This window comes from Arvicanthis niloticus, chromosome 9 (genome assembly GCF_011762505.2).
Source record: "Arvicanthis niloticus isolate mArvNil1 chromosome 9, mArvNil1.pat.X, whole genome shotgun sequence".
In the NCBI taxonomy this organism is placed as follows: domain Eukaryota; kingdom Metazoa; phylum Chordata; class Mammalia; order Rodentia; family Muridae; genus Arvicanthis; species Arvicanthis niloticus.
Window position 1 is genome coordinate 60,823,847 of NC_047666.1, and position 72,089 is coordinate 60,895,935.

At 41.0% G+C, this 72,089-nt stretch overlaps 3 protein-coding genes across 3 annotated transcripts in view; all 3 read left to right on the plus strand.

Annotated features, from left to right (window-relative positions):
- Nucleotides 1–20,091: 20,091 nt before the first annotated feature.
- Nucleotides 20,092–32,519, plus strand: LOC117715377 (C-type lectin domain family 4 member A-like). Its single transcript, XM_034512164.2, has 6 exons — nt 20,092–20,463; nt 22,750–22,863; nt 25,830–25,931; nt 29,003–29,154; nt 30,025–30,140; nt 31,737–32,519. The coding sequence occupies exons 1-6, from the start codon at nt 20,358–20,360 to the stop codon at nt 31,882–31,884; spliced, it is 738 nt and encodes a 245-aa protein (XP_034368055.1). The 5' UTR covers nt 20,092–20,357; the 3' UTR covers nt 31,885–32,519.
- An 11,018-nt stretch (nt 32,520–43,537) lies between these two features.
- Nucleotides 43,538–53,674, plus strand: LOC117715746 (C-type lectin domain family 4 member A-like). The gene is made up of 7 exons (XM_076940530.1): nt 43,538–43,666; nt 44,896–45,012; nt 47,945–48,046; nt 49,670–49,824; nt 51,331–51,443; nt 52,550–52,673; nt 53,320–53,674. Exons 1-7 carry the CDS (start codon nt 43,603–43,605, stop codon nt 53,398–53,400), a joined length of 756 nt encoding a protein of 251 aa, XP_076796645.1. The 5' UTR covers nt 43,538–43,602; the 3' UTR covers nt 53,401–53,674.
- A 9,128-nt stretch (nt 53,675–62,802) lies between these two features.
- The window catches only part of LOC117715378 (C-type lectin domain family 4 member A-like), a 14,652-nt gene continuing 5,365 nt past the window's right edge, over nt 62,803–72,089 (plus strand). The window contains exons 1-3 of the mRNA XM_034512165.2: nt 62,803–63,041; nt 64,296–64,412; nt 67,051–67,152. Of these exons, the coding sequence (XP_034368056.1) occupies nt 62,960–63,041; nt 64,296–64,412; nt 67,051–67,152 (301 nt within the window). The 5' untranslated portion in view covers nt 62,803–62,959. The remainder of the gene's footprint in view (nt 63,042–64,295; nt 64,413–67,050; nt 67,153–72,089) is intronic.

Genomic DNA, 72,089 nt, shown 5'->3' on the forward strand with positions numbered 1-72,089 from the left:
ATGGACTTCAAGTTGGGCCAGACACTGTACTGCCTTTCTCTCAGTCTCTTTTCCACTTTTGTCCCTGTAGTTCTTTTAGACAGGAACAATTATGGATCAGAGTTTTTGACTGTGGGATGGCAACCCTATTCCTTCATTTGATGTACTGTCTTTCTACTGGAGGTGGACTCTAGGAGTTCCTCTCCTCATTGTTGGGCATTTCATCTAGGGTCTCTCCTTTCGAGTCCTGAGAGTCTTTCACCTCCCAGGTCTCTGGTACTTTCTAGAGGGTCCTCCTACCTTCCACCCCTCCCCATCAAGGTTGCACATTTCCATCCATTCTGCTGGCCCTCAGGGCTTCTCTCCTGTTCCCCCCATACCTGATCACATTCCCCTTTTACCCTCCCTCTCCTCTTTTTCCACCCAGATCTCTTCTTCTTTCTGTCTCCTGTGATTGCTTTCTTCTTCCTCCTAAGTGGGATTGAAGCAGCCTCACTTGGGCCCCTTCTGCTTGTTAACCTTCTTGAGTTCTATGTATTGTATCCTAGGTATTCTACACTGTTTTGGGCTAATATCCATCTATTAGTGAGTATATACCATCCATGTCCTTTTGGATCTGAGTTACCTTACTCAGAATGATATTTTCTCGTTCCATCCGTTTGCCTGCAAAACTCAGGATGTGCTCCTTCTTAATAGCTAAATAGTATTTCATTGTGAAAATGAACCACATTTTCTGTATTTATTCTTCCATTGTGGGATATTTCCAATTTTCTGAGGAACCTTCAGATTGATTTCTGGATCATACCAGCAATCATACCAGCAATGGAGGAGTGTTCCTCTTTCTCCGCATTTTTGCCAACATGTATTGTCACCCGAGTTTTTGATCTTCGCCATTCTGATTGGGGTAAGGTGGAATCTCAGGATTGTTTTGATTTGCATTTCTCTGATGACTAAGAACTTTGAACATTTCTTTAAGTGCTTCTCAGCCATTCAAAATTCCTTTGTTGTGAATTCCTGTTTAGCTTTATAATCCATTTTTTGATTAGGTTGTTTTATTTTCAACTTGAAAGAAAATTCTTTATTATCATTTTATGGACATCAAATGATGTAGGGAAATGAACAATTAGAAGTGCTTGCAAACAAGTAGCGTTTACCCTGTCCATGATTCATGCCCACCTTGGATACTTAGAGTCTCAGCCTGATTTAATCAGGTCACATAGAATAGTTCTATTATCCATGATATAAGGATAAACATTATAGTTTGAATGCCTTGCAGCCAGCCTTAACACATGTCAAATACTCTCATCTGAATATTTTGAGAAACAACATACATGACATAAAATTATCTCTAGGTATCATGCATACATGGCACATAAATGAATTTTATTTGAAGAAGGAATGAGGGAGATACCCACCTGTTGACCTCTGGCCTCCACACACATGCATGCACACCCACACAAACATGTACATTCTCCACACTCCACATTGGGTGGATCCCTAGGGCGTGTTAGCCAGATAGTCTACCTGAATCAGTAATGTCCAGGCTCATTAAGAGATCCTGCCTCAAAAAGTAAGGTAGAGAGTGATTGAAGAAGACATTGAAGGAAAAAAAATCTTTACTAACCTCACATCCGATAGAGGGGTAACATCTAAGATATATAAAGAACTCAAGAAGCTAACCAAATAGGGTGTTTGGTTTTTTTTGAAGGTTAGCTTCTTGAGTTCTTTATATATTTGAGATGTTACCCCTCTATCGGATGTGAGGTTAGTAAAGATTTTTTTCCCCTTCAATCTATAGGTTGCAGATTTGAACTATTGACTATGTCCTGTTCAGTTTCAAAAGGTCCCATTTATCAATTCTTGTTTTTAGAGCCTCAGCTATTAGAGTTCTGTTTAGGAAATTTCCCCCTGTGCCAATGGGTTCAAGGCTCTTTCCCACTTCCTCTTCTATTAGATTCAGTGTATCTGGTTTTATGTTGAGGTTCTTGATCCACTTGGACTTGAGGTTTGTGCAAGGTGACAAATATAGATCTACTTCATTTTTCTACATACACACTGCCAGTTAGACCAGTACTATTTATTGAAGATGCTTTTTTTCCCCCATTGTATATTTTTGGCTTCTTTATCAAAGATCAAGTGTCCATAATAGTGTGGTTTTATTTCTGGGACTTTAATGCTATTACATTGTTCGACCTGTCTGTCTCTGTACCAATACGATGTGGTTTTAATCACTGTAGTATTGTAGTACAGCTTGAGGTCAGGGATGGTGATTCCCCCAGAGGTTCTTTTATTGTTAAGAATTGCTTTTGCTATCCTGGATTCTTTTGTTTTTCCATATGAAATTGAGAATTGCTTTTTCCATGTCTTTGAAGAATTATGTTGGAATTTTGATGGGAATTGTGTTGAATCTGTAGATTGCTTTTGGTAGGATAGCCATTTCTATTATGTCAATCCTACCAATCCATGAGCATGGGAGATCTCTCTTGAAGTTCTTGTCATACAGTATTGGGAAAATGTGGGTCTCACATCTGCCCTGCCACTGTTCTTGGGCTGACTGGGGAGGTAGAGGTACAGAAGGTTGACTGCACTCACACCATACATGTTCCGAGCCCCTCCGTGTCCCCTTCGCCAGCGAAAAAGACACGTGAGGCAATGTTCGGGTGGTTACTACAGCGAGGCTTTACTTCTTGTATAAGCAGAAGAGGAAAGACGGAAAGCCCGGAAAAGGCACTGCTTAAATACACCCTAGAGTGATGTGTTCACTTCTGATTGGCTGTTCACTCATTACCCATAATACGCCCCGGGATGGGCAGTGACTTTGGCATGCTTTTTGCCTTTTGCACCTGCGCAGTCAGTTGTTTACTAGTGGGAGGACAGGATGCCTGCGCCATCTTGGAATGGTGAATGTTGTCACGCGGCTCCCAACATCTCCCCCTATCTATATATTTAAGATGGAACAGCCTATTGCCTATCAAGCGCTGCACCAACTCAGTGAGGGAAAGCAGAGGCCTGATCTCCTGTGCAAAATGAGATATTGTAATGGGTTTACTTCCCATACCCATCTCGATGCCTTTTGACGGGGAAAGGGAGCCTCCACCCTGGGGCGCCACCAGGGTAGGTTTCTTGGCATCAAACCTTTGTGCAATCAGGCATACTTTTGGGAAATCTATCCATACTCGTGGAACATTCCCTGTCGAGTACCCACTCGAAACACCTCTAGATATTCAGGTACCACAGTTATTCAGGCAAGGGCTGGCTGGACTTAGACCTCTCATCGACCCAGTGCAATGGGCTGAACCCTTGGGGTGCATTGACTGAGGGTCTCAGTCATCGGCTACTTTCTTAGCCTAGATAGCCAAATTTCAGGGGGAGATGCTTGCTCAAGGCTACGAGTGCTTAGGCGATAGCGACCTTGTCACGTTTTTGTTGGGCTCTGAGTTTACAGACCAACCATAACATGGACACTAATCCACAACATAGGGCTGCATCAAACAGGCCTATCCCCACCCTTTAAGAAAGAAGGAAAAAGCAGAGGTAAGCCAAGAAGAAAAATCGCCAGGGGTAACAGGGTCCACTCGTGTTCCTTCAAGGCTCAAGATCTGGATCTGCAATTGCTGCTGCATCTGGTCCAGCTCCCTAGTCCACTTCCCTTGTAAATAAGCAGAAAGATTATGGCTTTGAATAAATGTATCATTCATAAATCTCAGAGGTGTAATACCTAGATGTGGGGTTGCTGACACGCAGCTCATTTGAACCACATCCGTGAGCTGCTCCACATGGGCTTGGAGCAAATCAACTCTGATTGACCAACAGAATGTCTGATGTCAGGTAAGCATCCACTTTCTGTAGAATGGACAAAGCCTCAGAGGTCTTTTCTGAGATTTGATTAACAACAGTAGCTGCTGTAACTTTATTAACCATGACTGTGCCAGCTGTCACAGCTGCAGCTGCAGAGATGGTAATAGCAGTGATAATGGCTGCAGTAATGCCAAAGTCTCTTTTATGTCTCAATAATGATGTAGTAGGGAAAGTTTCAGGATCAGCTTCTACTGGGATGGGCACAAAGGTAGGCATGTGCACAACCAAGGCTAGGTCTAGTGATCCATTCCAGCATTGTGCTAAAAAGCATGTAACATTCTTACAATCCAAGATATCAGAATTATTTTGAAAGTTGGATAACATAAAGAAAAATGGGGGGTCCACACACACCAACACTGGTTGTGCAGATGCATTCCTAAACACCTTATTAATTTGAATGTTATTCAAATGGCTAGAGATATTAGATCGTCTAGCTGAAACATTTTGTATTTCATGAAATATACCATTCAACAAGACAAAGGCAGATACACTTTTTTTTTTAACATTCTAAACAGTGGCTACAACACATAATTTAATTGTGTTGAAGCAGGGTAAACTCAAGAAAATACACATATGATTTAATTACATATACTGGTAAGCTTAAGATGAGGTTTTAGCCAATTAATATCTCTAAACAACTTTTAAAAATCACTAAGAGCAAATCAAGATTAAAAGTAAACCATTTTCTTTTTGCATGTACACTCACAAGCCAGAAGATGGCGTTAGATCCCCACCACAAATGGTTGTGAGCCACCATGTGGTTGCTGGGAGTTCAGCTTTTATATTTTAAAAGTCTAGCCTTTAATGGCTGAGCCATCTCTCTAGCCCCAACTATCTATTTTTATTAGAATTTTCTGTGTCACAATCTGATTAGGATATAACTGAGGTCTCAAATATTGGAAAGACACTGCCTTTGAATCCTTTCTGGAGCAACAAGTAGTCCAAAAAATTTTTTAAAGCTCGTTATATTGGAGCAATGGCTTGAAGAAAAAACTTCTTTAGAGAAATCCACTAATAAAGTATCACACAATGAATAATATACACTAAAAGATTTAACCTCTTAATTTTTTTGTATTAAAGCAACAACAATATTTATATATATAAAATGTAAAACAATTAACCATTTTCTGAAGCAATTATTTTTTAACAAATATCGCTTCATGGGCTCTTAAAAATTATGAATAAATTTACTGCCTGTAAACCTCTCGCCTTTACCAGAAATGCAAAGGGATGGTACAAAAACATCTTTTATATCTATAATAATTCTATAAGCATTTACTGAAATGGCAGCTGGAGTAGGCAAGTTAGGCTGTATAAATCTTAAATTTGAACTTTATTTTGGATTAATTTAATAACCAATCTTTTTTAGTCCAATGAAAATATATCGGATAAAAGCCAACCTTATTCTCTAATAATTGTTACATATATTAGAGGAATCCAAAGAATCTCATTTTTAACAACTTTGAATATAAAGGAATTAAAATAATTTGAACAGTATTTCATCAGCAGGTACAGTTATACTCATGGAGGGAAGTAGACATAATTTTAATTTCTGCAGCATAATTATAACTCTCAGCTCACAGACTGTTGTAAAGTCTTTGGGTCTTAGATGTATCCCTCTTCTTACAAGAAACAATGAAGACAAAAGGCGAATTCCGGTAAGCACATTTCTAGGACCTGGTAGTGAAGACCCAGGACAAAAGGGATGTTTAGCACCTGGGCTTCTGTAGCTCAGTCTGTATTGTCTTAATTCAAATGTAAATGCGCTTAACCTCCCTCCGGCCTGTTCTCTGAGGCTTGGCTAGGCCTGAACTGTGCGATTTTGACTTTAACTTTAAACCTTAAATTTAAACTGTAAACTTTAAAAGACACGTGTTGTATCTTTTCTCTATAAACATAGGCAAATCAAAAAATTTTCAAACTCTTGGTTGAACTACCAACTGTAGCCAATGGAATATTGGCAGTTTGACTATGTTTTTAAGCCTCTTTTGTAATATAACCATATGGTTGTATAACCATATTTTTGAGAAACAAAACCAATCTTTAACAATGTAAGCAACCTATTTTCTCTAAAATCAACACCAAGTAGATTACCTTTATGCTATAAAGTTTTGCTGCCACAAAACAAAGTGTAAAATTTAATGGAAAACTTGTAGCATTATATAACTCAGGCTGCTGGCGGGTGCGCCATGACAACGGGGTAACCAAGTAACACTCAATAGCTGTAAACAAAGGCAGCACTGCAGAATTTGAATGTACTGGCATGGGAACAGGCCAAGATCTAACTATGGCCCACAGTGGTATACTTATCCCCAAATCGAACATCAGTATCAGGAGAATCAGAGCCATAATCTTGCAATCTAGCTTCATTCTTCACAATCTGCACCAGCCGAGTAGGGACCCAAATTGGATTGTCTTCACCTGTGGAATAAGCACAAACAGCTCCCCTCCCTGGGCTGCAACAGGCTCTCAGCCAGTCTTGTAGCCCCTTGTTCCTACGAGGGACAATGGCTGCACGGCATTCAGCTGTGGCATTTTCAAAGATCATCTGTTCTATCACTGGCATTGCTTGCTCTGGTTCCCCAAAGATTCTGCCATAAAGGAGGGTCCTTTTGTCCTCCACTCTCTCTCCACCAACCGGTGGAGGGTCCTTAACCTTAACAGGCCCTGCAGTGGCCCCTGTTCCTTTTGAGTACTCTTTCCTATGACCAGGCTCCTTGGCCTGCTTCTGTTGCCCAGGCTTTTTTGCCTGCTTCTCCTTTCCAGGCTCTTTGGCCTGATCTGTTTCTCCAGACTCTTTGGCCTGATCTCCAGGCTCCTTGGCCTGATGCTGGCTAACACGCTCTGGTTCTGGTATGCTAAGGTGGCCCTCTCCTGAAACCTCTTGACTTGCACTAATAGCTGAAAGCAAAAACAGCGCAAGCAAGAGGCTAGCTAGTGGAGCGGCGGTGGTGAGTGAAAGTCCGCTCATAACGAAGGCTTCCACCCCAGGCATATCTCCCAGAGACATACCTCGTTCCTGTAGGTTTTTAACCCGCCCCAAAACTTGGGGGGTCTCTCCGTGGCGCCTTGAAGAACCCGGGTTTCAGCACCAGATGTTCCGAGCCCCTCCGTATCCCCTTCGCCCACGAAAAAGACATGTGAGGCAATGTTCGGGTGGTTACTACAGCGAGGCTTTACTTCTTGTATAAGCAGAAGCGGAAAGACGGAAAGCCCGGAAAAGGCACTGCTTAAATACACCCTAGAGTGACGTGTTCACTTCTGATTGGCTGTTCACTCATTACCCATAATACGCCCCGGGATGGGCAGTGACTTTGGCGTGCTTTTTGCCTTTTGCACCTGCGCAGTCAGTTGTTTACTAGTGGGAGGACAGGATGCCCGCGCCATCTTGGAATGGTGAATGTTGTCACGCAGCTCCCAACACATACGTGCTGGGTGGGTGTCAGGCTCTGGTGTGGGGAGGGCAATTTGAGGTCCTGGGGACAGCCGGAGTTGGCTGGTGGTCCTAGGGCCAAAAGGCAGCTAGGGACCAGCTGGTTCTCAGGCTCTTGGGCACCCAGACACTGCCATAAGCTGCAGAAGAGCTGAGAACAAAGTGGGGGCCACGGGCTGGATTGGGTGGTGGCTGAAGGATAGTGGACGAAGGGTAGAGGTAAAGAACGCTCTGGCTGGGTTCCATGGGGAGGGTCCTTGGCTTGTCCCAGGGGTCGGCTTGCTTGGATTGGTAGTCACTGTGACTAGAAATGCAGAGAGGTCTTCTGCGGGAGATTAGATGGCGGATCTGTAGGTGAAGACCTTCTCCATTGCTCCCCACAGTGGATCCCGATGAAAGTCCATAGTTTTAAGGCTTTTATTGTCATGGCGGAGAGTAGATGAATAAAAATAGTACCCCAGTTTCTCAGGGTGGGCCTGAGGTTAAGTACCTTTTGCAGGGAGAAGAGTCTGGGAAGGAAAACTTAATTGGCTAAGCCTTTTTCTGGCCTTTAGGTACTCATTAATATGGAGATCTGTCATGAAGCTCTGTGGCCTGTAGTCACACCCTCTATCTGTGTAGGGGATAGTAGGGGCGTTGCCCTTATGTGACTGAAAGACACAAATCTATGGAGGACTGTGGCCTTGTGTCAGGAGCTTAGAGTCTGGGGGTGTGGCGAAATGTTTGCCTTCCCTTAGAATAACCTGGGTCCTATCTGGGGCCCCTCAGGATTACCTGGGGTCTCCAGTGGTTTCTAACCTGTGCTTGACCAGAAACCAGGCAGCCTTTCATGGTCCAACAATACAGATCTTTCACTTGTTTGGATAGAGTTACTCCAGGGATTTTATATTATTTGTGACTATTGTAAAGGGTGTTGTTTCCCTATTTTCTTTCTCAGCCCGTTTATCATTTGTATAAAGGAAGGCTACTGATTTGAGTTAATTTTATATCCAGCCACTTTGCTGAAGTTGTTTATCAGCTGTAGGAGTTCTCTGGTAGAATTTTTGGGGTCACTTATATATACTGTCATCCACAAATAGTGGTACCTTGACTTCTTCTTTGCTAATATGCATCTCCTTGATCTCCTTTGTTGTCTTATTCCTCTAGCTAGAACTTGGAGTACTATATTGAATAGATATGGGGACAATGGGTGCTCTTGTCTTTTCCTTGGTTGTAGTGGGTTTGCTTCGAGTATCTCTCCATTTAATTTGATATTGGCTCTTGGTTTGCTGTATATTGCTTTTATTATGTTTAGTTATGGGCTTTGAATTTCTGATATCTCCAATACTTTTAACATGAAGGTGTGTTGAGTTTGTCAAATGCTTTTTCAGCATCTAATGAGATGATCATATGATTTTTCGTTGAGTTTGTTTATATAGTGGATTATATTAATGGATTTTCATATATTGAATCAACTTTGCATCCCTGGGATGAAACCTAGTTGATCATGGTGAATGATTGTTTTGATATGTTCTTGAAATTGGTTTGTGAGAATTTTATTGGGTATTTTGCATCAATATTTATAAGTGAAATTGGTCTGAAGTTCTCTTTCTTTGTTGGATCTTTGTGTGGTTTATGTATCAGAGTAATTTTGGCTTTGTAGAATGAGTTAGGTAGTGTTCCTTCCATTTAATGGAATAGTTTGAGAAATGTTGGTATTAGCTCTTCTTTGAAGGTCTAGTAGAATTCCACACTAAAGCCATCTGGCCCTGGTCTTGTTTGTTTGGGATGGTTTTTAATGACTTCTGTTTCCTTAGAAGATACAGGCCTGTTTAGGTAGTTTACCTCTCTTGATTTAACTTTGGTACATTGTATCTGTCTAGAAAACCATCCATTTCATCTAGATTTTTCCAGTTTTGTTGAGTATAAGCTTTTGTAGTAGCATCTGATGATTTTTTTTTTTGAATTTCCTTAGTTTCTGTTATGTTTCCTTTTTCATTTATGATTTTGTTAATTTGCATATTATCTCTGTGCCCTTTAGTTAGTTTTGCTAAGGGTTTATCTATCTTGTTTATTTTCTCAAAGAGTCAGCTTTTGGTTTTGTTGATTGTTCTCTTTGTTTCTATTTGGTTAATTTTGGCCCTAAGTTTGACTATTTCCTGCCTTCTACTGCTCTTGAATGTGTTTGCTTCTTTTTGTTTTAGGGTTTTCAGTTTTGCTGTTAAGTTGCTAGTGTAAGATCTCTCCAATTTCTTTACGAGGGCACTTAGTGCTATGAATTTCCCTCTTAGCACTGCTTTCCTTTTGTCCCATAAATCTGGGTATGCTGTATCATCATTTTCATTGTGTTTCAGGAAGTGTTTAATTTCTTTATTTCTTCCCTGACAAAGTTATCATTGAAAGTTGTTCATTTTCCATGAGTATATGGGATTTCTGTTGTTTTTTGTTGTTATTGAAGTCTAGCCTTAGTCTGTGGTGATCTGATAGGAAACATGAGATTATTTTAGTCTTCCTGTATCTATTGAGGTTTGTTTTGTGATCAATTATATGGACAGTTTTGGGGAAGGTACCATGAGGTGCTGAGTAGAAGGTATATTTTTTTTTAGGGTGAAAATTTCTGAATATGTCTGTTAAATCTATTTGGTTCATAACCTCTATTAATTTTACTGTGTCTCTGTTAAGTTTCTGTTTTAATGACCTGTCCATTGTGAAAGTGTAGTGTTAAAGTCTCCCACTATTATTGTGTGGGCTTCAATGTGTATTTTGAGCTTTAGTAAAGTTTCTTTTATGAATGTGGGTGTCCTTGCATTAGGGGCATAGACGTTCAGAATCAAAACATTCTCTTGCTGGATTTTTCCTTTGTTGAATATAAAGTGTCCTTCCCCATCGTAATTGATAACTTTTGGTTGAAGGTCTTTTATGGTAACTCCAGCTTTTTCCTTGGGACCATTTGCTTAGAAGTCATTTTTCAGCCTTTTACTCTGAGTTAGTGTCTGTCTTTGTCATTGAAGTGTGTTTTTTATATGCAGCAAAGTGCTGGATCCTGCTTGTATATCCAATATAGAAATATGAATGTCATAATTAGGGGTTCAGTTGCTGTGATAAAACACCCTGACCAAGAGCAAATTAGGCAAGAAAGAATTTATCTCGTCTTATGTTTTGTAGATCATGATTCAGGGAAGTCAGAGTAGGACCACAAGTCAGGAACCTAGAAGCAGGAACTGATGCAGAAACCATAGAGGAGTGCTTCTTACTGGCTTGATCCTCCTTGCTTACTCAGATTGTTTTCTTATATACTCTAGGACCACTTGCCTAGGGGCAGCATCACCATACTGGGCACTCCTACATCAATCAAGAAAATGCTCCATAGGCTTGCCTATAGGGTGAACTTATGGAAGCATTTTCTCAACTGAGGTTCCTTCTTAAATGACTCTTATCTTGTGCCATGTTGACAAAAAACTAGCCAGCACAAGGGACTTTGGAGATGGTTCAGTTGGTAAAGTGTTTGCTGTATAATCATAAAGATCTGAGTTTTGATCCCACAAAGAAAGCTCGGTGTGGTGGTATGCACCTATGACCCTACCACTAATACAAGGAAGATAGAAGGCTTCCTGGGTCTTCTTGTCAAGAGAGTTTTGATTTGATGAGCTTCAGGTTTAATGAGAGATGCTATCTCAAAACATAAGGCAGAGAATAATAGAGGAAGCTGGATGTTGACCTCTGGCTGCCATACACATTTTCATATGTGCATGGACCACTCTCCCCATGCACACACATACACATGCATCACACACACATACAAAGAAATGGAGAGACAGAAATACATAGATAAATGTTCTTGAAAAAGAGAGCATAACCTACAGGTTCCCTGAGAAACAGCCAAGGCATAAGAGTAACATTTACAGCTATATGAGCTTGTATTAAAAATGCAAGGGACTGCAAATAGTAACCTAGTGATGTATTTCAAGGCTGTAGAAAAACAAGAAGCCAAACCCAAATGCAGAGATCACAAGAAATCATAAAGTTAGGGCTAAAATTAATGAGATAGACTAAGACAATGATACATAGAATTAAACAAAGAGCTTGTTCTTCAAAAAGTTAGCAAGATTGAGAAACACCTAGTTGAACTAACCAAAAGAAGTCAGAGATGAAAGGGAGCTTTTACAATGGACTCTAATGAAACCCAGAAGCCTGTTGGGAATACTTTGAAAATGTATATTTCAAAAAGCTAGAAAGCCAACAAGAAATGTATAAATCTCTGAATGTACATAACCCATCAAAATGAAATCAAGAAGAGATAAAACTGTGACTTTATGTGTGAATTGTGAAATAGATACATTAGGTTTTTTAGGAAAAAGAATAGGTTTGAGGAAAATAATGAAAATGCTATTGATTAAATATTATTGTATATGAAGGTAGTATGTAACCAATAAAAGACTGAAATTAATGCAAAAGGATAGATAGAGAGGTAGATAGATAGGTAGATAGACAGACAGACACACAGAGAGAAAACCTGAAAGCTGTCTCTGAGTGCAGCTTCAGAACAACAGTAAGTCATCTGTCAACTTTCACTTGCATACTTGCCTGGGGCTCTGATTTTGTGCCAATCCAATCTGCCCATTCTCAAGATCCCCTAAAACAACCAAGGCTTGTCTTTGGCAGGGAAGGACACATCATACTCATAAAAAAAATCACCAAGATGACATCTTGTACTAACATCTATGTACCAAATGCAAGTAAATGCAATGTATGAATATCTATGTACTAAATGCAAGGGTACTCACATTTGTAAAAAAAAAATTACTAAAGCTTAAATCACACATTGAAGCCTATATATTAATAGTGGGCAAATTTATTGCCCCATCTTTACCAGCGGACAGGTTGAGACACAAACTAAACAGAGAAATAATGAAATTAATAGATATTATGAATCAAATGGACCTAACAGATAGATACAGAACATTTCACTAAACACAAAAGAATATAGTGTTTCAGCATCTCACAGAATCTTCTCCAAAATTGAACATATGGTCAGTCATAAAGCAACCCTCAACAGATAGAAGAAAATGGAAATAACCCCTTGTGTCATATCAGACCACCATGGATTAAAGATGAATTTCAACAACAGCAGAAATAACAGAAAACCTACAAATCTCATGGAAACTAAACAACTCCTTACTCGACTACTGTGTCAAGGAAGAAATAAATGAAAGACTTTCTAGAATTCAATGAAAATGAAGGCACAAAACATGCAGATTTATGGGACACAATGAAAGCAGTGCTAAGAGGAAAGTTCATGGCACCAAGTGCCTTCATAAAGAAATTGAAGAGATCTCATACTATCAATTTAAAGAGACACCTGAAAGCTCTAGAACAAAAAAGAAGTAAACACGTCTAAAGGAGTAGACAGCAGGACCTAATCAAACTCAGGGCTGAAGTCAATAAATTAAAAAAACAAAGAGAACAATACAAAGAATCATCAAAACCAGGAGTTGGTTCTTTGAGAAAATCAACAAGGTAGATAAAACCTTAGTTAAATGAGCTAAAAGGCAGAGAGACAGCACTCAAATTAACAAAATCAGACATGAAAAGGAAGGCACAACAGTAGACACCCGTAAGACTGTGAAAGGTAGTCTGCTTTCTGGTCTAGCACAGGCTGGAAACCCTGGTGACCCTGAGGGACGGCAGGCATTTCACCATGCCTCCAGACTCCAGGCTTCTGACACAAGGCCGCAGCCCTCCATAGATTTGTGGCCATCACTCAAGTAAGGGCAATGCCCCTAGCCCATCCACAAGTGGAGGATGTGACCACAGGCCGTGTGGCCTCAAGACAGATCTCCATATTATTGAGTTACCCAAAGGCCAGAAGGGCTTAGCCAATTAAGCTTTCCTTCCCAAACACTCCTTCCTGCAAAAGGCCAACCCTGAAAAAACAGTTTTTACTCATCCACTCTCTGCCATGACAATAAATGTCTGAAAACCATGGACTGTCTCCTTTCATCAGGATCCACCATGGGGAGCCATAGAGAAGATCTTTATCCACAGACCCACCGACTAGTCTCCTATACTAGGCCTCTCTGTGCTCCCAGCCACGACCACCAAACCAACCCAAGCCAAGGACTCTTCCCCTGTGGGACCCCCATGGGCCCCACTTTGTTCTCAGCTCTTCTGCAGCTCCCAGTGGTGCCTGGGTGTCCAGGAGCCTGAGAACCAGATGTCCTTGGCCTCATCACAGGCCTGGGGACCCCCGAGCCAGCTCTGGCAGTCCCTGGGACCTCAGACCACACGTTCCCACCCCCGGAGCAGTGTCCCTGGCTTGCCCATAGCCCAACATCCACCGGTGCTGGCATGGGGAAAGTGAAGTCAAACTTCCCGTTGCCCGCCTCCCTGAGTGGCCTGAGCCCAGTGGTGGGGTGGACATATATGGTGGACTTAGTACCCCATATAACCCAATAGACACTGAGGAAATCCCATCAATCATTAGATTTTACTTTAAAAGGCTGTACTCCAGCTGTACTCAGCTGTACTCAGCTCTCACTGAGGCCAGACCAGGCAGTCTGGCCTCAGTGAGAGAAGACATGCCTAACCTTTGAGAGACTTGAGGCACCAAGGAGTGGGGAGACCTGGCAGAAGGGGGCATTCTCTTGAAGACATCGGGGAGGAGAAATGGGATGAGGAACTGTGAGAGGGTGGACAGGAAGGGAGACAATGACTGGACTGTAAAAGAATAAAAGTAATTAGAAAAAAAAGCCTGTATTCTACTAAATTGGAAAATCTAAACAAAATGGATGATTTTTCTTGATAGATATCACTTATGAAGGTTAACTCAAGATCAAGTAAACAACTTAAATAGTCCTATAACCTTTAAGGAAATAGAAGCAGTCATTAAAAGTCTTCCAACCTCCCCCAGCCCCAAAAAACCAAGGGCAAGATGGTTTTTAGCACAGAATTCTTACCAGACTTTCAAAGAAAAGCTAATACTCAAACTAAATAAAACAAAATAAAAACAGAAGAAACATTGTCAAACTCATTCTATAAGGTCACAGTCACCCTGATATCTGAACCACACAGACTCTACAACAACAAGAAGAAGGAGAATTTCAGACCAATTTCCCTTTTGAACATTGTTGCAAAAATACTCAATAAAATATTTGCAAACAGAATCCGAGAACACATCAGAAACATTATTTACCATGATCAAGTAGGCTTCATCCCAGAGATGCAGGGATGGTTCAATATATGAAAATTTATTAATATTATCCACCATATAAACAAACTGAAGGAAGAAAAACCACATAATCATCTCATTGGATGCTGAAAAAGCCTTTGAAAAAAAACCAACATCCCTTCATGTTAAACGTCTTGGAGAGATCAGGGATACAAGGTGCATACCTAAACAAAACAAAGGCAATACAGCAGGCCAATACTGAACATCAAATTAAGTGGAGGAAAACTTAAAGCAAAATCAGAAACAAGACAAAGCTGCCCATTCTCTCTGTATCTATTCAATATAGTACTTGAAATTCTAGCTGGAGTAATAAGACAACTAAAGGAGATCAAGGGGATACAAATCGGAAAAAAAAAAGTCAAATTATTGCTATTCACAGATGATATGGTAGTATACATAAGTAACCCCCAAAATGATACCAGGAAATTTTTACAACTGATAAACACTTTCTGCAAAGTGGCTGGATAAAAAAAATCAATTCAAATAATCAGTACTATTTATTTAATTATTGTTTTTTGAAGATTTATTATATATATATATATATATATATATGAATCTACTGTCACTATCTTCAGATACACCAGAAGAGGGCATCGGATCCCATTACAGACACCATGTGGTTGCTGGGAATTGAACTTAGGACCTCTGAAATAGCTGTCAGTGCTCTTAACCACTGGGCCATCTCTCCAGCCTGAACTGGTGGCACTCCTGACCAATTCACAAAGGCCCCGCTCCCTGACCCTTGGAAGGACGACCCCCCCGGGGGTCTTTAAACCTATGTGCCAGAACATGACAGCTAGGTACCTGGACAGGGGCAGAACGGACATGAGGTCAGCGGCAGGGCAGGGTGTATGACAAAAACTTCGTTTCTGAAGAAGGAAACTGAAGGAAATCTCAGAAGATGGAAAGATCTCCCATGCTCATGTATTGATAGGATTAACATAGTAAAAATAGACATCTTACCAAATACAATCTATAGATTCAACACAATTCCCATCAAAATTCCCACACAATTCTTTACAAACCTTGAAAGAGCAATTGTCAACTTCATATGGGGAAAAAAAAAAACTAAACCCAGAATAGCTAAAAAATCTTGTACAACAAAAAAAACTCTTGGAGGTATCACTATTCCTCATTTCAAGCTGTACCATAGAGCAACAATAATAAAAATAGCATTGGATTGGCATAAAGACAGATAGGTTGGTCAATGGAATTGAATTTAGAATCCAGAAATAAATCCACACATGTACAGATGCTTGATTTTTGAGAATGAAGCCAAAATCATACAATGGATAACAGAAAGCATCTTGAAAAAATGGTGCAGGTCTAACTGGGTGTCTGCATGTAGAAAAATGCAAATAGATCCATATCTATTACCCTGCACAAAATGCAATTCCAAGTGGATCAAAGGCCTCAACACAAAACCAGATACACTATATCTAATAAAAGAGAAAGTGGGGAATAGCTTTGAATGCACTGATACAGGAGACAACTTTCTAAACAGGACACCAACAGCTCAGACACTGAGATCAACACTTAATAAATGAGACCTCATGAAACTGAAAAGCTTCTGTAAGGCAGAGGACAGCACTGATAGGGCAAAATGGCAGCCTACAGAGTGGGAAAAGATCTTCATCAACTTTACACCCAACAGAGGATTAATATCCAAAATATCTTTAAAAAATCTCAAGAAATTAAACACCAGCAACCGAAATAACCCAATTAAAAATGCAGTACAGAGCAAAACAGAGAATTCTCAGTAGGAATCTCTAATGGCCAAGAAGCACTTAAAGAAATCTTCAAGTCTTTAGTCATCAATATGACTCTGAGATTTTATTTTATACCCGTCAGAACTCGAGAGCTCAAGTGGTAGCACATGCTGGCAAGGATGTGGAGCAAGGGGGGTACTTCTCCATTACTTGTGGGAATGCAAACTTGTATAACCACTTTGTAAATCAATCTGGTGATTTCTCAGAAAACTGGGAATAGTTCTACCTCAAGGCCCTGCTATATGACTCCTGGACATATACCCAAAGGATGCTCTACCGTAACACAAGGACATTTGCTCAACTTTGCTTGTAACCATTTTATTTATAATAACCAAAAACTGGAGACAATCTAGATGTTCCTTAACCCAAGAATGGATAAAGAAAATGTATATTTACACAATGGAATACTACTCAGGTATTAAAACAAGGACATCATGAAATTTCCAAGAAAACAGATGAAGCTAGAAAATATCATCTTGAGTGAGGTAACCTAGACCCAGAAAGACACACATGGCATATACTCACTTGTAAGTGGATATTAGCTGTAAAATACAGGATAGCTATGCTACAATCCACAGACCCAAAGAAGCTAAGTGTAGGAAGCCGCTGTTAACGGTGGTATAATCTACCATCCCAAGATAGCGCTGACCTCGTGTCTTCTCCAGAAGTAAACAATTATCTGCGCAGCTGCTAAGGCAGAAAGACTGCCAAGTCACTGGCCAATCCCGAGGCGTAATATTGGGTGGTGAGCGAACAGCCAATCAGAAGTGAATATGTCACTCTAGGGTGTATTTAAGCTAGGCCGCTTCCGGCTTCTTCCATCTTTCCCCTTTACCGTGACAAGAAGTAAATCCTCGTTTGCAGTATACCCGATTATTGCCTCCTGTCCTTATTCGAGGGCAAAAAGGGAATTGGGAGGCGCGCAGAACAGCTAAGTAACAAGGAATGCCCAAGAGAGAATACTTGAATCTCACTGAGAAGGAGAAATAAAATAGACATGTGGGGTAATGGAGAGGGAACTGGAAGGGGGGTGGTTAGGGAGAAAATAAAGATGCAGATCGAGTGTGTGTAGAGTGGGGCTGGATGAGAGAACAGAAATATGTGGGGAGCATCTCTGGGACCAGCTGAAGACTTGGGATGGTAGAGGCTCCTGGGAGTTTATGGGGGTGGCCCTAGCTTAGACTCCTAGCAGTGGGGCATATGGCACCTGAAGTGCTCACCTCCTGTAGCCAGTGGAGGAAGGAAGACACCAGCACAGCCACAAAACCATCAACCCCAAATTTGTCCTGCCTACAGTATGTGCAGTGATAAAGATGGAACAGAGATTGAGGGAATGACTAAACAATTACTGGCCTAACTTGAGACCCATCCCATGGGAGAGAGCCAACCCCTGACACTATTAATGATACTCTGCTATGCTTGCAGGCAGGAGCCTAGCATAACTGTCTTCTGAGATACTTCATCCAAAAACAGATAGAAACAGATGCAGAGACTCACAGTTAATAACCAGGGCTCAGGAAGTCTTGTGGAAGAGTTGGGGGAAGGACTGAGGGAGCTGGAGGGTCAAGGACACTACAAGAAGACCTACAGAATAAATTAACCTGGGCCCATGGGGGCTTGCAGAGACTGAACCACCAACCAAAAGCATGCAGGCGCTGGACCTAGGGCCTCTACATATATGTAGTAGATGTACAGCTTGGTCTTCATGTGGATCCCCTAACAATTGGAGTGGGGGCTGTCTCTGACCCTATTGTCTGGCTTTGGATTTCTTCCCCCTAGCTGGGCTGTCTCCTCTGGCTTCAGTGGTAGAGGATGTCATTAGTCCTGATGCAACTTGATGTGCTGGGGGTTGGGAGTAGGGTAGGGGTTGGTACCCATGGGGGGCATCCTCTTCTAGGAGAAGGGAAGGGGGAATTAGGGGTGTGAAGGTAGGATTTGAAGGAGAGGAGGTAGGGGGCGCATTCAGGATGTAAAGTGAGTAAATAAATTACTTAAGGAAAAAAAATTATTGACTGAATGTACCAATTCCTTTGCTGTGTCTTCTAGCACTTATCCTTATGGTGTTCCATTTTAACTACAGAGTCTTTCTGTTGAGCTTTTCACTTACTGAAGTTTTCATTCCCAGCATCACCTCACTGTGTTTTTCCTTCAGTATTTCTTTCTCCTTATCGAATTACAGGTTCATGTCCTGTACTGACTTCCTTGTTTCCTTCAGATGTCTGTATCTTGGAATTCATCTGGGAGTTTGTGCTCACTTTGACTTATTTGAACATATTCATTATCATTCTTTTGAATTGTTTGAATTCACTTTTGAACTCTTTTGAAACATTCTTACGTTTCTTTTAAGTCACCCCCATTAGGGACAATTGCTGCCTTTGCTTCGTTCCACAACTGTAAAGACTTTATGAATGTCAGCAGCACGTTAGAACATGGCGTTGGGAAGAGTACGACTCTGTGTCCCGACATCAGTGTCACTCATATTTGACTCCAGAATAAACTGTCACTCACTTCCCTTGTGGTGAGAGCTGTGATTTTGGGTTGACGGTTTTGGGCACTTGAATGTGGGATCCCAGGATGGTTCTTTTTCGCTGGAGAAATTCCACATATTAGCACTAGGTACGGCCGTAGGCCCCTTGTGCCTAACCATCCATCACTGCCTTCTTGGGTGGACGCTGATAAGTTCCTCCCGGGGCTGGGCCTCCCTTGGTTTGGTGGATGGCCCATTGGTTTATTCTGAGGTAGTTATTGGATATCTTTAAAAATATTTCACAGCTCTCGGTTTAAATTACCTAGTGTTTGTTTCTGATCCTTTAGATGTTCTAAGAATGCTGCTGATTTCCTAGCATTTGGCCTTTTTCTCCTGCCACTCCTCAGGTATCTAATTCTGGGATTTTTCTGTGGCTTCTCTTGTCTATTACAACTTTGCCACATTGCTAAAGGAGGGCCTGTTTCCTCCAGCCCCACAGCGTCTCCACACTGTGGTATGTTGTGTGTTCCAGGCACGTGCACATGTGTGTGTGTGTACCTGCACTTCACAGCCAAGCTTGAGGAAGCGTATCCTCCTCCTGTTCCTGAGTTGTTAAGAACTGTGTGGACTCCGCAGGGAAGACACGTAAGGTTTAATCTCCCAGTGCCATGAGCCCCTCATGTTCTTGAGAAGATGCAGAACAAACTTGAGACACTAGGGAGAATTGATCTCAGCCTCTGTGTGGGGTGCATGTACCAGGGGCATTGTGTGTGTGTGTGTGTGTGTGTGTGTGTGTGTGTCGGGCCAGGGAAACTCTCAAAAGCAGCACATAGCGTGAGTGAAGACGGTAGATGACAGCTAGGCACAGTCTGCCAGTCTCCAGAGTCTGCTGGAGAATAATCTGGAGAAAGCAGAAGAACCGCCAGAAGAGGTGGGTACTTGACACAGCAGAAGAGAGAGTCCAGAGCCACCCCAGGGCTTTGGCTTGTTTTTTTTTTTTTTTTTTTTTTTTTTTTAGGAGCTCCTTACTCTCAAGATGAAGGAACACAGGTTGCAGACTTTGGGAGCCCAAGAGACTTAGGAAATCTGCCCTGTCTTACAGTGGTGCACATTCTATAGAGCCAAAAAGGTGCTGAGGTCAAGGAGCCTCTTAGAAAGTAATGTCAGAACTTGGCTGTTCGGCTAAAGGGAATGGAGCGATGTCTACGTATAAGCAGCTATAGCTCATGCTGGCTGTAGAAATCACGTTTGCGTGTGGAAGTGCCCAAACTCTGCTGCGGAGGGCTGAGAGCATGGGTTTCAGGGCAGATTTCTCAAATGCCTGCTTCCTCTTTTTCCTTTCCTTCCTATTTCTTTCTCTTCCCTGTTCAGGCCACTTTTCACAGTGTTTGCATATCCATGCCGAACGCGTTTGAAGCTTGTGATTCTTTTTTTCTGGTTGTGGGTATTGGATCTCTGTGGCCCAGAGAGTTTCACCCTGTGGTTTTAAATTTCCATGCTGTACTCTCAGAGGTGCTTGCCCGTTTAGTGCCTCTGCACCTTCTCCTTGATGCTGGATAATTTCTTACCATGTTTATTTCTTGTTTATATAAAATATATTAAGACTGACACAGGTTCCCTGAAGAAAGTAGGTCTCTTCTCAATATGGCATTACCAAACATTTATACTGATGTGAACTTCAAAAATCAACCTGTTTCCTCAGGCATCATCTCAGACTCTTCTTCATGTGCCAACTCAGACTCATCTTCAGGTAAATCTCCCCGCACCCCCAGAACAATACATCCTCATTTTCTGGTGGTCTAAGCTAATGGTGGGGCTAACGAAGGTGTTTATGAACAAGGCCTGGGGGAGGTTGGTACTGTCTGTCTAAGAGGCTGTGGTGTGGGACAGGAGACAATCTAGCAGGTTGAATTGTCTGTAAAGTAACTTTGAAGGGCTTGTTGCCTTGTACCGGGCGAAAAAATGAGTTCAGGATACTGTCCTTAGAGAAAGTCTGAGTTCTACTGCATATTTTTGACTATGTAAAACGATGTTACCTGTGAAAATAATGTTATTTATTACTTGGGTTTCTGTTTATTTAACAACATGTCATAACTTTAAGATACTAGTTTGTATTTGGGGGATAGTTTTATCTTGAAGGGGAGTTTGAGTGTCTCTTTCTCCATCCATACTGGGGATAGGAAGCAGGCCCTTGTACTTGCTGAATGCAAGCTCTGTTACTAGAGTTACAAGGGTCTATACTATTTCTGAGAGAATTTTATTTAAAAATTTTTTTTTTAGCTAGCTTGTAAACCAATCATTTGATTCATTGTGGCATTTTATACAGACATCATTATCCCTCGTGTACATCCCTAACCCTACCCCATCCTCCCTCCTAGCTCTCTTGATCACCCCTTTCCTTTTAGAAATAGTCCTCCCTTCTGCTTTTATGACACATATCTATTTCTCCACACCCACACCCACACACATGCATACACCCCCACACAAACACGGATACACATGCATACACACACATACAAACACACACAAATGCTCACACACATGCATACACACATGCACATACATACATGAATACATACATACACTGGCATATACACACAGGAATACACACAGGAATACATACATACAAACACACACACACACACACACAAATACACACATACGCACACATCTAAATTCACCAAGTGTGAAAGCACCTGCGGCATTTTGCCTCTCCCTCCCACTACCCTCTTGTTCTTTCTCCCTCTCTTCAATGCCTCTTCCCCCCTCAGCTCCGGTCAACCCAGAAAAGTTTCTAATCAAGAGACAGCTAAAAAGATAACCTTAGACCATATCCTAAACATGAGAAGTATGCTTATCCAGACTTAGCTATTATTGCAAGCTTCATGGTAATACTGAAGGCAGTTCGGGAGACTGTTTCTATATATAACAAAGTACTATGTAGTCAGAGTAAAGAATAAATACTAAAGAAGAAAATATGGTGATAGAAAAATGTCCATGAAAATAACAGAGCAGAAATAAGTGACTGTGATATGTCAGTCATATGGGGAAATATGCTCACATGTATATACACCTTAAAACTCCATAAAGGGACACACACACACACACACACACTCACACATGTCTCTCAAATACCGATATTAATGAGTTATTATCAGTGATAGAAAGTTGTGCTTTCATGTCTATCCAATGGAGATCATTGTTTCTCTCATATTGGGTTTTTTCTTTTAAATTTTATATTTTTACTCATTCGCTTCACATCCCGCTTACTGCCCACCTCCCAGTCACCTCTTCCCACAGTCCTTTCCTCTCCTTCTTTTCTGAGTGGGTGAGAGTCCCCCAGGGTATTTCCCCCACCCCCACCTTGGCACTTCAAGTCTCTATGAGGATAGGTTCTTCCTCTCCCACTGAGGTCAGACAAGGCAGCCCAGCTAGTAGAACATATCCCACATACAAGCAGCAGCTTTTGGAACAGCCCCTGCTCCAGTTGTTCAGGACCCACAGGAAGACCAAACTGCACATCTGCTACCTATAAGCAGGGAGGCCCAGACTGTGTATGTTCTTTTGTTGGTGGTTCAGACTCTGAAAGTCCTAGGTGTCCAGGTTAGTTGACTCTGCTGGTCTTCCTGTGGAGTTCTTATCTCCTTTGGGGCCCACAATCCTTCCTCCTATTCTTCTACAAGAGGCCCTAAACTCCATCCACTCTTTGGCTAAAATATCCAAATAATTAAAAAACATTCTCTCAGAAATAGTATAGACCCGTGTAACTTTAGTAACAGAGCTTGCATTCAGCATGTGTGAGGTTCTGCTTTCTGTCTCCAGTATGGGTGGAGAAAGAGGCTCTCAAAGACCCCTTCAGGATAAAATTATCCCCAAAATACAAACTAATTTCCTAAAGTTTCAATATATTGTCAAATAAATAGAAAAATAATTACAGTACAAGAGTCTGTATTATTAATATAATATGGTAGAAAAGGGAGAAGACGAGGAACTGTATAATTCATTACTGATTTAATTAGTTTATTTTTCCCTTTAGCTCTCCCAAAGAAGACCACCATTCACACAAGTAATCCTGGCTTTCCCACACTGCTTCTTGCTTTTTTGATATTTTTCCTGCTGTTGGCAATCTTATTCTCTGTTGCTCTGATTGGTAAGTATGCCAATGGAATAAGTAAGCACTGTCTGTCTCTCACAAAGGGAGACATATCCATTAGAAACATATAATTATTAGTGTGGGAAGTTTAAATTAATTGCAGAATGACTTTTCTGTAAAAGTCATTCATTCTCACTAGAGAAGCATGTGCATGTTTGTTGGAGTCACAAAGTGACAGACTGGGACCTCTACATTGGAATCCAGTACCGAGGATGAAGCTGTGTCTCCTTGGCAGCATTTAGAAGCCAGCCCCATTGGACACACAGACACTCATCTTTTGGAATAGTTCGGGGATGAGAAGACATGGACCAAGCTATTCCTGGGACAGTGTTCTAGTGGAACTCCTTCTAATTATTTTGTTCCTGCTCCAGACTATGTGAGATCTAAGCCAATTTAACAAATAGAGGACTTCTATATAAGGTTAGCTTTCAGAATTTATTAGAAAATTTAAAGACAAGGCTGGGCATAGTGGCACATGCCTTTAATTTAATCCCAGCACTCAGGAGTCAGAAACAGGTAGACCTCTATAGTTTCAGGCCATCCAGGGCTACATGGTGGCAACTTGTCAAAAAATAAGCATATTTTTGTGCATTTTATCTTTCCCTTCAATAATTAGTAATATCCATCTACGGTGTGCTGGGCAGTGTGTTAGAGGGTCTAGAGAGAACAATAGCCCAGTTCTTAAAGCATTTAGAGAGTGGTCAAGTGAATCGACACCTACAAAATTGTATAGGAAGTGTTGCACAGGCAGGGTGTGAGCACAGGAGGCTGAGGTAGGGTTGGAGGAGGTGATATCTAGGCCTGTGTGGGCCAGCGATGGGCCAGAAGTATGAGATGGCCAAGGGTGAACTAGCTTGTTTGGGATACACAGTGCCAAGTGAAGAAGCAATGAGGTCATAGGTGGTAGAATAGGGAAAGTGCTGTGTCAGCATTAAAAAAAAAAATCTAGGCTGGCATGGTGTTGCATGCTGATAATCTTAGCACTTGGGAAACTGAGGCAGGAGGTTTGCAAATTCTAGGGCATCTTGGGCTACATAGTATGTTCAAGGCCAGCCTGGCTATGTTGTAAGACCTTGTTTTCAAAACAAAAAAAGGGTTTGCATTTTTCCACTAGATATTTCTTCCATGTACCTTTTGCTTCTTAACAAGTAGCTCTAAAGTTCTATAGATTTGCCATTTGTTTCATGCTTCTGTGGCTTGGCAGATTATATTGATATCAGCTAGGAGGCTCCTGAAGCCCTTGGAGCTCAGCCATCCTCATGCATGTGGCCAGGCATGCAACATAGCTTCCAAGGAAGAGACTGTCACCTGGGACTACAGGAGCAATATGACCACAGTTCTCTCATTCATCAGGATAGTCCATCTTTGTTCACTGAACATCTTGGAGCATGAGACGGAGAGTGAGAGTCAGTCATGCCTCTCAAAGTCTCAACTTGGAAGTAGCCAGAGTTGCTTTTGAATGAGTGAATGGCCAGATAAAGCATGGATGTAGTAATATTAAAAATTGTTAGCATTTTATAGTGTGTCACAGTCAGGAGAAGCCACTGACGAACTTTAGGCAGGGAATTGAAACAGTCAAATTAGACCCACAGAAGTGCATTGTCAGACTGGTGTCTAAGTGGAATAGAGAAAACTAGAGGTCAAGAGAAAAGCTAGAAAGTGAATCCAACACCCGGCAGAGACTGACCCAAGGTCTGTGAAGGATGGTAAAGGAGATAGAGCCTGGGAGGAAGAGGCTTGGTGAACATTAAGATCTGGGATGAAGGAAGCTGAGAAGTGAAGCCATTCCAACACCCAGACTTGGCAAACTTAGCTGTGATGAAGGCATTCACACAGGTGGACAAAACAGGGTGAGGATAGCAGATACAGATTTGGGTTTTGAGCGTGTTGAGTTTATCTTCATCTGTCATGTTCAGTGAGCATGTACTTATCTGCATGTCAGGAGGGAAGATCTGTGGGTTTCCAGTCCTCCACATTCAGGCAGCAGGCGAGACCATGGGAATATGCCCATCACTTGGAAAGAGGGTTTAGTATGAGAAGGAAGGATAGTGACTGGGCAGTGGGGAGTGTTGCACCTCTAGAGGGGTGGATGAAAGACAATAAGAAGTGATGGCAAGAAAAGCGAGGCCAAACAGCAGTGTCCTGTGAGCTGAGAAGGAAGAAACTGTGGTCAAGTCCAAGAGCAAGGCAGACAATAAGTGCCCTGGATATTGATAGTCTATTTCAGTGACTTTTTTTTTTTTTTAATCATTGTACCATTTTGTAGCTCAGACTGGATTTGAACTTGATACACAGTTTAAGCTTGCCTGGAGTTGGCAATCCTCCTGTCTCCACCTCCGCAGTTTTTGGAGTATAGGTAGGCACCATCGTGTCAGGATGGTTTTAGTGAAATAGAAGCAAAAGCCAGGATGTGGTGGGTCAAGGAGCACATAGGACACAATGGGGAAAGAGAAAAGACCCCAATTTGAAAGATATAAATCAGTTAGTCAAAGAAAAACAGAACAAACAGAACAGAACAGAACATGTTCATTACAAATCATAGACATGTGTATTTCCTTCTTTTTTATTTTAAAATATATTTCTATTAGTTGTTTGAGGATTTCATACAATGTATTCTGATTGTATTCACCCACATTCTTTCCCCTAATTCCTCCAAGATCACCCCCAGTTTCCTATCTGCACAATTTGTGTCTGTGAGTTAGTTTTAAGTTGGGATTAACATGACAGTCTTGGTTCACTGATTGAGAGCTGGGTGTGAGGGCTCATGCCTCCTAGTTCTCTGGATGAGGAGGCAGGAACTTGGGTGAGACTAGTCTGGGGTGCATAGCTAGACACTGCCTCAAAGAAACAAGTAACATTAAAAAAAAAGGTGGGTTGGGTGGGGGCGGGGGAGAAGAAATGAGTAAACAGTAAAATTATAACGCTACCAGGAAAATGAGTATCTTTTATTTTTTTCCCTCCAGTTTTGTTTCAGATGTATTCTGATCTCCTTGAAGAAAAAAATAGTCTAAACCAACTGAATCATGCAAAATTGCATTGTATAAAAAACCACTCATCTGTGGAAGGTAAAACTTAATGTGTTTGGAGTTCATTTGTCAAACGTCAAGTGTAAGCCTTTCCAGGACAGCGTGCTAACAAGTGGATTGTTAGCCATTAGACCTAGCAATGCAATATTTGGCAATTCTTATGCAAATGAGATTTGTCTTTTCCACCCATTACTGTACTTAATCAGTGGTACCTACATGCACCCGAAGACATTTATTTTGTGTTGTGATTCCATGCTTGTGTGTTTTCCACCTTTGTGCTTTAGGACCACACCTTGTTGGTCCTTCTGGCCCTTCCACGTTTCACTTTCAACAATCTGTTTCCTTCCTTCTGGGATTTAAAAAGGCTCCTAAACTCAGGATGCACAGACTCAGTCCTTAGCCTTCTCTCAGCCATTGCCCTGTGTAGCCCTGCATCCTCTTATTTATTGAAGGATTGTGTCCTACAGGTTTTGACACATTGTATTTTCATTTTTGTTCAGTTCAATTTTATTTTGAGATAGAGTCTCGTGCTGCCCAGGCTGGTCTCGAATGTATTATGTAGCTGAAGATGTCATTAAACTTTGCATCCTCCTGCCTCCACCTCCCCAGTCCTGGGATTGCAAGTGTTCACGATCACATTTGGTTTTATTAGTGCCGTGCACGGAACCCAGGGCTTCTTGCTCATTAGGTGAATGCCCTGACTGAGCTACATCCCCAGCCCAGTTAAATATGTTGTAAAAATACACCTTGATGTTTGATATATAGATTATTTAGAAGTGTACTCATGAGTTCTAAGATTTTTTTCTTGTTCTATCTCATTTACTGACTTGTGAATTATCTTCAGTGCCCTTTTACACGCTTCCTGTTTTTCTGAGTGGTTTTCTCTGCCTCGGAAGAATGTCTCATTTCTCTTTTTCCATGTGTCAGTTTACACTTCTCATATCTTGGTCCTGTGTTATCTGCTATGTATACATTTGGGATCATGATATGAGGCTTCTTTTATTTGTGTATTTCATTTTTGTTAAGTTTTTTTTTTTTCACTATTTTGTTTGACAATTCATTGATTTGTCTGTCTCCTCCATTCTGCCGTCAGTGCCATCTATTGTAAATGGAAAAGGTTATTGCATTTTTAAATACAGATTTTTAAAACATTTATTTATGTATTTACATCCCATACGCTGCCCCCCTCCAAGTCCCACTCCCAGGGTTCCTCCTGCCAACCCCACTTTTCCTCCGAGAGGGTGGCTCCAGTCCCCCAGGACCCCCCCCACCCTGCTAGATCAAGTCTTTGCAGAATTAGGTGCATCCTTTGCATTTTTCAAGTAAAAAAAAAAGCATTTGATTTTGATTCTTATTGATGTCTGCATCTTTTCTGGCTTTTAGTTTTTTCCAAGATGGCTGTATCTTCTCATTAAAGCATTTAAAGTTATTTCTTTTATTTTTTGAGATTATAATATAATTACATAATTTCCTTCTTCCCTTCCTCCAAACCCTCCCATATACCCCTCCATGATCTTTCAAATTTATGGCCTTTTTTTTTTTTTTTTTTTTAAATTTTGTTGTTACATATGTAATAGTTACATGTATATTATCTATCTGTCTATCTATTTATCTATCTATCTATCATATATAGATGAGGCTCTCCTTGAAGTACAACCTGTCATTATGTATAATGTTAAGGGTATGCTTGTTTTCAGGGTTGACCATTTGTTATTAGAGAACCAGTGGGTATATTCTTCCCCGAGGAAGACTGTTTCTCCCATTCTTAGTATTCCTTAGTTGCCTATAGTTCTTTGTGTGGGTTGAGACCTTGTAGACTCCCTGCCTCACACCCCATCCATGTTAGCTCGTCTATTGTCGTCCTTGTTTTCAGCTCATGCTTAGGCAGTCATGCTGGGGAGACTTTACAAGTGTAGCTTCTGTTTCTAGGAGACACAATCTCATAGCAAACTCCCTGTTCCTCTCAGCCTTTCACTCTGTCCACCCTCTCTTGTTGAAAGGATCCCTGAGCCTTAGGTGCTGGAGTTGTTTTGTAGATGTATCCTCTGTGAATGGGCTCCACAACTCTGCGTTTTGATTGGTTGTGGTTTTCAGTAATGATCTGCTTGTGTTGCATAGAGAAGTCTTCTTGATGAGGGGTGAGGACACTTATCTGTGGGTATAAGGATAAACATTTAGAGTATAGTTAGGGATTATGCTGGTTTAATAAGGTGGTAGTTGTAGGTTCTTCTCCAAGATCTATGACTTCACTAGCCCTGGATAGTTAGATAGATTTCTAGTTCCAGGCATGATTTCCCTCTTGTTGAATGGAGCTTAAGTCCAATTAGAAAGGTGTTGGTTACCACCAAGGTATTCATGCCACGACTGCACCCCATAGGTTATCATGCTCACTGAAGCTCTTTTATCATGGGTGCTTTAAAGCTTGTTCAGAAAATTCTAACATTATTGTTATCTTTCTGCTTTAATAATATTCTTTTATATTTTTATGCATATATAATGTTCTTTGATCAAAGTCTCCCATTCTCTTCTTTTAATCCTCTGTGCGTTCCCACCAAGATCCTTCTTTGTTCCAAATCCTCTTCTTACTTCTTCCTCTTACTCTCCTGTCTTTCTTTCTGGGAGCCACACCAGCATGGTGGGGTGGGGTGGGATAGTTAATTACTTGATAAAGGCAGTGTATCAGTGGCTACACCACTGAAGAACGTGACTTCCTCATTCTGCAACCTTTAACTGCTGAGCTCTAGAAAGGGTAGGTGATGGGCTCCGTCTTGAGTGGTTCACCACCATTATGAGTTTCTAATGTACAGTAGTCATGTCATGTCCAGAAATCAACACTCCTTTCCATCCTCTGGCCCTTACATTCTTTCCACTCCCTCTTTCATGAGGTTACCAGAGTCTTGGAGGGGAGTTTACAGTGGAGGGGTGTTTTACCTTGCTTCTTGCTATATATTATTCTTTTGTTTTGTTTTGAATTTGACATCCTTCTGGTTCTTGACATGATGAGTTACTTTCTTCTGAGCCCTCAGTATTTTTTTTTTTTTTGTATGTGTGTGTTCTGCCTTATTTAAATACTGTGCTTTGTACTTACATTTCCCTTCCTTCCAATAAAGACAAAATCTGGAGCTGTTGTCCAAAGAACTGGAAGCCATTTGGTTCCCGCTGCTACTTCACTTCCAGTGACTCTGCATCTTGGAATAAGAGTGAGGAGAAATGCTCCCTCAGGGGTGCTCATCTGTTGGTGATCCGCAGCCAGGAAGAGCAGGTGCATCCTGGGAGAGAGTGGGGTCTGGGCCTGCCGTACTGTCTGCTTGTTTCTATTAAAAGGGAGTTTTGTTGACATGGGTGTTGATGCTGTAGCAGAAGGCTTTCCATCAGAAAAGGCTTTCCAACTCATAGTAAGGAAAGGAAGTAAGGCTTAGCTAGTAATTCTTTAGGATTGAGGATAGAGATTGCTTTTATATGTAATGCGAGTGGGGTTCCTCGAGTGACAAATTTTACATACTGTTCCTTTCTTCTTATATTTGTGTAATCATAAAGAACTCAGATGAAATGTTATCCTGTACTTGTAAAAATATACATGCACATTTTTAATATAGATTTAAAGACCATGTTTAAAAACACTGACATACTGGCAACTCTGATTTGCTCATTCTGTGTTGTAAATCTGTATCAATGACCATGCTATCCCTACACATTCCTATACCTGAATGAATAATTAAAGAAGAAAGTATTTTATTGTTAAATATACAGATGTATATAATATTTGATCAAGTCCTCCACACTCCTTTCCCTTCCAACTTGTCTCCTGTCCCCCAACCTCTATTCTATTAATTATTAAGAACACAATGTGTTCTTAAAAATTATTTTAAATCCATTGAGTACACTCAATGTTGCCAGTGTGTACATGAATGTAGGGCCATCTTTGGGAACATGGATGGCCTATCAGGAGGCTGCATCCTTGAAGTTGACTGTCCCTTTCCCAGTAGACATCAATTTCCAATAGCCCAACAAGCAAGCAAGCAAGCAAGCAAGCAAGCAAGCAAGCAAGCAAGCAAGCAAGCAAGCAAGCAGACAAACTCACTAACCAACCTACACAACCCAGGCTGATTTCTCTTTCTTTTTTTCCTTTTAGGATTTCATCACCAACACTCTGAACCCTCATGCTGCTTATTATCTGGGGCTGTCAGATCCAGAAGGCCATGGACAATGGCAGTGGGTTGATCAGACGCCATACGATCAAAATGCCACGTAAGTCTAGAGCTGAGGAGTCCTGAGCCCTGTGTCATGCAGAGAATTTAATGTGTTGGATTATAGGACTGAACTAGCATGTTTTAGTTGCTTTGTACTAGGCTCAGTAATTTTATTATTGTTTTATGTATGTATGTATGTATGTATGTATGTATGTATGTATGTTTGTATGTATGTATGTATGTATATATGCATGCATGTATGTATGCATGCATGTATCTTTTTTTTTTTTTTTTTTTTTGAGATAAGGTTTCTCTGTGTAGCCCTGGCTGCCCTAGATCTCACTCTGTAGACCAGGCTGGCCTCAAACTCAGAGATCGTCCTGCCTCTGCCTCCCAAGAGCTGGGATCAAAGGTGTGTGCCACCATGGCCTGGCTTGTTAATGTATTTAATCACATATTATGAGGGACATTACCATTTCCTCTTTTAGAGATGAGGACATTGAATTTGAAAAATCTCAGTAATTGATTCAGAGTATCCTACCATGGCCCTCAGATCTAGGTAAATTTTTTCTGTGCCCTTTCACTGTTTATATCTTGATAAAAAATTCATGCTACAATCATAATTGATTATTAAAAGGCGATATTTCTCAAAAGCAAAGCATCCCTAGATAGGCTTATTTATTTTTAATATATAAATTTTTAAAACTTACTTTTTAGTGTATTATCATCATCTTGGTCTTTCTATCTATAGAGTGAAATATATGGCGATGGTAACTGTGGTCCCAAATCTTAGGATAAGGTACTGAGAATATCAGAAATTTAATTACTTGCTCAAGGTATAATAAATAGGAGATATGTATATTTTAATTAGTCCCTTAGGTTCTAAGTCATTCCACTTAAAAGAGCACAGAGACTGAGACAGCATGTACAGGGCCTGCACAAGCTCACGCTAGACAAAATCTCAGCACAGAGAAGGGGAAGTGGGCACAAAGTCAAACCCTAACCAACAAGTTATTCCCAATTGATAGCTTCTGAAGAAGGAAAATCATTTTTCTCCAATGGAGTGTTACTGGGTATATCAACCACACTCCAGGGCAGGCCCCATGTTCAGGAGTAGTTGCCAAAAAAGACCCTATGTTTTTGGGTTTTTTGTTTGTATATATATATATATTTTTTTTTTTTTAAAAGAGAGAAAGAATGTGAAGTTGGGTGAGTAGTAGGTTTGAGGAGGATCCAGAAGAAGTTGGAGACAGGAAAGATTATGATCAAAATATATTGTATTATGTTTTCAAATAATAAATAAAAATGTTATTTAAAAAAAAGGATCAAACAATTGGCTCATGGTACCAGTGTGAAATATTTTCATTTGATAAGAAAGCCTTAGACAGGATGTAAGGAGGATCAAATAAAGGTGAGCCTTTGAGATGCTTGCTGGTGAATATCTAATCCAGTAAGGTGTGATAATTGTCTGCTGTGGCCTCAGCTGTCAAGGGAAACGCCAGAGATTCAAGTAGAGGAGAAACTTCGTGAGCAGTGGAGGAGTGACTTGGGCACACGTGACCTTGATTTCCACAAGTCCACTCCCAGCTTTCAGCCCGCTAGTGCCTTTTCAAAGCATCACTGAGAGAGTTACCCTTATCTTTTTCTCTTTCAGATCCTGGCACTCAGACGAACCCAGTGGCAACACAGAATTGTGTGTTGTGCTAAGTTACCATCGAAACGTTAAAGGATGGGGCTGGAGTGTCGCCCCTTGTGACGGTAATCATAGGTTGGTTTGTGAGATGATGCGACTCTACCTATGAATGAAGCCTTCTCAACAGACACACGATGTGATTGGAGTGGAAGTTGTGATTATAGAGACAACTAGGAAGTTCTTCATTCAGTCCTCTTAGGGATCTAACAGGGACTTGCTTCTCTCTCTCTCTCTCTCTCTCTCTCTCTCTCTCTCTCTCTCTCTCTGTCTTTGGAGACAGGGTCCCACTATGTATCTCTGGCTGTCCTAGAACTCACTATGCAAATGAGCCTGGCCTCAAACTCACAGAAATCATCTTGCTTTTGTTTCTGGAGTGCTGGAATTAAAGGTGTGCACCACTACCACCCAGCTTCTTAGTAAATTCTCTATGTGTAAGAAATGTCTGCAGAATTTTAGGTAGGTAGGTAACTGATCCTTCTATTTATGAGAGCACCAGCTCGCTTTTGCACATATTCATTCATTTCCTCATTCATAAAGCAAGCCTTTTCTCCATGCCAGACACTATGCTAGAGACCCCTTAGTGCACACAGAAAGCACATGTGTCTCTCTCCTAACATCTGTCTGGCTGCAGAGGCTTTAGTCACTGGTTGGATGATGTGCTTCTGCCCTCCGTCCGCTGTTGGTCTTTCCTCTTCGGCTTTGTTGATGTAGAATGGACAAATAAACATTTGGATACTTAAGGTACCCGATGTGGTGATGTGATGTGTGTATATACTAGGAAATGATTACAGGTTACTTAACACAGTTACTGAAGACGGTGGCCATTTATCTGTGTTTGTGTAGTAAGAGCTCTTAAGGTCTTCCTAAAAAAATTCATATACACACTACAATATCATCGACTGTTGTCACCAGGATCAGTGCACATTTGGATCCCCAGAACTTATCTTTGATCTGAAATTTTCAGTTTACTATTAAAACCCTATTATTTCTCCCGATACCCAGCTCCTTGAAATTGCTATTATATTTCTTCCCGAGAAATTTACTTGTAAAGATTCCACACATATTTTGTCCACACATGCCCATCACCATGTATCCTCCAGAGTTGCCGAAACTGAGTCTCTCACTAGCCACTTATTTCTTGACCATAACCAAATTCAAGTTATTTTTATGCAAGTTTTGGTTTCGAGTGTTGTCAGATTTACAAGTTCACTTTCCAGAGAATTTACACAATAATTCCGGGGTGGGGAGAGGACTTTAAAAACAGTTTTTTTTTTCTTCAAGACAGGGTTTCTCTGTGTAGTCCTAGCTGTCCTGGAACTGGTTCTGTAAATCAGGCTGGCCTCAGATTCAGAGATCTGCCTCCTGAGTCCCGGGTTTAAAGATGTGTGGAACACACCACCCCACACTGCCCTGGTATTCAGTGCTGGACTGCTTCCTGCTTCTTTGTATTTTATGGACACATTTCACTTCCTCTTTAAATTTCCCCAGAGCACCTTTAAATAAATGGGTATGTCACAAAATTAAATAAGGTCTGTGTTTACAGAGCAATATTAAAGTAAAAACTACCCTGGTGAGCCCAAATCCATGAACGGGCCTGTAAGAAACACTAACTCAGCTGTTACTTTAAACCTGATGGGTTAGGCTATCAGCCACAACTGAACACATTTTTAATCACATTACACATTTTTGGACTTTTTTTTTCTTTCTGCAAAACAGCAAAACACACTCACATCACCTTCTAGTTCTACAGATTTGAACAGTTTCTAATGTATTTGAACACCCTTTGGTGTCATGACCTGCCCTCCTCTTGGTCTTGAGTGCTGAGACTGCAGGCTGCCCAAGTATTGGGAAACTTGCATCACTTTTGGCTGAGGAGGTGGAGCAGAGGCAGCAGGTGAAGAGCCACCTGTGGTCTGTAATTTAAGCCACACTAGGGTAACAGTGAACTGTTTTAACCCAGCCATTCCCAGACAATTCACACAGTGCCAGGGCAGGGAACTGTTCCCTACAGACCAGAGAGGAACTGTTTGTATTCTACAAGGCAAGGACCCAGGAGCCAGGAGGATTTTGATCACCTGAGAGCATCTCAGTCACCTGTCACCACCTGGAGCCCGCATAGCAGTAGCTGTTTTGGTGAAGGGGTGGGGGTGGGAGGTTTCTACTTTCTGTTGAGATATTCAGAGCTTGACACTTGCTGGAGCACACCCAAGGGAAGGAACAGCCTCCAAGGGTAGGACAGTGGCACTAGTGAGTGGCTTACCTCTTACAGCTACTTCTGAGGAAAAATCTGCAGGGGGCCCTGGACCAGGCTTCTCTTTTCTATTATTTGAGTTCAGACTTGTTTTTACGAGGGCACTGGTGTATGAATGCCCTAATTGCTGTGCTCTGGGGAGGCCTCTGCAATTTAGCGACCTTCCTCAGCGGCTGATTTGCACATTTTGCAGAATAGCTGGTATTTCCAAGCGTTCCGGTGAGTATCAGGGGTCAGATATTGAAAACTGGCTTTCTGTCTCTTGCATAGCTTCAGCTTGACTTGAAACCTGAAAAGGCATCCAGCAAGCAAAAGTTGCTCAGCCCATCGACCAGATGGGCAACGCGCACAGGGAGATGGGAGAGTGCTGTATCTCAGGCCCATACAGTAAGGAAGAGGGGGAAGACCCTAGTACCCTAGTAGCGCCACCAGCTACAGAGGCTCCATTTCTTCCAGCTTCCCCATGCACCTGAGGAAGGCCACTGTGTAAAGATATAGCGTGAGGCCACCACTGTCCTGGAGGGCACCGAATAACTCTGTGTGGGAACTGGGGACTGGGAGAGTGGTGAATCTGGAGAAGGGTGTGGTCACCCACAGCAGGTCCCAGAGCTTCTGGTCTGTGCAGCGCCTTCAGGGAGATGCTGAGAAGGGAAGGGCAAAGAAGGTGGCTGGCACCTGCACGCTTGAAGCGCTTGCACTGGCCAGGCTCCTGCCACGAGTGGGCTAGCACCTGTTACAGCCTCAGGGGTCGTCTGTGCACACTGCCCCGCACCACACTGGCCCTCTGCGCCTAGTTCAGGGCTTGCAGTGGCTGCTGTTGCTCCGTGTAGGATCAGGTGGCCACAGCAGCCCGAGTGCTCTGAACTGGCATCTCAGGAGCTTTTCCTGTGTAGGAAGGAGCAGCCTTTTCTTCCAAGGATCTCAGACTGGCCTAGGTCTGAGCGTTGAATTTGGATCTAGTGCCTTCCAGCTGCTGCCGCTGTGTTCACAGGAAAGCACCGAACAGTCAGCAGGGCCAGCGGGCTGGGCTCTGGCTTCTCCACACTTACAGATGTGTCCCTGCAGGTGGCATTACCCACCCACTGAGTACTTAATGACAGCCACTGCATTCTTCAGCTCTTTCACTGTTTGCTTAAAAAAAAAAAAAAAAAAAAAAAAACAAAACCAATTTCCAGTTCCTCATGGAAATCTCAGTGTTGATTTTATCTTATGGCATATTAAACATACTTATTTCAAATTGTAAATCTGATAACAAAAAGAAAAACAATACTGGGACTGGAGAGATGGCTCAGCGGTTAAGATCACTGACTGCTCTTTCTGAGTTCCTGAGTTCAATTCCCAGCAACCACATGGTGGCTCACAACCATCTGTAATGGGATTAGATGCCCTCTTCTAGTGTGGCTGAAGACAGTGATGGTATTATACTCATATACATAAAATAAATCTACTCCCCCAAACAACAAAAAGCCCAAAACCAACTCCACGTATTCTAAGTTCCATGCACTTACTATTTCTTTGGATCTCTCTGGATCTCTCTGGATCTCTCTGGATCTCTCTCTCTCTCTCTCTCTCTCTCTCTCTCTCTCTCTCTCCATATATATGTATATATACGTATATATATGCATATATATATTTCTTCATACTGTGGTTACATTCTGTTTACTATGAATTATTGCATGAAAAGATTGATGCCCTGTTAATCTTTTATCAGAACAGAGTTACTTCACTTCAGCCACCTAAATCCATTTTCACAGACTTAGATGATTCAAGCTGAGCCGCTGAATCTGGGACTGCCTGTCTGTTTCTGGTTGGCCTCTATGGTTAGACTGTAAGGATCCGATTCAACCCTAGTGAAAATAATATCGATTAATGAGATTATTTGAGGTCAAAATGATTTTTTTTCTTTAATGAAAGATTTTTAATATTTACAGAAAAATTAGAAAAGAGACTTTTTGGGGGAGCAAACTAACTCAAGCCATTTATATTAAGGAATTAAAAGTTTAAAAAGTATTATTTGTAATTTTTGTCTTAAAATATTTATGAAAGAAAATCTATCAGTGAGTTCAGAGCTTACGTTAGAATCTTGAATGAATGGGACTGTGGCCCTGAGGGTTTACTCATATCACCTTGATTGGTTTCAGCTTCCCAGACCCGAAAAGCTGCAACCTTTGAGTCCTCTGATAGGGGCAAAGGACAATCAAAAATCACACAACCAGCTGATCTTCCTTCCCCCGGTTTTGTGGTATCTGTCTTTTCCATCCCAATTCTCGTATGAGCTACTGGGATAAATCTGGTTTCCAAGTCCTGCAGAGGGATCGTTCGTTGAAGACTTGGTTTTGTGTCGAGCTCTCTGGAAAGGTGACAATGTTTTACAGTCACCTGCACACCTGACTGAACTTACCCACAATTCTGCCCATTCTCTGAGCTTTCTATTTTCTTACCACTTAGTCCTGTTTGATATTATAGTCTATCCTGGGCTATGTTGTTGGACTTTGTTCTACTACGTCATCATTCTTTATCAAGAGTTGGGCTGCCATGATCTAGAAACACAGGATGAAAGGATGGAAGGAAGCAGAGGTGGATACAGGCTGCCAGTGAGCCAGAGCAGACAGCACAGAGCTCACACAGATGAGGAGGAGCAAAGGAAACTCAAGCTGCTTCACTGGTACAGCTGAGGGAGTATCTTCTCTCTGCAGGATCAAATGGCTCAGTCCTTCAGTTTGCATCTCTTCCTCTCTGAGAGGAACGAAGAACACATGACGAGGTCACTTCTCCTTTCCTCTTTGTGACTAAGTCACCAGAGCACTCAAGTCAGCCATGGCAGACATGTTCTGACCTTTAAAATTTTTTGTTACTTAAAGCACATTTCAAAAACTTTTAAGATGCCAATGAAAGAAATTGAGGAAGATGCCAAAGATGGAAAGATCACCCCCCCCAACCCGCTTATGGATTAGCAGGTTTAATCTTTTGAAAATGGCAGCCTACTGAAAGCTACAGAGCCAATGCATACCCCTTACATTTTAAAACAGCTTTCGTGGAAATTGGACAACTAATCTTAAGTTTCACCTGGAAATACAAAAGACTCAGGATTGCCAAAACAATCTCGAACAACAATGATGAAAAACAAAACAAAACAAAACAAAAACAGCAGAAGACATTATTATCCAAGATTTTAAGTCATAACACAGAAGTATAGTAATAAAGACAATACAGTACTGGCATAAAACCAGACCCAACTTCCCCTCAGCTTGACAAAGAGGCTTCTCTCTCCAAATGCTCATGGCTGGCTTCTACTCCTCTACTCTCTCTCTCTGCCTTTCTCTGTCTCTAACTCCCTCAACTCCCCTCCCTATGCCCTGAATAAACTCTATTCTATACTATACCATCTGTCATGTGGACTGGTCCATCAGGGAGGAAGGGATGCCTCAGCATGCACCCGCAGAGGCACCCTGTACTGTACCTCCACCAAACATATTCCTTCTTTCTTCCTTATCTTTTTATAAAACACAACAGTGAGCCTGTGAGACCCAGTTTAGTGAACAGAGGGATGAAGAGTTCTCTTTTCTTTCAGTCTTCTCCCAGCTGTGAAGTAAGTTCTCTAGGCTCATAGAGACAAACCTGGGGAGCAGCCATTATGGGGGTGCAGAAACCTTGAAAAGGAAGTTTAATGCAGGAACCAGTAGTGTTATTGTACCAGAGAGGGGGTGGTGGTTAGCACACAATGCTTGGTGACATGATGTTACAGGAACATGTAGGACAGGATCTTGAAGAGGATAAGGCACACAGGGAGAGATTGACTGAAGAGAGGAACGCTTTGTGATTTCCCAATGGGTAAGGGTCCACGGGGTTCAGTGAGATGATTATGGGAACTATTGCTGATAGCCACAGGGAGAGGTAAGCACAGAAGTATTGAGACCATTTGGGGTGGGTGGTTAGGGGAAGGAGGTCAGCATATGTTGGATGTATTGCAGCCAGGAGAGTGGCTTGGAGCTCCTTCTGAGTTTGAATTTCCCAGTGAAAATGTTAATGTGGGTAAAGACCAATTTGGAGGTAGGGGCAAGCTGGTGAGAGACATGTAGTTTGCTATGGGGTAATTAGTATAACCATTAGGGTAGAGCTTACCCATGACCCCCGTCTGCCATTGTTCCCCCCAGGGATTGCTGATGGAAAGCTGAAAATGTTGGCAAGCATGGAGCCATCATTGGCTGGTGGATCCAATTTGGTATCCCCAATGTCTGCAACCTCCATATATGGAGGCCACCTGGAGTCACTCACTTGTGTTGTAGGAAAAGTAGAAGAAAAGTCTGGGGTTAGTAGGTAATGGTCTGGCATCCTTTAAGTGGGTGGTCCGGGGTTCTTGCAATTTTGTTGTCTATTTTAAGTCTCCCTAGCAAAGAGTCTCCAGTGGTGGGTATTGGGAGCATTAGCAAGAGGCTGGGCAGTAGCAGAGTTAGAATGAAGGATATTGAAAACAGCCATAAGAATAGAGAAAAGAGGGCTGGGGTGAAGGCTCAGTAGTTAAGAGCACTGGCTGCTTTTCTAGAGGACCTGAGTTCAATTCCCAGCTCCCACATAGCAGCTCACAACTGTTTGTAATTCTTGTTCCAGGGGATCTTACTCCCTTATACATGCAGGCAAGACACCAGTGTACATGAAATAAAAAAATAACATAAAATAAAAAGCACACAAGCTTAATCTCAAAAGAAAAATAGATAAAAGCATAAAGGAAGAGGGGGTATAGGATAGGGGGTTCTAGGGAGGGGAAATGGGGAAAGGGGATGACATCTGTATTATAAATAAATAAAATATCCAATTAAAAATAAATAAAAATAAAAAATGATCTACTTTAGGCTATTAAAAAAATAGAGAAAAGGGAAGTCTGTGGAGGGCACGTAGCCTAGGCAGTGACCACAGGTAGGTCATGGATGTCCTTCTAGGAGATCCTGTTGTTGTGTCAGGGGTGGGGTCTCTCCACCTCTTCCCACCTCCTCTGTGCTTGACTTGACATCAAGAGGCAAGCCATCTTCTTGATCAATGGGGTGGGGTCGGATATTCCTGGTAGAGACCCAAATAGGCCTAGGCTGGTCCTGCGGAAAGACACAAGCAAAATTTCTTCCAATTGTAAAGTAGAGGTCTGGTCTCTTCCAAATATCATCTAAAGGGATTGTGCCATTGTGCTAGGATGGGAGGAGTTATTCTTGGTGTGTGCAAATAGAAGGAGATAGGAGGATGTTTGGAGCTCTTGTAAATGTTAAGTATATTTAGGGCAGTTAGAACCATTGTTAATTGTGTGATACGGGGTTGGACATTTGCTTTTTGTTTATGACTTGGATGTTTAGGGTTTGATATGTTTTTTCTATTATCCCTTGGACTTGGGGGTTGTAAAAAAACTCCCTGTGTGGTGGGCAATTTTCCATTGTGAGCAGAAGGTTTTGAATTGGGAACTGGTAAAGGCAGGGCCATCATCAGTTGAGATTTTCCTGGTTTTAGATGCTTCCGGATCTCACTCTTGTTCAGGCTTGTTTTCCCTGGTTTTGCTTGTCCCACATGAACAAATGGTGCTGGTCAAGCTGGACGACTACATGTAGAAGAATGAAACTAGATTCTTATTACTTATCCTGTGCAAAACTCAACTCAAAAATCTATCAAGAACCTCAACACAAGACTTTGTATTCTGGATCTGACAGAGCTAGAAAGTAAAGGTTATGTTTGACTCCAGTGTCTCAGGAAAAGACCTTTTGAATAGAACTTCAATAGTTAATTGACATTTAGATGAACAATTAATAAATAGGATACCGCAGGGCATCTGCACATATGGACTCAGTGGTTGGTAGAGAAGGCACAAACAAAGCATTCCAAATCCCAGGTGGGCATGGGAGTTGGGCATGAAATTCACCCTTAGCTGCAGAGGTTTTGGCAAATATTAGCTGCTGGGAGGGAAAGAGTTTCTTTTCTCTAAGAGCTGTAGCTCCTGTTAAATTAAAAAGCCTTACCCAACACAGGGTAGTCAGAAGACAACTTGCATAGGGGATTCAGTTATTTCCCTGTGGCACTTGAGTCCCACAGATTAAACTTGGGTCATCAGGCTTGTTAACAAGCACATCTACCTGCTGAGCCATCTCACCTGCCCCAATTTCACTCTTTTTTATAGCTCATCTATGTTCTTTTCCCCTAGTGTTTTCATGGCTTGCATTTAAGTGTCTGATCATTTTGAGCTGATTTCTGTAGATAGTGAGAGATAGGATTACCATATGTGTGTTAAGGCATGAGGTCACACTCATTTTCTTGCATCTGTTTTCTCCCTGGATGGATAAGTCAAAGATCAAGCACTTTAATTAATCACAAGATTAGTGTTTCTGAAGACCCTCCCCACAAGCCTGCCCAATCATCTTGTCATCATAAACTTTCCAAGTACACACAAGAAACAACAAAGTACTAATGCCACTTAGGAAATTCCAAAGCTGCTAGAAGCTACCAGTAGGGGACTGGGGGAAAAAAAGCCAGACAAATTCCTTCTTGTACAGGTAAAGAGCAAAATAACACAACAGGCAGAGAGGAAATGAACAAGTTAAGACATACCATGAACATCTTTTTTTTTGGGTCTGACTTATTTTGTTTAATGTAATGATGTCCAGGTCTGTCCATCTTCTTGCTAATGGCATAACTTTGTTCTTTACAGTTGGATTAAAATTCCATTGAATATACGTACCATGATTTCTTTCTTCATGTGTGGATGGGTATCTAGGTGGATTTCATAAGTAGTCTATTGCAAATAACACAGCAATACATGTGGTCGTGCAAGTGTCTCTGTGATGTGGTGACTTGAGGTTTCTCTGGATTTCTACACAGAAGTGGTATAGAGTCAGGCTGTACAGAAATCCTACTTTTAGCTCTTGAAGAAGCTCACTACTGATTCCCATGGTGACTATGGGTTCACACTTTAACTAGCAACTAGAAAGGTCCTCTTTCTCTGCATCCACACCAGCATTTGTATTTTTGATAGACTCCATTTTGATTGATGTGAGATGAAATTTCAAAAAATGTTTAAAATTTCATTTCTCTTATGGCTAAGTATTTTTGAATGTGTCTATTGGCCATCTGCCTTTCTTCCCCTGGGTACTTTTTGTCCAGTTCATAGTCCTGTTGGATGTGCATTTGGGAAAGATTTTTTTCTTAGGGTATAAGCTTTTCTTCTGTAAGCTGTCTCTTTACTTTGCTAATTGTTTCCTTTGCTATTTATGCCACATTTCTGAGGCCGCCATTAGAGATCCTTTAGCTAGATAATGTAAAGAGATGGGAAGTAGTTTGCATTAATTGTTCAAAGTCTGCATGATTCTCTGTGGGAGAATTAAACTTTTTAAAAAAATTTTTTTTAATTTATTTTATGTATGTGAGTACACTGTTGCTGTCCTCAGACACACCAGAAGATGCCATCAGATCCCATATGGTTGCTGGGAATTGAACTCAGGACCTTTGAAAGAGTAGTCAGTGCTCTTAACCTCTGAGCCATTTCTCTAGCCCAACTTTGGTGTTTTTATTCATCTTCCTGTAGCACCTACAGTATAGGTATTCTCTCTACCTAATTCATATGTTTGTGCAAGTGGCTGCCATTGGCCAATATTATGTGACTTTATAATGACCACTGCACTCCTTCTTTCTTCTTTCTTCTTTCCTTTCTTATCTTTCTTTCTTCTTTCTTTCTTTCTTTCTTTCTTTCTTTCTTGTGTGTACTCTTGTGTGCAGGTGTATAAACACGGGAAGTTAGAACAAAGTGTAAGAGATGGTTCTCTCTTACCATGTGAGATCCAGGGATTGAACTCAGGTTGTCAGGCTTGGTATCAAACAACAGGCTTGAAGGTAGAAGATGCTTGTCAAGCTATACCACCGGCCCCGACCACCATATTAAAACAGAGGAATATGATGCATGCTCAACTGCTTGTGGCACTTGTCTCCAGAATGAGGAAACACATGGAGACGATCCAAGTAGCATTAGAGTCAGCCTTGGGCAGATCCTAAGTACAAATGAAATGTGATTGAGAAATAAACGCTTGATGTTGTAAATCAGCTGGTTACTGGGACTGTGGATGACACAGTGTAGTTTGCTCATAATGTTATTTCCTCCTCCGACCCCCCAGGGAGATATGGCAACTTTAGAACTCACTTTTACAGAAGGAGCTCGAAGGATAGAGACTCTGGGAATGAGCCATTACTGGCGGGAGGGTGTGTGCCCATGAATCACTGCGTCCCTGAACCTCGTACAGAGAACTACGAATTTTCTTGCCCTTCTTCTATCCTTTAAACATGCTATTTCCTGTTTCCTTACTAAATAATTCAATTTCAGTCAGGGTAGGTGTCCATAGTAGGATGGCAATGATCTGACTGTGCAGAGGGCTGGCTTGACGGCAGAACTCAAGCCCCAAGCAGTGAGGGAAGTATCAGCATGCTGATGAGAAAGTGTCTGGACTGGGGGAGTGGCTCCACAAATAGCCACCTGAGAGGAGGGGAGGGCAGCTATATCTGACTGTGGGCAGGTGCAGTCTGAACTCAAATAGGGTGAGGGCACTTCTCACGGGAAGTCAGAACCCACACGAGTGAGCAGAGGGTCCTAGGGCAGTGTGGGGTGATACCTTGGCATTTGGGAGAGGTGAGGATGGGCACCGTGCATAGTGTTGGCTCCAAGTCAGGTTGAGATTTGGAGACTAAGCCGGATGATGGGACCTTCCTTGCAGAGGGTAAACCAGGCATGGGTTTCAGGAGCCAGGCGAGGCACAGGGTGTGGCAGTGGGGAATACAGGCTGGAAACTCAGTGACTTTCAAGATAAAGAGAGAATCCTTGCTAGGACGTGGAGGAAATGGTCTGTCAGAGCCCAGGCAGGTTAGAGAGAGTGTCCATGTATAAGGTAGAGCTGGTGAGGGCTCCAGAGACTGAGCAGGGTGAAGGCGGTGTCCCTGTGTGGTGCCACCGTCTAGGGTGTGGACTAGGTGCCTTTGGGATGGAGAATGTTTCTGTCCACCACAGAGACTTGAGTGTGGTGTTAGAGCCCCAGGAAGACCAACTGGTAGCTCTTCAGAGATCATGAGTAGAAATTGGCACACACTGGGTAAAGGAGGCTTGATTGGTGGAAGGTGGCTCAGGGTGAGTGCCAGAAGTGGAACAGGTAGAGGGTGGATGGGGCGAGGGGTCATAGATAAAATCTGGAGTGTAAAAAAAAATAAATTAAAAAAAAAAAAGAATCTCAACTCTGTAGAGAGTTTGACTTCTTTAATGACCTGGTTCCTCTTTTTCCATTCCTTCCTGTTTTCTTCTCTCCCCCACTGAGTTCTTGGTAATTCTATGATTGAGCTGTGTGCATTTTCACTCTGTGATACTCCCTTTGTAGCCCAGGGGAGTGGACTTTATTTTATGCTGCAAACTGAGGGCAGCTCTCTGTTACTGCCTCTCATCCTTAGCTGGTATTGGGATTATTTGCTGCCCACGTTCTTTCCTGTTCAGGAGATATTTTTAAAGACGGGATGACACACATCTTCTGAGGGCAGGGGAAAATTTCTTCTCAACATGTTTTCAGGAAAACATTTATGTTAACACCATACTTCAAAAATAAATTTGACTCCTCAGACATCGACACAGACTCTCTGCCAGGTAAGAAAGCATTTTCTGCTGCTCCCACTTAGTGATTCAGTAAAAGATAAAAATAGATGGTTTTAGATGCTGCCATGTCTGTGGGTCCCTGGAGCCTCAGCCAAGTGTGTTGCCTGTAGATAGTCATGAAAGATCATGGAATTGTACAATGGAAAAGTGTCTTTACTTTTATCATGTAGAGAAAAATGACACCATATATGCAGATTGTATCTTTTGTACATATAAATACACATAAATATGTGCACCATATTGTTCCAAAAGTTAGACCACGGTATAATAATTCCCTGCTCTCTACTTGGTAACATACCATGATTTGTTTGGCATCTAAGTGTTGGGTAGCTTCTTTCACTCTTCTCATCCCAGTGATGGAGACAGAACACAGGACTTTACACATAGTTGGAAAGTATCATAACTCTTTTAGAAGTGGTGACTAAAAATGTAGTGATTTTTACCATAAAGGTATACAAAGGTATACAAAGACTTCGTGACTATCACATACTTTGAAGTTGGAAGCAAGCCAGAAGACTTAAAAAATATATAATGAAATACTATGCTGGGCAGTGGTGGCCATCCCAGCACTTGGGTTGCAGAGGCAGGCAGATTTCTGAGTTCGAGGCCAGCCTAGTCTACAGAGTTCCAGAACAGCCAGGGCTACACAGAGAAACCCTGTCTAGAAAAATGAAAAAAAAAATACTATGCAGTCATTAAAAAACTGATAAAGAAGAATGATGATATTAAAAAAAAATTGGATATGTTGCCATATGCCTGTAATAGCAAAACTCAGGAGGCTGAGACAGGGCTTTGCTATAAGTTTGAGGCTAGCTTGGACTACATAATGAATTTAAGGTCTGACTTGGGTACATACCAAGACCCTCTCTAAAAATAAGACAAAAAAACATAAAGGAAAAAAAATTATGATTAATGTCAAAGAAAATAATAGTCACAGGTCAATATTTATGATGTGCTAATTGTGGGAAATATGGATTTATATGTGAGAGCTTTAAAGTTGTTGGAAGGAGAATATCAAAATATTGGCAACAATTATTCTCAATGTCAGGAATGAATTATTTTATATTTTGGAATGTTTCTATAATTAACATGATTGTTTCATATTTACATTTTCTGATTATTTTGAACATCACATTATTAGTGTTTATCAGGCACAAAATCAGAATAGGAGAAAGAAGAAAAAAAATAACAGAACTTAAGAATTGAATTTTGTCTTTCAGCTCCCCCAAAGAAGAGCACATCTCAGAAAAGTTGTCACAAATTCTCCAAAGTCCTCTTTAGCTCACTCACGATCTATTTCCTGCTGTTGACAATCTTATTCTCCAGTGCTCTGATCAGTAAGTACACAGTAAGGAAGGAGAAGAGAAGATATCCATTAGACAGACAGCCACCGAGAAGCCTGGAAAAGAAACTTATTCTGGGACGATAGATAATATTGGGAATTTTGATCTGTTTCAGAATTACTCTTCTGTAAAAATGATGGGATCCATTCTGGCTAGAGAAGCACGTCCTGGAGCATCTGTTAGATTTCAGTACCGAGAATGAACCTGTGTCTCCTTGGCAGCATTTAGAGGCCCCATTGGATGCACAGATGCCCATCTTTTGGCATAAGTAGGGGATGAGAAGTCATGGACCAGACTATTCCAGGGACAGTGCTCCAGTGGAGCTCATTTTAATTATATATATATATTTTTCTGTCCCAGACTGTGTGAGAGAGACCTGAAAGCTAATTTAGAAAACAGTTGATTTCTCTGTAGATTAGTTTTCACATTCATCAAAAATAAAAAAAAACATAAACTATCTTATGTAGGTGTTATATTCAGCAATCAATAATTAGCAATATCCATTTGCTGTCCACTGGGCAGCATGTCAGAGAGTCCAGAAATAGCTATAGCCCCCAGTCTCAAGAAATTTTGAGAATAGTTGAGTGAACCAGTGCTTAAAAAAATCATATGGTCAATGCTATGCAGGTAAGACGTCAGAAGTAAGCTCAGGAGCTAAGAAAAGCCAGGAGGAGATGACATCTAGACCTGTGTGTGCTGGCACTATTATTGACATATGGGAGCATGGGAGATAAGAGTAAATATAGGCATGCATCATTGAAATGTATAGTAAGTACTCCACGGAGAACTAAGAAATGACATGGTTGGGCAGACAAATCTGGACTCAGATCAAAACATAATGCATATTGTACTACACTTATCTCCTTGCTGTTATTTATTTATTTATTTATTTATTTATTTATTTATTTATTCATTCATATTAGCTGTTGCTTAGTCATTATCTATCCTAAAACTTAGTAGGTCAATTGAACTAATGATGTAATTCCTGCTCCGTGGCTTGACCAAGACTGATCTGTCTTGGGAGATTTTTCTTGTGGTCCTAGGTGAACAGATGCATTCGCATGGAGTTGTGCATCAGTTACAGGCAACCCAGCTCAGGTCAGGTGGTAGAGTAATAATAAAATAGACCCAGTTTTTTGAGTATGGAACCGCAAAGACATAATTCTAATGGAAGTGAGTATAGGGAAGGTTGAAACGTGTGTCCACTTTTGGAAGAAGGTGCCACAGACATAGAGAACCACTGAAGAATCTGAGGTAGGAAATGATTAAAATTAAAATTGAGTTACAGAAGTGTGCTATTCAAGAGTGGTAAGGAGAAATTATAAGACTAATTCAGAATCCATTTGAGAAGTGATGGAGGTTTGATCTAAGGGTCACACTAGTGATGCACAGGAGAGGAGGAAACTTCAACCAAAAAAAGGGCAATGTTTTGGTTGATATTGATAGCTTGGAACTAGGGGACACAAAGAAACAACACATGACTTTAATATTCTGATCCCATAAAGTCAACAATCATTAAGTTATTTGAAGAGGAATAAGATGAGCAGCAGGTTTAGGTTGAAATATGATGACTTAAGTTTTGTTTGTGATCACCTCAGTTGCACAGACTTAGTTGGATGGATATTAACATATTTTAGGAAAGAAGAGTGTATTTGAGAAGACCTTTTGCTTATACACAGCAAATAACCAAAACAGACAGACAAACAAACAAAAAAACAAAAACAAAAAAACCCTTCAAAACCAACCAAACAACCCCCCCCCCCAATCCCAACTCCCCAACCTCCAACCCCTCCAACCCAGGAAAATGCAATATCACTAAGGAAGAGGAATTTGAAGGAGAAAGGGAAATACAGATAGAATTGTGTGTGGCATCACATTTTAAGAGAGGTGGGTGGGGAAGGAAACAGGAAGCAGCAGCAAGCAGCAGGCAAAACTGGAGGGAGCCACCATCCCCCCCCCCCCCCCCCGCCCCCCCCCCCCCCCCCCCCCCCCCCGAGTTAAGGAGGAAAAAAACCAGGCTTGGGTAATTTGGGAAGTCCCTCGGGGAGAGGACTGATTAGTGTACAGGAAGAGTCACTGACAGTCCATTTCAAGACTAGTTTGGTAAATTAGCAAAAGTAAAAGCCAGAATGTGGTGGGCAACTCAAGAAATGAGTGAAAGATAAAATTCATTTTCCCCAGGATCAGTGAGTCAGTTTCAGGTTAGGAACTCAGTGACAGTGTGAGGACACTGAGAATGAAGAGCTAGCTGGGGTAGAGAGAGGGAAAGGAAAGAAGAGAACACAAAGTCCTCGGGATCTGTCAGGTTCTTTTATATCTCCCATTCTTAGGAAACCCAGAACTAGCCTCAACTAATTTCTCCCTCGCCTTTTCTGGGCTATGCACATACTTAAAAGAATTTATCACCTAAGATGTACTCTTTCAGTGTGCCCTCCATTAAATGTTGATGAATACCCAGGATGAGGAATCTGTCCCTTCTTTTCAGTTCTTCCTGGAGGTATCTGTGGTCCAATAGGAGTAGGGTTATATTGACTATAGGGTGATAAAAAATTTTTGTGTGTGGTAGGGTCTCATGTAGCCCAGGCTAGGCATTAACTAACCAACTAACCAGCCAACTAAACTAATCAACCAACTAAACTAACTAAGCCAAGCAACCATTCAACTAAGCAAATAACTAACCATACTAACTTGTATAGTTAAGGATGACCCAAAACTTCTGATCTTTCTTCTAATTCCCAAGTGATAGGACTATAGACACCATATTCAGCTTAGGGTGATGGAAAATATTACCTAAGCAGGCTCTAAACTACTCAGGTAATTGGACATTTATAGATTTTGTTTCTATAAAGAGTGTAAGAAAGTAAAAAGGAAGGACTCAAGTCATAATACTACCAGGAAAATGAATGGTTTTTATTGTATTTTACAGCTTTGTTTACAAAATATTCTCAGCTTCTTGATGAAAAAACAGTTATAAAAGAACTGGAGTATACTGAATTGGAGTGCACAAAATGGGATTCACTCTTGGAAGGTAAAACTTAATGTGCCTAGACCCAACATTTCCAACTGGATTCTCAGGTAGATCCATCCCATCCACTATGGGAGTATGGCTTTATACCACGCACTCACTACCAGCTACCTGTGGAGTCCTTTTTAGAGGTCTCCAATCAGGCATAATCGGATGTGTGGCTGCCTAGCTTCAACAAAGGAAGAAGTTTCAGGGATGGTCGATATGAGGTTGAGTTGAATTTTATTAGCAACAGAAAGGAGCTCCTGGGAAATGAAGAAAATCTGATGGTATGAATGTGAGCATCTCAGGGAGTCATGTTCAAGTGTGTGTGTGTGGGGGGTGGTGGTGGTGTGGTGTGTGTGTGTGTGTGTGTGTGTGTGTGTGTAAAATTTTTATTTTCTGTACAGAAAGCTCCCAGTCCTATTCCAGGAGTCCATCCTATGCCTACATCTTAAAATATTCTCAGTATTGTTTCTATCAAGTTCAGGGTTTCAGGTCTTGTAAGGTGTTTAATTCATTGAGACTCTATTTTAGAGTCAGTTTTATAGAGCATGGCTAGGCATCTAGCTTCATTCTTCTGCATGTTGGCACCTTGTTTTCTGAGTACAATTTGTTGAAGAGGCTGTCTTCCTCTGATATGTATTTTTGGCAAGAAATCAGGTGGTTATAGCTGTGTTGATTTATATTTGTGGTTCCCGTTTCTGTCTATCAATCGACATGTACGCTTTTGTGCTGGTACTACGCTCTATAGACTGGCTCGAAATCAAGGATGGTGATACCTCCAACATTATTCTGTTTTCCTTAGAATTGCTTTGGCTATCTTTTGTGCTTCTGTATGAATTTTGAGATTCTTTGAGATTCATTTATCTTATGAGTAATGTTGAATTTTTGATGGTGATCGCATTGATCTACTGACATTTAGGATCTTTGTGAGAGATTATTTTTTTTATTTTATTTCAGTTTCTCCCCTTTGAGGGCTCAATGATATCTCTGTTGCCTGAGAAGAATGCAATTAATATCACAGAATACATAATACATAATATCTGAAAACCTAATTTCCAGATATAAAGTTTCCACTCATCTCTTTATATCTTTATTGGTCCATGGCTTATATATTTTTAAAACTTACTTCCAGAATCTTCATATTTTCTTCTTGAGATATGTATCACGGATAAAATTTTCAGACTAACATATACTTTTGTTATCTTGCTTGTTGGGATATATTGACTACCATTTTTATCATCACTAATTAAAAATGTATGTCTGATAATTGAAATTTTGCTGCCTTGGTTGTTGACATTTATTGTTTGTGTATATACACATGTATATATTTAGGTAATATAAGAGCTTTCTGGTTCTTGCTATGATGAGTTCTATTCTTTGCAGACTGAGGTTGTCTAGCATTATATCCCCAAAGTCTGGGTGTTTTTCTGGCTTTTTCTGACACCATCCCAGTAGGACAAAGGGTCCTGACATTAGTGATAATGGAGGTAGACTTGGCTTTCTTTGCACCTGAGGGGAGAGGGGCTCCTGCTGCATCTGGGAGAAGCTGGGAGTCCCAGATTCCACGTGGTGGTGTCTACATACAAATAACTTTAAAATGACTTTATTACATTGCACTTACATTTCCTTCTTCCCCCAAAGACAAAGTCTGGAGCTGTTGCCCAAAGGATTGGAAGCCGTTTGGTTCCCACTGCTACTTCACTTCGACTGACTTGGTGGCATCTTGGAACGAGAGTAAGGAGAACTGCTCCCACATGGGTGCTCATCTGGTGGTGATCCACAGCCAGGAAGAGCAGGTGCATCCTGGGAAAGAGTAGGGCCTGGGTCCAGCATGCTGTCTGCCTGTTTCTACTAAGAGAGAGTTTTGTTGTCATGGGTGTTGGTGCTGTGGCAGAAGGCTTTCCAGCAGATAGGCAGGAATGGTTGCCTTAATCCTTGCCTTGTACACGTTGGTCTCACTTCAGTGGAACTAAACACCAAGGAACCGTGGCATCGAAAATGCAGCACGCTAGGCTGGAGGGAAGGATGAAATGTTTCTGCTCAAAACATCAGTTCGTGATTTTTACACTCTAATGCTTTCTGTAGTAATGCAAGTGCCTAACAGAGAAGGGTGCAGGGACAGTACCAAATCGGGATGGTCATGGCCAGACACGAGAAACGAAATAACTGAAGATATGAATGGAGAAAGATTAAATGTGCAAAATTCTCTCATGCACAACTGTGAAGAAAAGAGGTGAAGAAAAGAGGGGGAGCCAGTTTGAGGGGATTCATTATGATCGTGTGTTGAGGCCCGAGCTGCCCTACTTTGGGTGGCCAAAAATGTTGTGGGCCTCTCCACTCCGCTTGGCAGCCACTGTATCCCGGCCCAAGCTGCCAGTCCGGTCTGCGGGTCGAGGTTCAGCAAGAGAGAGAGTGAGGGCAGACTCGAGAATGGAGAACAGACAGAGTGTGATTCAATCCCGTTTATTTTTCAGTCTCTCTTCCTAGTCCAAGTCCCAAGTCTTGAGTTCCTAGTTCCTAGTTGTACTCCTCTTGTTCTCTTCCGAGTGTCTAATGTCTACTCCTACTCCTAGTGTCTGAATCTCTGTTACTCCAAATTGTTCTCCAAGTTGTACTCTCTAAAGTGTCTGATTCTCTCATCTCTCTTCTGTCTGCTTCTTGCCTTTATATGTCTCACTTCTAAGCCATGCCTTTTGGTCACACCTTTAATCATGCCCTTAAGTCTTGTCTCTAGATCTGATCTCACATTCTTAGGTCACACACCTTTAATCTCACACACCTTTAATCTCACACACCCAAGGAAAGTCCTGGGTATCCAAAGCAAGATGTTATTAGAGTGTGCTCAGCTGTTGTAGGCTATTGTAATCCAAGTCACATGTCAGGGTATATGGCTCAAGATGGCTGCAAAGCTGATAGCCACTTTCTGCTAAAAGTCGGCCCCCAACAATCATGGTCAGAGAATTTGACTGTTTGCTTATCATCTGAGAAGTACACTCCTGGGGAGTTTTTTCTAATCCTTGATCCTTTGTCTTCTCATCTGTGTGACCAGAAAACAGTCAGTCACAATATCGCAGTGTACATCTAAAACCTGAATTTATTGATATTAATCTAAAATTTGAAATATATTTAAAAGCCTAGAGAGATGAAGTAGGATGTGATTATTGTGTATTTGCATATGTGCATCATATTGAACCCTATAATAATTTTGTATCAGTAAAATCATTTTAAAAGATCTTATAAAACAATCCAAACAGAAAAGAATTATTCAATCGAGGCTGAAAGATGTCTTTCTTTCCTTTTAGGATTTCATCACCAGAATCCTGAACACTCGTGCCGCTTATTTTATAGGACTTTCAGAACCAGGTCATCGACAATGGCAGTGGGTTGACCAGACACCATACAATGATAATGCCACGTGAGTGTAGACTTGCAAGAGGAGTTCTAGATTCTGAATCATGAGGAGAATATAGGATGTTCCAGCTGTTGGTTATGAAGCTAAAATAGCTCCCTCCTGGTGTAACTGCCGGGGATGGAGTTAGTTTTACTCTCCCATGTACTCATCACAAGTGACACATATTACTGATATTCCCAGTAGAGATGAGAAAATTGAGTTTGAAGAGTGTAGAATGATTAAAAACCCTACCAAGGTCTTTACTCATAAATGTATTTTATTATGGTTTCAGTTTCTTGTTTACATATTTAAAATAGGATTTAATTCATTTTTTATTTGTGTGTATATATGTGTGTTTCTGTGAGTTTCTGTCACATGTATTTGGGTGTCTATGGAACTCATAAGTGGTTGTCGGATCAAGTGGAGCTGGGGTTACAGGTGGTATGACCTCACCAATGTGGGTGCTGGGAATAGAACTCTCACGTTTTCTGAAAAATCAATACGCACTCTTAATGTCTGAGCCACTTCTCCAGCCACCATTTATATCTTTATAAGAAAAATTTATGTCAAGATTCTAACTGATTATTTTTCATAAATCACAAGCCCCCAATCTGATACTGTATTTTCATATTTGTGTAACCATTTACAAGCTCTTAATTTATTACTATGTTGCCAAATCCTTTCTGATGTCTGTCGTAGGAAATATGTAGTGATGGTATTGTCATTCTCAGTTTTCAGAGAAGAAAACTTGGAATCCAGGTTATTAAATTATTAGTCCTAGATGACAGAAATAAGTAGGTTATCTAGATATTTTAACTTGTTCTCCAGTCTCTAAAATAATTCCATTGTAAAATGAAAAAATGGTTATTTAAACATGAAAATAAGAGGAGAACTTTTCACCATATAAATACTCACCAGGGGTTGATTGTCCTCTGGTACCAAGACCTAGGGATGAAGAAATAGTATCCTCTGCGATATGTGCTGGAAGAAGTGTTAAGTAACAAGCTAAGAGAACATTGAGTGCTGTGATCTCCACAAATTCCAACCTTATCCTCAAACTTGATTTCTCTTGCTTGCTCTTTTCAAGCATTATTGTAGGAAACACCCTGATGCTCTTTCCTCCCTTTCAGATTCTGGCATAGAGGTGAGCCCAGCAGTGACAATGAACAATGTGTTATTGTAAATCATCATTGGAATTCTGGATGGGGCTGGAGTGATATCCCTTGCAGTGATAAACAGAACTCAGTTTGTCAGGTGAAGAAAATATACTTATGAATCACATCCTCCATGGCCTTGGGATTGCATTGTTATTCATTATTACACAGATACTTGGAAAGTTCTTCATGTGGGACAAAGGTTCACAGAATTTTAGATAGGCAGCCAATGGTTATACATATGATAATACTGTTACATATGTAAACTTACTTGGTCATTCGTCATTCCCTTGGAATACAACAAACTTCTATGCCCATTCACAGATTCCCAAAGTCTTCTTTGTTAATAGGATTGGATGGTTCAGTCCTTCTTCCCATCCCTCCTTTCTCTCTGTCTTTGTCTTTATTGATGTATAATTGACAAATAAATCATGTATACTCATGTTACAGTGTTTTGACTTGATGTGGAAAGGTACTGTGGAGTGGCTACCACAATTAGGTTGACAACACCTTCTATAACCTACCATAGTTGCCTGGTGTATGTGCATGCATGTGTGTGTGTGTGTGTGTGTGTGTGTGTGTGTGTGTGTGTCTGTGGTTTTAGAATGTTTAAGATCTTCTTAAGCAAATTCCAACTCACAGGGTGATATCATTAGCTACTGTCACTTTGACCCTCAGTACTTACTCTTGTTTTCTCTGGCAGTTTGTGCCCTCTTCCATCAGCATTTTCTCATGTCTCCCAATAGCTACACTACCAGGAACTATACCGGAACTTCATCCAAATTGCTAGTGTTCTATGGGTGCTGTGTGGCTCTAACAGTGGCTGATTCTGGACTGGATGAACTACGTTAACAGAAAGTTTAAGGAGACATAACCTTCCACTGTCTTCTCCAGTGATTCTTGGTGTCCCAACTTGGTGCCTGCAGCGTCAGGAACAGCCTTTGCCCTGGGAATGCATGTTGAGGAGACCAATATGTCCCCTGGGAACCTCTATGCTATTTAACATGCTGGAAGCCTTTTCAACTTCTTATCATGAATATTTTTGAAATAGAAATCGACTGAATGGTATCAATAGTCATTAAACTACCCCATTTATATTTAGTGGTTGTTAACATTTTGATAATCTGTATATGGGTATACATATGCGTGCATTTGTTCATTTGATAGGATATTTGAGAGTTAGTTTGCTACATAACAGTTCAGTTAAGACTTCAGTACCAAATACAATTATCACTTCTAAAAAACTTCACAACTTTTTTTCTGAAATTATGTGTCATCTTGTCATCTTATGTCCATATCTCCTCAGTTGTCCCCAAACGTTCCTTTGGCTGTTCTAGTAAGTCATGACTCAAGGTATCTTATTTACTAATTACAGTTAATATAAAATTCAGGTCATGCCTCCAGAAGACTGTTCCCAGTTCAGACTCAAGCCATAAATTCAGTAGGTCCCAAGGATGCCTTTAGTTATAATCAACTCTGCAGATTTTGAGAATTCCATGATACCTGTAGGATTTATAGGTTGCTACAATGACCCACTGAATTAATTATGCTCTACAAGGATGACAGTTTTAAATATACAAATCACACTAAAGGGAGAGACATATAGAATGAGATCTAGGAGGGTCTCAAATGAGCAACTCCCATTGATCTCATTTATGCATTTCCTAGTGTTAGGCGCCATAAGAACCTTGCCCCAAGATGGCGATGGCCACCCGAGGGCCGAGTGATAAACAAGTCCTTATTAGGTATGAAGGCTGTGCTTCAAGGTGGCCTGATCTTACGCAAGCGTCACGAGCTTATGAAGAGATGATACTTGGCATGAGTTCATGGGCTCCTGGCAGGGTTTATAAGCTGCGCCTGGGAAGGGATCGTGGGCTCGCCATCTTGACTACCAACTGCTAAGCATCCTGAGTAAACTGCTGTGAGTAGGAACCGGTTGTTCCATGTCTTAATTCCTGCTGGTCAGGGTTGGTGCGGCACATCCTAGAATGTTAAGGAATGACAATTATAGAACAGGTCTACCAGGGGCTCTCATCTGAGCTCTGATGTTCACAGATTCACAGGGGCTCACCATGTAGGCATGAGTGGTTGACTGATCATGAGAGTGAACTCAGTTTTCAGCATCACTTCACTGCCAGGGTGAACATCTCATGGCTCAAAGGCTCAACACTTTCAACGCATGGCCAGTGTTTCTGAAATGGTGAGCTCCTAACATGAATCATCATGTTAGCATGAACTATGAGAGAACTAAGCAGCATAAAGCTTCATGGTCTAACCATGCTCAAACACTTTCCAATAGCTCCAGCAATTCCAAAGAATTAGAAAGGCAACCTCCCATGACCTGGGTAAAAGCTCAGCGAGCATCTTTGACAGCCCAGCTGTCGTATGATAAAAATGCAGCAGTAAGTGAACAGGGAAATGTGCACCATCATCTTCACAGGAGCTCCCATCGTGTTTCAGAATAGACACCATGGAGCACATGACATGCATCCTACACTAAATCCACATTATACTAGTTTCCTTTAATATCAGAGAGAAGTATAGCACAAGTTTTTTATTAATTTATGCTTGTATTACAATGGTTACTCTCTGTTTGCTCATGACACTAATGTTCCATTTTGAAATCCAATAACAAGACATCTACTGAATACATAATGTAACGAGATTAGGTATAGTCTCTATGATGGCTCCCAAGGCTTATATACTTCCCTGTAAAAGGATTATGCTTCAATGCTTTTTATACATATTCCTTTATATAAAGTATGTTTTCAACTGACATGGGTATTTATTAGTCTATAGAATGAGAATGAATCTGACTTCTCTAAATACAGGAGACTATTGAATATTTAGCTTCCAAGGAGCTGTGGTTTTCTATGATACTGGGCCCAAAATGATAAATATAAAAAGAAGCTGAACAGAATTACAATGATCCACAGCCACGCCCTTAGGATACACAAATGGGAAATATTTGTTGTTACAAGCCATTTGGATACTGGAATTGGCTGTGTCTTAGTCTAGTGCATGTAAAATATGGTAGCTTTAGACATATATCTTGCTATGCCTCTGAGGGAATATCATCCTGAGTGAGGTAACCTAGAACCAAAAGAACATGCATGATATGTACTCATTTCTAAGTGGGTCATCATCATAGAATACAGGTATCATGCTACACCATGGACCCAGAGAAGCTAAAGAAGAAGGAAGGCCCAAGAAAGGAAGCTTGAATCTCATTTAGAAGGAGGAATAAAATAGTCATAAGACACAGATGATGGACAGAACTGGGAGATAGGGGAAGTGGGGAGGAGGATGGAGAACTCAGGATTAGGTATGGAAAATGACAGGAGAGATGGCCATATGGCCACGAGAATGAATGGAAATCTGCAATGGATGGGGTTGGGGAGGTCGGAGGGCATCTCCAGGATGAGACAGAGACCTGGGATAAGGGAAGAGCTCAAGATCAATGGGGGTGACCTTAGCTGTGACTCACTGTACTGTAGACATGGAATTTGAATAAGACACCTCTTGTAGCCAGGAAGGAACCCCAGTAAGCTATAGAGACACAAACCCACCACAAAACTTTCAACCCAAAATTTATACTGTCTGCAAGAAATTCAGGGACAGGGGACGGACCAGAGACTGAGAATGGCCAATCATAACACTATTAATGACACTCTGTTATGCTTGCAGACAGGAGCATGTTGTCCTTTGAGACGCTCCACCCAGCAGCTGACTCAGATAGATACAGATACCCATAGCTAAGCATGGTGAGGAAAGTGTCCTTATGGGACCACTTCTTGTGGTGACACAGAATCCCAAAGAGTTGAGGAGAGTTTTTTTCATAAAGGCCCAGTTAGCGCAAAACTCCAGCATAGAGAGATGGAATATGAACAGAAGTGTGATATGCATTTGATTGCTTCTGGGAGAGGAATAGTCAGTTTGACTGGCATGACTTGTATGTAGTTGAATGATGTTTTAGTTTGAATTTTGTTGTTATGTAGAGAAACCATACAATGGCAACTTACAAAGAAAAGCATTTAATTGGGCCTAGTTTACAGTTTCAGAGGTGTAGTCCATTATTATATGGCGGGAAACATGGCAGAGCACAAGCAGACATGGAGCTGGAGAAAGAACTGAGAGTTCTACATCTTGACCTGAAGGCAGCAGATGGAGATCATGTGCCACAGTGGGCATAGCTTGATCATAGAAGACCTCAAAGTCTACCCCCACAATGATACATTTCCTCCAGTATGGTCACATTTCCCAATAGTATTATTCCCACTGGACCAAGCAATCAAACACATGAGTAATTCATATTCAAACCACCTCATTCCACTCCATGGCCTACATAGGTTTGTAGCCATAACATATGGCAAAAATTCACTAAGTCCAACTTCAAAAGTCCCAATAGTCTACAATGGCTTCAAGCTTGTTTAAAAGTCCAAAGTTCAAATTCTCTTTTGAAGCTTGTACAATTTTTTAATTGTAATCCTCTGTAAAGTTAAAATAGAAAAGCATATCATATTCTTTGAACATATAATGGCACAGGTTATACATTAGAAAAGGGAGCGTAATGAAGAAATACTGAGCCAAAGCAAGACTGAAAACCAGCTGGGCAAACTCCGGACTCTGCAACTCCATCAGCTTTGTTGACTGCAACACAGTTCATGCTCTTAGACTGATTCCTCTCCCTGTCAGAAGTTTTCCTCAGTAGGTATCTTTTGGCTCTGGCATCTCTAACCTCTTGGGGTCTCCAAGGCAATCCAGATGTCATCTTCACAGCTTCAGCTAATGGGCCTCCATGCAGGGACATCCCTGACACATGCCTGGTCTCAGCCACTTTCATTAGTATTGGAGGGAGATTCCCCTGACATCATTCTTCTATCCTAAATTCTAAAACCAGAAGCACATGCTCAAAGCTTTCAGGTTCTGCTGCTTGCTGGGTCTGGACACCATGGACACCACAGATAGCATGGAACTGGGAACATGGCCACCTAATTCAATTACAACTTCACCAATTTTTTCTTTTCAATGATTTTTTTTCACTGTTTACACTTGCCTGCCCTGAAACTTGCTTTGTAGACCAGGCTAGCCTTGAACTCAGAGATTATCCTGCCTCTGCCTCTGAAGTGCTGAGATAAATGTGTGCACCACCACTCCCAGCTCTGAGCTTTCCTTAAATCCTTTTTACAAACTGGAAGTTTACCTGTGTGAGATCTTGCCCTGAGGTCACCATTCTCTTTATTCTGTTTGATCTCTTTAATCTATTTTTCTTCTTGAACACAGGATTAGCTGCATTTTACTTCTGGGTGCTTCTTTTCTCCTTGTATTCTTACCTTGCTTAGCTTGCTGCTTTTTACCAAAACTATCTTCATAAGAGTGAACAACAGTAACCACACAACAACGTCTATACCTTTCTTTTGCCAATGCTATTAATAATCTAAAACACTACTTTAGCTCCAAGAAAACTTTTTGGACAAGGGTATAAAAAGCAGCCACATTCTTCACCAAAACATCACAAGAACAATCTCTAGGCCACACACTAGCATTCTTCTCTTCTGAAACCTCTTGAGCTAGGCTCTCATAGTTCAAATTATTCTCAGGACCCAATGTGTTTCATATTCCTACTAGGATGGCCCATTAAGTCCTACTTAAAACATCCCACTGCTTTCTTAGTCAGAAGTTCCAAAATCCACATTCCTCCAAACAAAAGCCTGGTCAGGCCTACCACAGCAACACCCCAGTCCCTGGTACCAACTTCTGTCTCAGTTAGGCTCTCATTGCTGTGGAGAGACATTGTGACTATGGCAACTCTTATGAATGAAAACTTTTAATTTGGTCAGACTTACAGATTTAGAGGTTTAGCCCATTGTTACCATGGTGGGAAACATGACAGAGTTCAGGATGACATGGTGCTAGAGAAGGGACTGATCCTGATCCAAAGGTTGCAAAAGGAGACTATGTAACACTGGCCATAGCATGAGCATAGTCAGCCTCAGCACCGGTTTCCACAGTGTCACACTTCCTCTGAGGCCACAACTATTGATAGTGTTATTGCCTATGGGCCAAGCATTTAAATTCATGAGTCTATTGGAACCATTCCTGTCCAAAGCACCACAGATGACAAGCCAGGGTGTAGGCCGCTGACCCGACTCAGCTGGCCAAAATGGCGCAGGCCTTGGTATCGGCTACTAGTGCACTGCGCATGCGCAACTCAGTTTGGCGCCAAACCCCTCCCGAATGGGGTATGCTAATGAGGTACCACAATTGAGTAAGGTATGCTAATGGGGTACCACAATCCTGACCAATCACTCCCTCCAGGGCGGGGTATGCTAATGTGGTATGCTAATGAGGCACTGCAATTCTGACCAATCACACACTTCCGCACCCCCCCCCCCAGCCTAGAGCTGAGGGTATATAAGTAGCTTGCCCTGGGCATTCAAGGTCTCTCCCTGAAAACTAAAAGAGCGCTTCTACAATAAAGTTTGTTGAGAAGGATCTGGTTGTTTGAGTCGTCCTTGCTGGTAAAGTGGGCGTGACACCAGGGCAAGTCCCACTCTTAAGATTAGTTGACAACACAATCCGGACTTATTGAGAAAGAAAAAAAAGATAAAATCTCAAAATTGGGTGGTCAGGGATGGGAAGGTAGAAAGGCTGGTTTTGAGAGTTGGGAGAGGTGTGAATATGTTCAAAATACATTAAATGGGATTCTTGATTAATAAAATATTATTAAAATTTATCTTTAAAAAAAGATCTTGCTAGGTAGGGCAGTACACTGCATAATCCTAGCTCTTAGAGGCTAAGACAGGAGGGACGCTGAGCTAATAGTCTAGCCTGGGCTACCTAATGAGAACTTGTTTGAAGAAAGCCAAAGGAAAGAAAAGTAAAGCCACAGCTAGGTATCACATCTCCATAATTCCATCTCTCAGGAAGCCTAGGCAGGAGGATCATGAGTTCAAGGCTGGCTTGGATTGCACAGCCAGACAGTCTTAATAAAACAAACCAAACACAATAGAACAAAATAAAACTATCCTAGACCATCCTTTGCCTTCTCATGTGGGGCCAGACACTCATGTTGAGCCTTGCTGTGCCTCTAGAAGTGCAATGCTGTCAGGGGGTTTTATCACACGAGACTCTGGGAATCTGCAGGCTCTGAGATCAGTCACAGAGCCCAGGCTTCTCAAACTGTGAGGTGTCTCTGTGTATGACTAGTTTGGGGACTGGCTGGCAAGATTGGAACAGAGATATGAAGCTGCTAGTACATGTATGGTGGACTGGCCATCCTTAAACAGCAAATGTCAGTGTAGGAGGAGACAGCAATTCTTGAGTTAGTGAAGCATGATTTTGAGACTTTAGGTAGTCTTATAGTTACCAAAGCTTTGGGATTTCCACTTATCTTATCACAAGATCTTGACAAGCTGGTATACTTATAGGGCAAGAGTCAAAGAGTCATGGGAGGAACCTGGACAGTGTACTGAAGCCTGATCCTTATGGGTATTCTGGCTGTAATCTATAATCTATTTCATCTGGGACTCAAGTCTTCTTGACAGTCATCAGTGAGTTAAGGCCCTGGGCACCCACTGCTGTAATAACAATTCTGGAATTTTTGTTTCTCTAAAAAACACAGAAATATAAGAATATATTTTCATTTTAGCTCCAGGTGTGGGGATATGGGGACATGAAGCTACTTTAGACTGTTGGCAGCGGCGGACTATGATTTATTTGCTTTATGCTCTAGCAGAGGCATGGGTTTGCCAGCTGCAGATCATTTCTGTGATTGTGTGACATTTGGAATTCTGGGACCTTTTCAGAGTATGTAGAAATGCTAGGGCCTGGAGAGGTGGGGTTGGAGGTTGCTGATCATTCAAGGGGGTTGGTTCTAGTTTGTTAGTAGTCATGTTCAAAGAAACAAAAGGAAAGAAATTAGATTCAGGAATCTCTCTCTTCTATCCTTTCTTATATAGTGATGGGGGTCAAGTTGAGGTGATAAATGATGTGAAAAAGAAGAACCCACAAAGAAGCAAAGACCAGCTATATATTGCTTCTCTGTTGGTGAAACAGGAGAGGTGAGACCATCCTCAACACTGGAAGAGGTGAAGAGGACACTCAAGCATAATGTTGGCTTTGTACTGGGCTGGGATTCAAAGACATCAAAGGTTGAAAGGAGTTTCACTTGTCTTTTACTACTTTGTGGGTTCTTCTGTTTTCCACAATTTATCCCCCTACATTTTCCCCAAGGTTTCACCTCCTATTTACTAGATAGAAAACAAAGAAAGATAGAAGGAAGAGAGAGAGAGAGAGAGAGAGAGAGAGAGAGAGAGAGAGAGAGAGAACAAGAGACCAAGCTATCAAGAGAGATAGAGTTCAAGAGACTGAGCGAGCGAGTGAGACAGAGAGACAGAGAGACAGATAGACAGACAGACAGACAGATAGATAGATAGATAGATAGATAGATAGATAGATAGATAGAATCTAATTTCTTTCTTTTTGTTTTTTCTTTGAGCACTGGAGAGGAATTTTAATCCAGAAAACATGGTTACTCTGAAAAGAATCGCATCCAAAGACCTTCTAGGTCTATGTGACGTGACTGGTATGCAGATACACTCTGGATTACAGCATGATCTGGCTGGAATACAGACATGCCCTTAGTATACACCTTGGATTCTGAACAATAGAAGGAAGTAACCATATTTGAAAGTGATGATGTCTAATTCAGGGGTAAAGGGATGTATCAGAGAAAGATTTAACAGAATGCATCAGAGATAGGATACATTCAACTCTCATTAGAACAGGAGAGGAAAGAGAGACTACTTAAGATCAACTCAGGGATAATTCCCCTTGCTCTATTTCACAGTTCAACATTTGCTGCTTCTTTCCTCCACCATGCTAACCATTGCAGCTATGGATGAGCTTCTAGTATATCTGTTACCAATCCCTTCCAGTCTTGGGGTATAATTCTACTTTGAGTAGCCCAGTTATTTAGAGACAGAGGGAGAGAGAAAGAGAGAGAAAGAGAAAGAGAGAGAGTTTTCCCCCCAAGAGTTTCTCACTGAAACAATTTTACAGAGACAGGTTGCAGAGAGAACAAGCTAGACACAGGTGAAGAGAGAATAAACCAGAGAATGCGAAGGGGCCAGAAGATTAGAACATATTGCTAGAATTAGTTTGAGGTCAGATAGAGCAAGAGATTACCGCTTGGGAGTGTGAGATAGATAATGAGCATAGATTTGTTTTTACTCATAGATTTGGGTTAGAAATGCTGAAATTTGGGTAATAAGATGAAACCTGTGGGATCATATTAAAATGAGGGTAATAGTGTGAACCCATGGTTTTCATTATGTTTGGATAGAAAAACAAGAGAAAACCAATAAACACAAAGTGTGTGTGTGTGTTTCTCATGCATGCACATGCTATGCTGTTTACTTGTTATGTTTAGGGATGGGAGTTGCTAGAAGAGATTCAAAGAAGGAAACTGTTCAGAAGAACTGGAGGTTGAACATGTGGCTATGAGCTGGAAGATGTCGGTGGGACTCAAATCATCCCATCTTCACCAACTAATGTAAGTGTCCTCTCTTGTACTCTGTGATCTGTTTAATTCACCCAACTATTCTCAACAGTGCAGTGAACACTTAGCTCATGGTGAGGAATGTAGGGATTAAGGGGAAAGAGGCACAAGGAGAGGACAGTGTCCTCCCACAGCTACTAACCAGAGCTGTTTCAGGAGCTCTGGATGTGGCCAGTAGTAAAGTGAGTGGGGAGTCCCCATGCAGCTAGTTATAAACCTGTGGCAGGAGGCAGAGTGCTCAGAGAAGCAGCTTCAGAAGAAACAGGATGTGGGCTTTGCCTTCCCCACACTGTAGGCAGCTGAGAGAAAAGTTGGAGCCCACACAATGGCGAGGGCCCCTGGTCCTCTCGAATGTGGTATCACAATTTGCCTGTTCAGTCAAAATCAGTGTTGTGCCGTAAGTGTTTGCTCGTGTTGTCTGGTTTGCCTGAAACCACACTTGGCACATAAAAGTGCACAAATTTATGTTTGCTGTGAGTGTCTTAGGACAGAATTCTCTAATAGCATGGTTCCTCTTTTCCCTCCTTCCTATTTCGTTCCTTCCCCTTTGAGTTCCCAGTGTGTAGTACTTGCACAGCTTGCTGAATGGGTTTGAAGACTACAATGCTTTGTTTCTTGTATTAAGAGGTTGCATCTCCCCTGTGTGACCTGAGTGATTCCGTGCTGTGGTTTCTCGTTCTCATGTGGTTTACCCCAGTGAGACATGCCTCTTCTTTCATTCATGTGTGACATGACAACTAATCACTAGGATTGGTTCTCACATACTACAGTGCCTTAGAGAGGGAACAAGGTGTGCTTTCTGAGGGAGGCAGGTCTTTCATGATATGGCTTCAGAAATCACTTATGCAGAAGTGAGGATCACAAATGAATCCAACGCTTCGGGCACCCACTCAAGATGTCCTGCAGGTAAAAAAACAAAACAAAAACCCTTTCTGTATTTATACAGGAGGATAAAGGAATGGTCATTCACAAAGTTGGGTGGTATTTGTGACTGGTTCTTTGAGTGCTCCCATCTGGTATTTTACTGGAGTCTCAGCTGTTTAAACTGTTTGTAGATTGACTTGAAGAGCTGTAGAGTTGTACAGTGTGAAGGAAAAGCTTTCTCGGCGTGGCTTTTGCTTTTGCCATTTACAGAAACTAAACCTTGAATCTTGCTGCATTTCCTGCTCTATATAAATGAGCATACATACATTTTTTTTCTGAAAATGAAATAATATTATTTAATAGTGATTTCTTCTCCCTATGCATGACAGTATTTTGTGACTTCATGAAGACTGTTTCTGTGTTGAGATTTCATCTTGAAGGAACTTTTTTTCATTTATCCTATAGATCAGAGCAGAGCCTCTTACTTGATAGGCAGGTGTTGTGCCACTAAATTGTACCTTAGTCCAGGAAGTTTCTAGCCATGTGATGGTGGCTAGCAGACTAACCTTATGCTAAAGTGGTGGACTATAATTAGAAATATTTATCTGTTATTATATGTGTCTTTAATGTTTTGGCAGCCTGTAAGTTATTTAAGTATACAGTGCTGACTCCACAGTAAAGAATACCAAGAAAGCACAGAAAAAATTTATTAACAATACTGATGTAAAGAAAAGTCATAGGCCAGGTGGCAGTATTTATGTTGTGTCCTCATGTGGGAAAACACATTATGTGCACATACCTTCAAGATTTACTGCAAGGGCCAGGTTTGGTCTAATTCTAGCACTGGGGAGGCAGAGACAGGAGGATCACTGAGAATTTGAGCCCAGTCTGGTCTACATAATGAGTTGCAGACCATCCAGGACTACACAGTGAGATCCTAGCTCATTCCACTTCCCTTCACAAAAAAGCCAAAACAAACAAACAAACAAACAATCCTCCATGAACATATATGAACCAAGCATGTGTATATCTATCTATCTATATATCTATATATATCTATATCTATCTATATCTATCTATCTATATATATTCAAAGTATTTTTCAGATCTCAAAATATAAGTACCAGTTATTCTAACAGTGTAAGTTTGTGCTTTTATTTTTTTTGTTACTTGAAATGTTCATTTTACTAGTAAATTAAGTGTCCTTGAAAAAAAAAAAGGGAGAAGAGGAGAGTGGAAAACAAGAAACAAGGATGGAACTTACTTCTCATGAAATGAATGTGCTTCTCCTTCTAGCTCCCAGAGAGAAACGTATCCACCATCTAAGTAAGCCTGGTTCCCCCTCGCTGCCTTTTACATCCCTGCTGGTACTTTTCCTGCTGCTGGCAATCACATTCTTAGTTGCTTTTATCAGTAAGTATTCCAGATGAATCAATAGGGCATGTCTGCCTTAGATGAAGAGAGGTTCTACTGCAGCAGTTGGCATTTAAAGGAAATATGAAGTAATATTCTCTGGAAAAAATAATTCAAAGGATTCCATTGTGACTTTCTCTTTGTCCTTGAATTTAACTATTGTCTTGGGGGAAAATGGAATCCATTCTCAGTTGGGAAACTAAATCACATGTATGAGTGTCTGTGTGGGGTTGTGGAATGAATTCTGTGGACTGTTGTCTTTATTAGACTGGGAGGTCAAACCTACATTTTCTCATTGGCATCAAGATGTCACACTGTATGTGTATGGGGCTCCTTCATCTAGTGTGAGCTTGTGGACAAGAAGGAGCTAGGAAGAAATTATCCAAGAAGAGTTCTTTAGCTAATTCCTAGCTATTTCTGTCCTGGCCAGTATTATGAGACATCTAAAAGCAACCCGAGCAAATGAGTGGATTTCTGTTCATCAAACATTTACGCACTTATGAAAAACTTAAAAATACACAAAAGTAGTATATTTAGGATGTTTTACTCATTCATTTGCTCACTCAGAATTAAGTAATAGTATTAATATAGTAATAGCATCCATTAATGTATATCATACGATGTGTTAGACAGACCAAGCCCAGTCTGTTTCAAGAAATTTAGAGGAAAGTCAATGAATCAGTGCCAGCAAGGTACAATGGCACACTCCTATTATCCCAGCTACTCTGGGTGTTAGATAGCAGGACAACAATTATGGGGCATGCCTGGGTTATATAAAAGAATCATAGAAAAAAAAGAAGTAGTGTCTGCAACATTGTCTGGGAAGTGTTGTGCTGAGATAGTTTTCCTAGAAGAGGTGACACCTAGAACTGTGGGTACCAAGAATGTCACAGAGGGGTGATGGATTGGCAATTTTGGCTGATCTCCACTGAGTAGCTCCTTTGGCCCTAGCTGAACTTAGGCACGTATATGTGGTCAGTTACCAGTCCTGGCAACTCATCCTCTGAGGAGGAGGAGGCCAGCTGGAATGACTAGCAGTGTGGGTCACCTTTATGTGAGTCCTTAGGAGGGCCTGGGCTTGTTTACATGGCAGCTTGGAGATTTCTAAGATTGAGGGTGACCATGAGCCAGGCTCTCAAAAAATTGAACTGGAGAGTCGATTAGAGCTGATTTTGCACATTCTCTTGGCCAGCTCACACATGAGACTTCACTTTTTTTTTTTTAATTTGAACTGGGAATGTTGCAAAACCACATTGCAATGGCGTGTGAATACAGAAGTTAAAAATTGTGGTAATTTTTTTTGCAAACCACCAATGCCATGGAGAACCATTGTTCTGTTTCAAATAAAGAATTCGTGTAGCCATATTTATGTTATAGATTGTGTTTTTCCGGGATTCCAAAAAACAAAGAAATAAACAAGAGGGCTAATCTGTAACGAGATCTCTGTAATGAGATCAGTGTCTGGAGAACATAAGAGGCGGCAGCTTTGAGAGGTAAAGAGAACAGGACCCAGGGGATAGATGCTTGATGAGGATGGAGATCCAGGGATTAAGGGCTCCAAGAAGTAACATGTGACTTCAATATTCGTATGACAAAACTCACCAACTGTGAAGTTGATCAAAGAGATAGAGAATATAATATAAGTTATATGTTTAAGTTGGTAGATGTTGACTTTAGTTTTAGGCATATTGAGTTGAGTCTTAGGCATATTTGTGTTTAGTGAGCAAAAAATTCCATGTAAATAGGCAAAAGACAAGACCATAGCAATATATGACATTACTTGAGAAGAATTTTGTATTAGGAGAAATCATAATGACAGGATTGTAGAAAGTGTTAAATTCTGAAGGGGTCAATGGATCGAGAAGAGAAAATAGAAGGCAAGAAGTGATAGCCAAAAGGTAAGACAAAACCTGACAAAGCAATGGTTTAAAGGCTGAGGGGAAAGAGAACTGGGCTCAAGTATAATACCAAGAAGGCCAATGAGGGCCCTGGGATGTTACTGAATACCCATTTCAGAACTGGTGTTGGAGAAACAGAGGAAGAAAAAGTGATGGAATAGAGAGACAAAGATACAGACAAGAAAGTGAAGAAATTCAGATGTAGAGGGAGAGGCCATTCAGTTTAATTCTGAGTGAGAGACAGTGTGGTACATGGAGGAGCAACTCAGTCAAAAAGATGTGAGTTTGAGGAAGAAAGCAATGCCCTGCATACACTTGTTGGTTTTTTCTTACTTCCCATTCTAAAATAACCTATAACTACTCAGAATTAGCAAACCCCCTTTTCTCCCAACAAGAAGGTAGTTCACATCCTTAAATATGAGTGTCTATCTCTGCTTCATCTCCCTGAAGCATTAGCATTTTCATTTACATTCAGCATTGAAGGGTGTGGCTCACTCCCTTTAGAGCCATGATAATGGACCCATCCTGCATTTTAAGTCACTCATGTTTCTTGAGTTCTGAGTGTATTTGTGGTTTCAAATGAGAAGACTGATGATTCCACTGACTATAGGGTGATGGGAATTGTAGTCATGCTCTGTCGACTTAGTAATGTGGATGCTGTAGATGTTTGTACCAGGAAATAAAAAATTAGAAAGACATTTATCATGAAAATGAGTGGTTTTGGTTCTGTTTTCTTCCAGTTTATTTTCAGAAGTACTTTCAACTTCTTGAAGTAAAAAAAGGTATAAAAGACATAACTCACAAGGAATTGAACTGTATAAAAAATGTTTCGCTCATGGAAGGTAAGAATTAATGTACCTAAGTGTTTGGTTGCTGCTGTAGAGTGTAATAGTTTCACATAAATCTATTTTCTCTCTGTCTCTCTTTTTCACTTATTCTCTCATAAATTACATCCCAATCACCATTTCCCCTTTAACCACTCCTCCAAGTCACTGCCTCCCACCTCCCCTCTCCCCAGATACATATCTTCTCTGTTTCCCTCCAAAAAAGAAGAGGCCTTCCAGGGATATCAATAAAACCTGGCATAACAGGTTACAGTAAGACTAGGTACCAGATCGCATATCAAGGCTGAACAAAGTAATCCAGGAGGAGGAAAATGGTCCCAAGAGCAGGCAAAGTGTCGGAGACAACCTATCTCTACTGTAAGGAGTTCCACAAGAACACCATGATAGACAAACATAACATATATGCAGAGAACCTAGTGCAGGTCTGTGTGGGTTCTGTGATTGTGGATTCGGTTTCTGTGCACCCCTATAACCCTTGCTTAGTTTATTCTATGGGCCATGTTCTCCTGGTGTCCTTGAATCCTCTGGATCCTACAATCCTTCCTCCCCCTTTCCTTCTACATTCCCCAAGTCCTGTCTAATATTTGGCTGTGTGTCTTTGCATCTGTTTTTATCAGTTGCTGGATGAAGGCTTTCTGATAACAGTTGGGCTAGGCAAGGATCTATGAGTATAGCAGAAAATCATTAGGAATCATTTTGTTGACTTTTTTTCCAGTTGTGTTTTCTTCTATCCTAGGTGTCTGGGCTATTCAGTCTTAGTTCCTGGCTATCCAGGCAGTGTTGGACATGGGCTCCCTCTTGTGGTTTGGGCCTCAAGTTGGACCAGCCATTGATTGGCTACTCCCACAAGTTCTGTGCCCCCTCAGCACATCTTGTAGGTCAAAGGTTTCATGGCTGGGTTGGAGTCCCAGTCCCATCTCTGGGACCCTTGCATGGTTACAGAAGGGAAACAGTTCAGGCTCTGTATCACCCATTACTAGGAGTCTTTACTAGGGACACCCTTGTAGATTACAGGGAGTTTCCATTTTACTAAGTTTCCATATTGCTGCCCCAAATCCCACAGTTCCAGTCATTTCTTCCTGTATTCACTCTTGATCCCCCAACCCAACTTATACCACGCTCCACCTGGCACTTAGTCTACCCACAAGATCTATTATAGTTCCCCTTCCCAAGGAGATTCATGTCCCCCCCTCCTTGATATTTAGTCTTTCTTGGTTTGTGTACTGTAGTAAGATTATCTTTTAATTAACAGCTAATATCCACTTATAAGTGAGTACATACTATGTTTGTCTTTCTGGATCTGAGTCACCTTACACAGAATGATTTTTCTTCTAGTTCTATCCATTTGCACGCAAATTTCATGATGTCACTTAAAAATAGCTGAGTAACACTCCATTGTGTAAGTGTACCACATTTTAAAAATTCCATTCTTCATCGAGGAACACCTAGTTTTTTTTTTTTTTCCAGTTTCTAGTTATTATGAGTAAAGTTGCTATGGACATAGTTGAACAAGTGTCCTTCTGGTGTTATGGAACCTTTTGGGTATATGCCCAAGACTGGTTCATCTGGGTCTTGAGATACATTGATTTCCAATTTCCTGAGGATCAGCCATATTGATTTCTTTTCTTTTTTTCTTTTCTTTTTTCTTTTTTTGTTTTTTCGAGACAGGGTTTCTCTGTGTAGCCCTGGCTGTCCTAGAGCTCACTCTGTAGACCAGGCTGGCCTCGAACTCAGAAATCCGCCTGCCTCTGCCTCCCAAGTGCTGGGATTAAAGGTGTGTGCCACCACCAGCCGGCTATTGATTTCAATAGTAGCTGTACACGCTTGCACCCCCACCAGCAGTGGAGAAGTGTGCCCCTTGCTCTATATCCTCACCAGCATGAGCTGTCACTTGAGTGTTTGATCTTAGGCATTCTAATGTGTGTAAGATGGATTCTTTATGTAGTTTTAACTTGCATTTTCCTGATGGCTAAGGATATTTAACACTTCTCTAAGGGGTTCTCAACTATTTGATATTCCTCTATTGAGAATTCTGTTTAGATCTGAATTTTTTGGTTTGTTGATGTCTAGTTTCTCGAGTTCTTTATATATTTCAGATATATTAGCTCTTTGTTGCATGTGGAGTTGGTGAAAATCCTTTCCTGTTCTGTAGGCTACCATTTTGTCCTATTGACAGTATTCTTTATGTTAAAGAAGAAACTTTTAAGTTTCATGAGGTCCTGTTTATTAATTGTTGATCTAAGTGTGTGTACTATTAGTGTTCTGTTTAGGAAGTTGTCTTCTGAGCCAATGTGTTCAAGGCTATTCCCTACTTCTTCTTCTATAAGGTTCACTGTGCCTGGTTTAATGTTAAGGTCTTTAATCCACTTGAACTTGAGTTTTGTCCAGGGTTATAGTTATGGATCTATTTGCATTCTTCTACATGCAGACATCCAGTTAGACCTGCACCATTTGTTAAAGATGCTTTCTTTTTGCCAGTGTATATTTCTGGCTTCTTTGTCAAAAATCAAGTGTCCTGGATTAACATACTAAAAATGGCCATTTTACCAAAAGCTATCTACAGATTCAATGCAATCCCCATCAATAATCCAATTCAATTCTTTATAGACCTTGAAAGAATAATTCTCCACATCATATGAAAAACATAAAACCCAGGATATCTCAAAGAATTCTGAACAATATTAGAATTTCTGGAGTACTGCCCTTAAGCTTCCCTGGACTGCTTCATCAGAGGCTGTTCAGGAGGCCTGACACTGGGAGTTCTCACCCACAGCTATAGAACTGCAGCCATGGGCTGTGTCTACATGGGCACTGCAGCCACCCTATTCAAGAAGGGCAAGCTGGAAGTCTGAGGGTTCTTTGCCACAGCCAAGGTTGATCCTGGTTTTCATGGAATTGCTTTGAGTTTCTCTCCATTTAACTTGATGTTGGCTATATGCTTCTTGGAAATTGCCTTTATTATGTTTAGGTATGTCTTTTATATCCCTAATCCCTCTAGGACTTTTATTATGAAATGCTGTTGGATTTTGTCAAAGGTATTTTCTTCATCTAATGAGATGATCTCTTTTTTTTTTTCTCTTTCAGTTTGTTTGTATGGTGGATTACATTTATTGACTTTTACATATTGAACCATCCCTGAATCCCTGGGATGAAGTCTACTTGATCATGGTGGATGATCTTTTTGATGTATTCTTGGATTCAGTTTGCAAGCATTTTATTGAATAATTTTATATGTGTGTTCATGAGGGAAATTGTTTTGTAATTCTTGTTGTTTCTTAAATCTTTGATTTGGGTGTCAGGGTGATTGTGGCCTCATGAAATGAATTTGGCAATGTTCTTTCTGTTTCTATTTTGTGATCTAATTTGAGGAGTATTGGTGTTAACTCTCCTTAGAAAGTCTGGTGGAATTCTGTGCTAAAACCGGGGACTTTTTTTTTGCTAGGAGAATTTTAATGACTGCTTTTATTTCCTTATAGGTTATAGGTCTATTGAAATTGTTTATCTGATCTTGATTTAACTTTGGTAAGTGGTATCTATTGAGAAAATTATCCATTTCTTTTAGATTTTCCAATTTTGTGGAATAAAGTTTTGTAAAGTGTGACCTAATGATTCTTTGAATATCCTCAGTGTCTGATGTTATGTCTTCCTTTTTATTTCTAATTCTGCTAATTTGGATATCATCTCTCCATCTTTTATTTAGTTTGGGTAGGATTTATCTATCTTGTTAAATTTCTCAAAGAACCAGCTCTTTGTTTCATTGATTCTTGGTATTGTTGTCCTTGTTTATATTTTGTTGATTTCAGCTCTCAGTTTATTTAATGCCATCTCCTTTTCTTGGGTGTGATTGTTTCTTTTTATTTTAGGGGAGAGGGATGATGGAGGATTGTGTTTGTGGGAACTGAGGGAGTGAGAGACTCCACAGGTGGGCTCCTTACCTATTCTTCAGGCTAGCAAGTCTGAAGTTGAGTAGGCAATGTCTGCCTGTGTTGTCTGACAGTTCCAGTAGATTCCCTGGTTGCTTGTACTAAGAAGTGGAGTTCACATATACATTTATATCAGACCAGAAAATCTGACATGAACATCTCCATTTGTTTACACCAGTCTTTTTTTTTTTTGTACAAATCATTCTAGTGGTCCTATATTTCTCTAGGATTTGCTTATTTCTGAGCCATCTCTGCCCACATACATATTTATGCATATATGAATATGTATAGATATATACATAATCTTGAAGAAAATGATGAAGTCCTATGTCATGAATAAAAATTACTTAAAGCTTTAATAGAGTCTTTGAGAACATTTTTAAATTAACAGATTTCACATGATGATATAAAGACACTGTTTTAACCCCACATCTATACATACTGTCCCCTATATAGCATCTTATAAAGGCATTCATGGTTGCTACGATTAGTGAGTGAATACTGACTTCAACACTGATTGACAATCATGATGACTAGACTTTCATCTGGGACACCACATTGTATTTAGCTGTCACATCTCTTTAGTCTTCTCTCGGTTGGGATATGTTTTCAGAAGATCCATGATTTACATGATTCTGATTAGTAGGATGACTGATCTAGTATGTTATAGGATATTCCTGTATTAAAATTTGAGTAATTATTTTTGAGGAGGATGACAGGTATGAAATCCTAGTCTCATCACATTGTACACAAGATCTAAACTATAAAAATTATTATAGACTGTTGATATTGCCTGATGGTCTACTTAAAGCATGCCATTTAAAGTGTACCTTTTTTTCATCATCTTAATTTTTTATTTCTTTTTGTAAAATTTATTCATCTCTCATACAATACTTGCCAACTGTAGCATGCCCTCTCTCCACTCCTCTCAGTCCCAACACTTCCCCTATTTACCAGATCCATTGCTCTCCTGTTTCCCTTCAGAAAAAACAGGCTTCCTCTGCTCATGGG

Bases quoted from the DNA above. Each gene is read 5' to 3' on its own strand.
- LOC117715377 (XM_034512164.2), top strand. From the start codon at position 20,358: ATGGCATTACCAAACATTTATACTGATGTGAACTTCAAAAATCAACCT. The intron at 22,864-25,829 runs GTAAGTATGCCA...TTTTCCCTCCAG, and splicing joins ATTCTCTGTTGCTCTGATTG to TTTTGTTTCAGATGTATTCT. The intron at 29,155-30,024 runs GTGCATCCTGGG...TTTTCCTTTTAG, and splicing joins TCCGCAGCCAGGAAGAGCAG to GATTTCATCACCAACACTCT.
- LOC117715746 (XM_076940530.1), top strand. From the start codon at position 43,603: ATGTTAACACCATACTTCAAAAATAAATTTGACTCCTCAGACATCGAC. The intron at 45,013-47,944 runs GTAAGTACACAG...TGTATTTTACAG, and splicing joins ATTCTCCAGTGCTCTGATCA to CTTTGTTTACAAAATATTCT. The intron at 52,674-53,319 runs GTGAAGAAAATA...GTCTCCCAATAG, and splicing joins AACAGAACTCAGTTTGTCAG to CTACACTACCAGGAACTATA.